The sequence below is a fragment of the Saccoglossus kowalevskii genome, chromosome 12 (genome assembly GCF_978046115.1).
Source record: "Saccoglossus kowalevskii chromosome 12, keSacKowa6.1, whole genome shotgun sequence".
Lineage (NCBI taxonomy): Eukaryota > Metazoa > Hemichordata > Enteropneusta > Harrimaniidae > Saccoglossus > Saccoglossus kowalevskii.
This window is the reverse complement of record NC_140652.1, coordinates 16,660,035-16,732,123: the sequence shown is the minus strand read 5'-3', so window position 1 is coordinate 16,732,123 and position 72,089 is coordinate 16,660,035. Positions and strand designations below refer to the sequence as shown.

The following is a 72,089-nucleotide window of genomic DNA, read 5'->3' as shown; positions in this document are numbered from 1 at the left end:
CGGACGTTTCGTCTCCGGACGTTTTGGCCAATAGTTTTGACCAGGACGGACGTTTCGATCTGTGGCTCTCTTCTGTAAAATGAACGATCTTCATTATTTGAAATTAGCGTTACAAGGAATGTTGCCGAAATTAGTGAAGCCATACAGAAATATCTCCCAATCAGATCAAGCAAACAGTGGTGCTAACGTGATGGGCATAAGAGGACATGATGATTTTCTTTCATTGTGAAATTCACACCTATCGTTACATGTGTTGATATCAGTTATTTTCATAACAACAAGTGGTGGCAGTATATGTTTGTTTAACGATATTCGGTTTATTCTGAAGTGGAAAATACTGTAAAACACGTCTTTTTCGCGAGCATGTCTTTTTCACGAATTTAGCGAGAGAACTGATTCGCTAATTCAAGATGTTGCTAATGACTTTATTAGAAATTCAAAATGGCCGCCAAAGAACGTCTTTTTCCTCCACACACACTTTGTAAACACACACACAAAAAAACAAAAAAAAAACGTACTGACATGACAGATACCGGTACACTTTATTGAAAAGTAAATTAACACAAAAAAATAAACGTATTCATTGTGGTCATTATTTCAATGAAAATAAATAAATGAAGTGATACTGATATATTATTACGGAAATTAGTAGTACTTAGTAATTTTTGAGTCCCAATATAAAAAGTCAATGTTCTGGATGTAACGCAGCAACGATACCCGCTTTTTTTATCATTTTAAGTTTTTTATCATTGCGAATAGAATCAAATTACACTTGACAGTTTTTCTTTGTTTTCATGGAGGCGATAACTGCGCATTTGTTTTGGCGGGCGACAGACAAGTATTGTGAAAAACAGGAAATCAACAATGACAAGAGAGATTCGCTAAATCAACATTTCACTGTAAGCGGAATATTGAATAAATGATGTGTTTTAAAGTGGCAGCAAAGTTATTCAATTATTAGTACGTTGTTTGGATGACCTCAACGAATGTTATGGCTTACTCCTCTGAGAAATTCAGAAATGGATTTGCGACCAGTTGCCCTGTCTTGACAGAGATTACGAAGACTAGACTGCAGTTCCATATCAACCTTCTTGCACCTCTTCCTACGAGGGACACCAACGGCACACAGTTGTTTACAGAAATACTTAATACATAGTCTATTACGTAGTGTCGTCATACAGTTGTTTGCAGAAATATTTAATACATAGTCTATTACGTGGTATCGGCATACAGGTTTCTACATAAATATTTAATACATAGTCTATTACGTGATGTCGGCATTCAGTTGTTTACAGAAATATTTAATACATAGTCTATTACGTGGTATCGGCATACAGTTGTTTACAGAAATATTTAATACAGAGTCTATTACGTGATATCGGCATACAGTTGTTTACAGAAATATTTAATACAGAGTCTATTACGTGATATCGGCATACAGTTGTTTACAGAAATATTTAATACATAGTTTATTACGTGATATCGGCATACAGTTGTTTACAGAAATATTTAATACATAGTCTATTACGTGATATCGGCATACAGTTGTTTACAGAAATATTTAATACATAGTTTATTACGTGATATCGGCATACAGTTGTTTACAGAAATATTTAATACAGAGTCTATTACATGATATCGGCATACAGTTGTTTACAGAAATATTTAATACAGAGTCTATTACATGATATCGGCATACAGTTGTTTACAGAAATATTTAATACATAGTTTATTACGTGATATCGGCATACAGTTGTTTACAGATGTAACATTTCTCTCACCGGGGCCTGTTTGCCAACGAGAGTCGTTGCCACAATTTAAAATCCTTGGGGCAGGGTCCGTGGGGTTGATTAGTCAGTATACAACGAACATTAACACACCACGGGGTGAAGAAACACGCACGCATACAGACAAGGTGCTGACAATGATTGAACAGTATAAACTTCAAATACTTTAATACAATACGAAGAGAAATCCCTGACTCAACAAGCAGCATCCAAAAGATGCTTTGTTCCCTCTATATAACATTAACAACATTCAATAACTATACTGCTTGTAATAAGAACCTTAACCTGACAAAGTTTGGTCAATACAACTAACTGACTACACTATCAGCCAGCAAGCTAATCACTACATCAATCCTAATCGTACAATTCACTTAAGGTAGCGAGACTATTATTTGTGTTGAAAATTACGATTTTCACATTTATTTATTAATTGATGAAATGCACTATAAACTTTCATATGATAAAATCAACATAACATAGAATGTCATGTAAGTTGGTTAAAATGTATATTTTCTGAAGGGAAGCAAGGCAGCCTCAGTAGTGTTTTCCAAAATCAACAGCACAGGTTTAATCTGTGTGCCTATAAGTTTCAAAGATAAACTCAAGACAAAGCAAAGTTAGGATGTGTTATCAGTAGCTATCTGACACACAATGAGTGTTTCCAAACATTCGAGTAGTTTGTCTCCGCCCCTGTTTGTTTCACAGATTAGTCATTTGCATATGAATGTGTCAGACACAAGGTCACACAGCCACTGAAAAAAATCATTGATTTTGGTGTTTTCATATGACGAATTTATCCAATTATAGCTATCCCATTCCTTTATTTTTTTGGGTTTCTAATAGCCTTACACATTTGGATGTCCCTACACATGGTAAAACAGACCTTGATGGGAAAACAACTTGATTGTGCCGATAAACAAGCTTGAAAATCTTTGCTGTTACTTCATGGACGTTTTCTAGGAGTTTATGTTTTTCAAAATACAAGGTCTTTAACAAAAAATAACGTATACTTATTGTCGTCGGATTAACACCAAATTTTCACAGCTTTAAGGTGACAATGAGAGGAACTTGAATGTGTCCAGACAAACTATTTCATCGATTATTTACCAACGAGTTGTGGTTTGAGTTGGGGGCAATGTGACTAAAACAGTAATTGAAATTCAGCACAATATTTTTTTAAAACGCGTTGCTTGAATAAAACTGACCAGACACATTCAATTTACCAGACTATTGAACAACTAGGAAAAGTGAAAAAAATACTTCTTATCGCCAGCATAAATGCGTAATTATTTTTTTACAGAAAAAGTAATTTTACACCTTTGATTGAATAACGCGTCGTAGAATGCAGATACGGGCATGCAAAATACACTTGTGAAAAGCTTGAAGTCTGGCGATTCTAAAAATATATACTTTCCCGGGTCTATTTGTAGTCATTTAGTCACAATTAGAAGATGAAAACAAGTATGCAAATAATAGTCCCGCTACCTTAACTATATTAAACTACAACAACCTGATACACATGTATTAATCCGGCATGTCCTAGCTATCTTATACACAGGGTCTATCCAGCTCAAACTAAGCAAATTACATTAACCTTATCAATCCAACAAGATTTGTGTAATACATCAAATGTTACATTAATACTCACAAACAAAACTATGAAAATATCCAATATCATCTGAACAGTCCCTAATTATAATCACATGCACCGTATTAACCTGTCACAGCCTCTCACTTTAGACTATCTTAAAGAAGAGCAATATTAATAGTTGCACTAATATGAAACACAGATTACTACATAGAAATGCACATAAGCTCTGTTAAAAGAACAAAACATGTATCTCTAAAACTCATTAAAAGGCTTAAAACTCAACAACGTAAAATACAGTTAGTCTTCGCACAATTAAATAAATCTAGATTATGCTTAAACAATATGATTCATATGCGGCTAACCGCTACAGAAAGTACACTGGTACTTCACAGAAAAATTAAGCAAGAAGAGAATAGCAGAGTCTATGCTATGTCCCCGTCCCAAGAAATGGTTGCGTCCAAAAGTACCGCTATCCAAAGTAAAGTAAAGTTTCACAGCGATGGTTTCTGAGCAATTGCCAAACCGCCAAACACATGAATAATAAAGAATAATGTCACTCAAAAACCAAATTACTGGGGCAAAAAACAACAGACTCGTGCCATCCACTAATTACTTTACAAAATTTACAGCGAGAACACAATATCTTTACCGCTATCGTCAGTTCTCATTAAATGATAATACTACAATAATAATAAAACTATATCAAAACAAACATATGGTATGTTCAACAATATACAGCAATGTCACACGATATCAAAAGTCGCCAACTGGTTCACAACGTTCTGTACAGTTCCGAAAATTCGCTGACCACGAGGCACGTATAATTGGCGATGACGCAATGGCGTCGCCAGAGAACACAGTCACTCTAAGAGAATTACAACAACTTTCGAAGATTCAGGCTCCACGATCTGATGAATGTTAAGTTCATTGAGACCTAGTTTTCAAGAGATCACTCACCGCTTATCGATCAGTTCCCGAGTCACATCAATCCGATCATCGACGACACAGTCCAACGTTGATTGTCCACAAAGTTGCTGCGACACTGGTTCGACAGTTACTTTGACTTCTTCACGGCACGGGAATAACACAAACTTCGCACAGCAAGTCGCCCGTGGGCTGCAACACCCTAACTCAGTTCTTTCCTAGCTTTTCGATCGATGCATCAAGTTACACATACAACTTAGCTAGTATTTATACAGCGAGCACAGAAACCAAATCAACTCAGGCATACAGTTTTCTACAGAAATATTTAATACATAATCTATTACTTGTTATCGGCATACAGTTGTTTACAGAAATATTTAATACATAGTCTATTACGTGATATCGGCATTCAGTTGTTTACAGAAATATTTAATACATAGTCTATTACGTGATATCGGCATACAGTTGTTTACAGAAATATTTAATACATAGTCTATTACGTGATGTCAGCATTCAGTTGTTTACAGAAATATTTAATACATAGTCTATTACGTAATATCGGCATTCAGTTGTTTACAGAAATATTTAATACATAGTCTATTACGTGATGTCGTCATACAGTTGTTTACAGAAATATTTAAGACATAGTCTATTACGTGATATCGGCATTCAGTTGTTTACAGAAATATTTAATACATAGTCTATTACGTGATATCGGCATACAGATGTTTACAGAAATATTTAAGACATAGTCTATTACGTGATATCGGCATTCAGTTGTTTACAGAAATATTTAATACATAGTCTATTACGTGATATCGGCATTCAGTTGTTTACAAAGATATTTAATACATAGTCTATTACGTGATATCGGCATTCAGTTGTTTACAGAAATATTTAATACATAGTCTATTACGTGATATCGGCATTCAGTTGTTTACAGAAATATTTAATACATAGTCTATTACGTGATATCGGCATTCAGTTGTTTACAGAAATATTTAATACATAGTCTATTACGTGATATCGGCATTCAGTTTTTTACAGAAATATTTAATACATAGTCTATTACGTGATATCGGCATTCAGTTGTTTACAGAAATACTTAATACATAGTCTATTACGTGATATCGGCATACAGTTTTCTACAGAAATATTTAATACATAGTCTATTACTTGTTATCGGCATACAGTTGTTTACAGAAATATTTAATACATAGTCTATTACGTGATATCGGCATACAGTTTTCTACAGAAATATTTAATACATAGTCTATTACGTGTTATCGGCATACAGTTGTTTGCAGAAATATTTAATACATAGTCTATTACGTGATGTCGGCATTCAGTTGTTTACAGAAATATTTAATACATAGTCTATTACGTGATGTCGGCATACAGTTGTTTACAGAAATATTTAATACATAGTCTATTACGTGATATCGGCATACAGTTGTTTACAGAAATATTTAATACATAGTCTATTACGTGATATCGGCATACAGTTGTTTACAGAAATATTTAATACATAGTCTATTACGTGATGTCGGCATTCAGTTGTTTACAGAAATATTTAATACATAGTCTATTACGTGATATCGGCATTCAGTTGTTTACAGAAATATTTAATACATAGTCTATTACGTGATGTCGTCATACAGTTGTTTACAGAAATATTTAAGACATAGTCTATTACGTGATGTCGGCATTCAGTTGTTTACAGAAATATTTAATACATAGTCTATTACGTGATATCGGCATTCAGTTGTTTACAGAAATATTAAATACTTAGTCTCGTGCGTGATGTCGGCATACAGTTGTTTACAGAAATATTTAATACATAGTCTATTACGTGATGTCGTCATACATTTTTCTACAGAAATATTTAATACATAGTCTATTACGTGATATCGGCATTCAGTTGTTTACAGAAATATTTAATACATAGTCTATTACGTGATATCGGCATTCAGTTGTTTACAGAAATATTTAATACATAGTCTATTACGTGATATCGGCATTCAGTTGTTTACAGAAATATTTAATACATAGTCTATTACGTGATGTCATACAGTTGTTTACATAAATATTTAATACATAGTCTATTACGTGATATCGGCATACAGTTGTTTACAGAAATATTTAATACATAGTTTATTACGTGATATCGGCATACAGTTGTTTACAGAAATATTTAATACAGAGTCTATTACATGATATCGGCATTCAGTTGTGTACAGAAATATTTAATACATAGTCTATTACGTGATATCGGCATTCAGTTGTTTACAGAAATATTTAATACATAGTCTATTACGTGATATCGGCATACAGTTTTCTACAGAAATATTTAATACATAGTCTATTACGTGATATCGGCATTCAGTTGTTTACAGAAATATTTAATACATAGTCTATTACGTGATATCGGCATACAGTTGTTTACAGAAATATTTAATACTGTGACATAAATTGTAAGTGAAAAGTACAGAGCCCTGGCTGTGTGAAATAAAAGCGCACATGTTTGGATACTTTGCAACAACCCATTGCACATGTTTATTTTTAAGACCGCTGATACAGTCACTGGATTGTGTTGTCAGCAGAATTTGAGATACATACATCCTGTCTCTCCCTGTGGCATAATGGTATGGCTCAGACAGTGACATGGTGATTGTGAAATACCTTGGAATGTGCTGAACCCAGTGTTGTTGGCAATGAAAATAGATATGACATCATTGACCCCAGTCTCCTACTTTAAATTGGTAGAGCTTGGATTAAGAGTGGTTTATTCCACTACCAAAATTGGCATCCTCTGTACACTGATTTGTCGGCTATTTCGAGATAACCAATCATTTCGTTATATACATTTTATTATTTGCATGGCCATAAATTAGCTAGGGTATTTAAGTTGAGACATAAGGGAAAATCTTTAGTCAGGAAGGTAACCTGACTTGGTCCCATAACATCCTGAGACGCTGATTCCTGACTCCAGTGAGCTGTACCCTATACTGTGGTACACATGCAGACGTGCTGTGCAGTAACCCCTGCTGATCAACAGGAACCACTGAAGCTCACTGCCTGAACTACTCCCGTTGTACCGGTGCTACCAGTAGCAGCAGATAGCAGTGAAGTTGCCGATACTCCCTGGACACAGAGCACGAGTTTAAATTGTAGTGCAGCTGCTGAGACAGTGTGCCAGATACGAAGGAACGCAACCAGGTACATTGCTGTTAACCGGAGAGTGGAGTGTTCCTTGCAGCCTCGATCAAGTCTTTTTAATTCTATTTATGTACTGTATACCCCCACCCCCTGCTGTTATTTGTTCATTAAAGTACAGGAAACCGTATATATTGTGTTATGTTAATTTGTTATAATCGTTACTGGTATATTTCTTTCTCTGCACAGTCTCAGTTGTGGTGATATACATTCACCAAACGATCCCCACCCCGTGACAGCGGACGAGCTGAGAGGGAGGAGAGTTATTAGATAAGCACGCTACCAAAGACAAAGACTATTAGACCGGTATTAAAAACAAGCTCCCCGATCCTGAATACGGTGTAGCCCCATAAAGGCCCCCCGCATTTAACGTCACATTGGTGGCAGCGGTGGGATACAACTGGTGCAGAGGAGGTGAACCAGAGAAAGCAGATCATGGCGACTCCAGATACCGATCCAGATATGGCAGAGCAGATTCCAGTAGAGAGTATCCAGATTGAACCAGTAGCTGATACAGAGCAGGGAGATGATCAGCAAATTTTTGTTGATACATTAGGAGAAATAGAGTTTGCACAAGCAGCAGCTGGTGATATTGCAGAGTTTAAAGAACCAGAGGAGACTGAAAAGGAGGGGGTTGTGCAGCCAGAGGGTAAAGCGGATGAGCTGCCGCCACAGGTGACACCAACCTCTGGCTATGGGACCCAAGAAATTAGTAAAGCTGAACTGTTGACTGGCAGTAGAGTTACAGTGGAAAAGCGGAGTAAGCCAGCAGTAGCCGAGAAAACAGATATACCATGGAGGCTGGATACAGCCACACCACGGTACCGATCAGCATTGAGAGGGAGACCAGCTGACAGAGCAGATGACCTCTGGCTTGGGTACCCCCGGGCACAATCAACTGGCAGACGGCTGACAAACCCCACCTCAGATTTATTTGGGGGAATAAAAGAGGATCCAGAGCCAGTTGTTAGACCAAAGCTGCGCAAAGAAAAAGCACTGAAAGGAGAGGAGGCTTTCCGGCAGAGGGGCATGTATCCTGTGACGAAGCCTAATATAATTCCAGAAAAATTTAATGGGAAAACACCATGGAGAGATTACAAGGCCTATTTTGAGCAATGTGCACTTGTAAATAATTGGGATATGGCACATAAGTCCAGGTATTTGGCAGTGAGTCTGTCCGGTCTGGCGCAAAAAGTGTTGACCCAGGAAGCAGATGGTGGAGAAATACCGTACCAGGAGTTAGTCACCAGACTGGACAGGAGATTTGGTCCCGGTGGGCAAGCAGATACATATGCGGCAGAACTATGGATTAGACAGCGCAAGAAAGATGAAAGTTTGCAAGAATTGGGTGAAGCTATACGGGAGTTAACAGAGATGGCCTACCCAGGTATGGATCATGCTTCCCAAGAAAGGCTAGGCAGGCAGTATTTTAAGAATGCCATCCCTGAAAAGGAAATAAGAGACTGTATATTCAGAGCAAATCCAAAAACATTTGACCAGGCGATACAGGCTGCATTGGAGACTGAATCACACGTGATGTCAGAGAAAAGGAGATTGGCTGAGCGGTGCCCCAAATTTGGCAGGGTGCTGAATGCTGAAGGTGACTCGGAGATGGTAGAACTAAATGAAGGAATAAAAGAAATGGGGGTCGGAAAATTCCAACCAACCCAGATAGGAGAGCAGTCATTCGGTGGAGGGAAAGATAAAAGACCAAGAAGGTGGGGCCAGATGGGAATTGAGTGTTACAGATGCGGAGGACGAGGGCATATTAAGAGAAACTGCGCAACTCCACCAAACGGGTATGCGGGAAACGAATCACGACCAACCCCAGGGGCCAGGGCTGGGTCGAGAATGCAGACAGGCCCAGGCAACCCCAACAAGCAGTAAAAATGGTGCAGGGACGGAGGGGACAGGGTACGCAGGCAGGGGAGACGAAACTAGAGGAATCAGATACAGCGACCCCCCCCCCCAGCAACTGAAAGTAGACCCCTGCCTACCGTACATGACTATACAAGGGCAACAAGTGGTATATTTGTGGCAGGCAGAATAGGAGGATTACAGGGATATTTTTTAATAGATACAGGGGCATCAGGAACCCTGTTGTCAAGAAAACATTATGAGCGTATACCTGAGATGCAGAGACCTGCATTGGAAGCCATGACGACTCGGATCCGGCAAGCAGACGGTACCTTGATGAAACAGCATGGTGGAGCTAATATGGAGGTACGCATAAGTAAATACAAAACCACAGCCGATGTGATTGTAGTGGATATGGAGACTGATGCAATATTGGGGATGGAATTGCTGATTACCTTAGGCTGTGTAGTGGACATAAAGAATCTACAGCTGAAATTTCTGGATGAAATAGTCCCATGTTATGACTGGAAGGCCCGTACTCTTTGTGCCAGAGTGGTGCTGAGAAAAGCAGTTGATATTCCTCCTGGCAGTGAAATGTTAGTACGATGTGATGCTAACAGAAAGATCCCAGGCTCTCGGCAGGGAATGGTGATACCAACAGATAGAAACCCGATTGCGGAAAGAGGAATAATGGTGGCAAGAGCATTAGTATCAGATTGTAATGGGGTAATACCAGTACGGTTGTTGAATGTAACCCCACACCCGATACATGTAAAACAAGGCACTGCGGTGGGGATGTTGGAGCCGCTATCAGAGGGGGAAGGTGTGGTTACAGCAGAGAGGGATAAAGAAAATGAGGTACCACTGAAAGAAAAGCAACTGCCAGAATATTTGCATGATATATGGAGGCGGAGTACAACAGAGCTGGATGACGGTGAAGCAGAAAAGGTAGCGGCATTGCTGATGAAGTATGCAGATGTATTTTCCAGGGGTGATGATGATATGGGGTGTACCAATCTGGTTAAACACTCCATTAATACAGGTGAGGCAGCTCCTGTTAGGCAACCCTCAAGAAGACTACCAATTTGGCAGAGAGAGGAAGCGGGGAAGCAGGTGGAAAAGATGCTGAAAGCCGGTATTATTGAACCAAGTTGTAGTCCCTGGGCTTCACCAATTGTGTTAGTAAAGAAAAAAGATGGTGGGACAAGGTTTTGTGTTGACTACAGGAAGCTGAATGATGTAACAATTAAAGATGCGTATCCAATTCCCAGAATAGATGACTCTCTGGACAGTCTGTCAGGCGCTTGCTGGTTTTCTACCTTAGATTTGGCTAGCGGTTATTGGCAAGTCCAGTTAGATGAAGAGGCACAACAGAAAGCTGCTTTTGTGACCCGTAGTGGTCTGTATAGTTGGAAAGTGATGCCCTTCGGCCTTTGCAATGCGCCCTCTACGTTTGAGCGGCTTATGGAGCGAATAATGGCTGGATTGCAGTGGGAAATACTCCTGTTATATTTAGACGATATTATTGTATACGGCAGAGATATTGATGAGGAGTTGGAGCGTCTGGAAATAGTGTTAGGCAGATTGCGGGCAGCCGGACTAAAACTCAAGCCAAAGAAATGTGACCTGTGCAGAACCAGTGTAATGTATTCGGGTCATATACATGTAGTGTCAAAAGATGGTGTAGCGACGGATCCAGACAAAGCGAGAGAACCATAAAGGAGTGGCCAACGCCAAAAAGTGTGAAGAATGTAAGAAGTTTCTTGGGGATGGCGTCCTACTACTGCCGGTATGTACAAGGATTTGCCAAAATAGCAGTACCTTTGCATAGATTACCGGAGAAAAATGAAGTGTTTAATTGGGATACAGAATGTGGGATTGCTTTCCAGGTATTAAAGGAGTGTCTGATGTCCGCCCCGGTACTAGCGTATCCACAGGAAACAGGAGAATATGTGCTGGATACAGACGCAAGTGAAACAGGTATTGGTGCTGTCTTATCACAGGTCCAGGATGAAAAGGAAAGGGTGATATGGTATGGCAGCAGGACGCTGAGTAAAGCGGAAAGGAATTATTGCGTCACAAGGAAAGAATTACTGGTATTGGTGAATTTCGTGAGATACTACAGGCAGTACTTGTACGGTAGGAAATTCACCATCAGGACTGATCATGCAGCTCTAAGGTGGTTGTTGAGTTTTAAGTGTCCAGGAGGAAAACTCGCCAGGTGGATCGAAGTCCTTGGGGAATTCGAGTATAAGGTTATAGGCCAGGGAAAATCCACGGGAAAACTGACGGGTTATAAGGAGACCATGCGGGAAATGTGGTTGGCAGGGGAAACATAGCGCTGTGATTTCCAGGGCCGGAGAGTATAGCAGTTCATTGCAGGATACTCCCACTTGCATGAGGGACACAGAAAAGGTGAATATGGGAAAAGGAATAGTGGACACCAGGATGGTGGAAGCGGAAATGGAGACCCAGGTACGGGCTGTCAGAATTCAACCTAAGGTGAGCGGTGATCAGATAAAGGAAGCCCAGACGGCTGATGCAGAAATAGGTCCAGTAAAGAGGACGAAGGAATGCGGAATCAGACCAAAATGGAAAGAGATGTCACGGTTGGCGCCCGCCGTGAGAGTTACTTGGGGAAGCTGGAAGCAACTCGGAATAAAGAAAGGTCGAGAGTAGGCGACGGTTGTGATGAAGACATTAGAAGAGATCGGATGAAAGTGACAATTATGAACCAGTCAAAGTGCATTTTTGTGGAATCAGATGAGGAAGACATGAAATAGAACTGAACTGTAAACTGTGAGTGAATAACCCTGTATGGGAAATTTGCACTGCCGTGAAAAATGTATTTACCTTTATTTGGGTGGCATATATATTTCCATTTGGATTTAGTGTAACTAGAAATTTAAAAGTAGAAAACTCGCACTTGTGCGTGAAGAATAAACTACTCCATATTTAATTATTTTTGACGTATTCATGAAAACTAGTTTTTATTTTATTTGTGGCCAGAAAGATCTCAAACCACATTCCTACTGCTGGGCTGCAGACCAGCATTGGGAGTTTGGGGAGAGAGGTTAAATTGACAAACAAAATGGCAGTCAAAAGTCGACTTGAGCTGTGACTTGATTTTGATTTTGTGTACTATTTCAATTGAGAGGATAGACTTCAGATATTAATTACCATAACCAATTTCAATTTTTCAAGATAATTTATGTCTGTGAAAAAATGCTATGAAATCAACCCCGGTGTGTTGAACTCAGGGGGGAATAATGTGACATAAATTGTAAGTGAAAAGTACAGAGCCCTGGCTGTGTGAAATAAAAGCGCACATGTTTGGATACTTTGCAACAACCCATTGCACATGTTTATTTTTAAGACCGCTGATACAGTCACTGGATTGTGTTGTCAGCAGAATTTGAGATACATACATCCTGTCTCTCCCTGTGGCATAATGGTATGGCTCAGACAGTGACATGGTGATTGTAAAATACCTTGGAATGTGCTGAACCCAGTGTTGTTGGCAATGAAAATAGATATGACATCATTGACCCCAGTCTCCTACTTTAAATTGGTAGAGCTTGGATTAAGAGTGGTTTATTCCACTACCAAAATTGGCATCCTCTGTACACTGATTTGTCGGCTATTTCGAGATAACCAATCATTTCGTTATATACATTTTATTATTTGCATGGCCATAAATTAGCTAGGGTATTTAAGTTGAGACATAAGGGAAAATCTTTAGTCAGGAAGGTAACCTGACTTGGTCCCATAACATCCTGAGACGCTGATTCCTGACTCCAGTGAGCTGTACCCTATACTGTGGTACACATGCAGACGTGCTGTGCAGTAACCCCTGCTGATCAACAGGAACCACTGAAGCTCACTGCCTGAACTACTCCCGTTGTACCGGTGCTACCAGTAGCAGCAGATAGCAGTGAAGTTGCCGATACTCCCTGGACACAGAGCACGAGTTTAAATTGTAGTGCAGCTGCTGAGACAGTGTGCCAGATACGAAGGAACGCAACCAGGTACATTGCTGTTAACCGGAGAGTGGAGTGTTCCTTGCAGCCTCGATCAAGTCTTTTTAATTCTATTTATGTACTGTATACCCCCACCCCCTGCTGTTATTTGTTCATTAAAGTACAGGAAACCGTATATATTGTGTTATGTTAATTTGTTATAATCGTTACTGGTATATTTCTTTCTCTGCACAGTCTCAGTTGTGGTGATATACATTCACCAAACGATCCCCACCCCGTGACAGCGGACGAGCTGAGAGGGAGGAGAGTTATTAGATAAGCACGCTACCAAAGACAAAGACTATTAGACCGGTATTAAAAACAAGCTCCCCGATCCTGAATACGGTGTAGCCCCATAAAGGCCCCCCGCATTTAACGTCACAATACATAGTCTATTATGTGATGTCGGCATTCAGTTGTTTACAGATATATTTAATACATAGTCTATTACGTGATATCGGCATTCAGTTGTTTACAGAAATATTTAATACATAGTCTATTACGTGATATCGGCATTCAGTTGTTTACAGAAATATTTAATACATAGTCTATTACGTGATGTCGTCATACAGTTGTTTACATAAATATTTAATACATAGTCTATTACGTGATATCGGCATTCAGTTGTTTACAGAAATATTTAATACATAGTCTATTACGTGATATCGGCATTCAGTTGTTTACAGAAATATTTAATACATAGTCTATTACGTGATATCGGCATTCAGTTGTTTACAGAAATATTTAATACATAGTCTATTACGTGATATCGGCATTCAGTTGTTTATAGAAATATTTAATACATAGTCTATTACGTGATATCGGCATACAGTTTTCTACAGAAATATTTAATACATAGTCTATTACGTGATATCGGCATTCAGTTCTTTACAGAAATATTTAATACATAGTCTATTACGTGATATCGGCATACAGTTGTTTACAGAAATATTTAATACATAGTCTATTATGTGATGTCGGCATTCAGTTGTTTACAGATATATTTAATACATAGTCTATTATGTGATGTCGGCATACAGTTGTTTACAGAAATATTTAATACATAGTCTATTACGTGATATCGGCATACAGTTGTTTACAGAAATATTTAATACATAGTCTATTACGTGATATCGGCATTCAGTTGTTTACAGAAATATTTAATACATAGTCTATTACGTGATATCGGCATTCAGTTGTTTACAGAAATATTTAATACATAGTCTATTACGTGATGTCTGCATACAGTTATACTTTCATTTAAAAATTTCACTCTGTGGCTAAGATCTTTTTACCATTGAACTCCAATTAGGCCGAAACGTCCGGGCCGAAACGTCCAGAGCCGAAACGTGTGGGGACGAAACGTCCGCAGCCAAAACGTCCGTCCACGATAGAAAGACATCTCGAACCAAATTTTTCTCGACCCAAGACATTTCGACCTAAATTGGACATCTCGACCCAGACACCCTGGACATCTCACCCATCGCCTCGACCTGACCCTATCTCAATGTAGCGACTCTATCTAGTTCAACTTTTATAGTGTCGCCCTTGATAACATAATATTCCCGCGATCTTATAAATAACCCGGACTATAATCACGGTATCACGGTTATAAATAACCGTGCTGCATTTGAATGATCGACTGTATTGTTTGACACGCAGTCCCTCAACACCTGTGATTGTGAGGGACTGTGATTGACGGTATGCCGATTCGAAGACGTTGAGGGCTGGCATCGCCGTTTGAATTCAAGAGCAGGGAGATTGTACGGAGTAGTTATAGTTAAAATAACTGGATATGTGTATATTGTTAGCAAGTTTTGATGTAAAATATGTTCCTTAGCCACGTTAACTGTTGTCCCCTCCCGTGCGTGAATACACCGGGGTACTGCCGATATGCAATTATATGAGATCTAGTAGCTGTGTTGCAAAAGTTACTAGTAACCGTGGTGTAACCCAACAAAACTAGTTTTCTGCGCTGGCCTATTCTCTATATTTACCCCCATGTTCAAGTTTATATACTAGTATGTACCCTCAGACTAGTAATACAACAGACTCGCACCGCGGCGTTTTCTTTTGAAGTAATGCGTGCCACATTTGTTTAGGTTACCAGTTTTTATCGAACCGAGTAAACGTTGCGGAGCAACAAGATTATTTTTATTATACTAATCTGAGATGTACCGTATCACAGTCCCTCTATCAGAGGGACTGATAGAGGGACTGTGACCGTATATAGTACTGGGATAGTTCTTCGATGTTGTAACATAAATACACCTTTATAATAATAATAATAATAATAATAATAATAATAATAATAATAATAATAATAATAATAATAATAATAATAATAATAATAATAATAACAATAACAATAATAATAACTTTATTACACAACTTAACCATCTGTGGGTTTAGTAAGGTAAAAAAAAATGAATACAAAAGACAAATAAAATAAGACAATAAAATTAAAATACACTGAAATTCAACATAGAAAGAAATACAAATTAGAAAATCTCTGAAAAAAATGATTAAACAGCAGCAAGATTCTCCCAGACCACAGTTACATATTTATCTTTTAGAAAAAAGATTATACACAAAATTAAAGAAAATACACAAACTGTGATGGGATCTGCAAAAACTTTAAAACTCGTCAAATTCGAGTTAATGGGAATTAATGGTTGCTTTTGGAGCCTCGTTCTGGTAAAAGATGAGACGGGGCTAATAGCAGGTCGTACTGTATGTACTTTAAAACATGTCTTTTTAGCTAGAGTGTTATTTTAGCCAATTTAGCTAATCTATAATTTTGTTAATTCAAGATGTAGCTAATTTAAAAAAAAAAAAATCTCACAATCAAACTTTTGGCGCTTTAGATCAATTACGATTCTGTTCATGCATTCAGACACATTTGCTAAAATGGCATGTAGCTATTCCAACGTGTTTACGTACCTATTCCCTATTATATATTGCGCCCTCTAGTGGCAAAGCGATTCTATGGAGACCGAAAGGAAGCGGCTGATCTGCACTGGCTCGGAAGATGAATTCTGATTGGCTAAAAAAACAAAAAAAAACTTGTGGCGTTGAATGCACGTTCATTGTCAGTATTGTTATGCAAATTCAAACTAGCTAATCGTTTACAACCTTCCGAGCCAGTGCAGATTAGCCCAAAGGAAGGCCTGTATACTTTTGTTGACATCTGTCTACAATAAATGAAAACTGTAGTATCTTTGCAAATAGATCCATGACCCCATTATCTTTCATTTTTGCTTTAATCATGGAAGGTAACGCTTTTTACCTTCCATGCTTTAATGTACTTCGTTTTCGACACGTTGTTTCATTATCTCGGGGTTAAGATTAAGAATGTATTGTTCGTGTTTTACTTTTCCTCCACAAAGTTCTGTGTATTAATTATAGTTGAATAAATATCACGTTTATCTAAGAAAATTTGGCACATGACTCCGTTCTTGTTTCCGCCGCCGATAGTTATTTCCAAAAACTTTCAAGAAACTATATTGGTCAGTCTTAAAATTGTTATTGGTGTATTTATCTCAATTGTATATACCATGGAACTATAGTTCCATGTATATACACAGCAAATTTATTGAGTGGCTCATGGAACTATAATTATAGTTCCATGAGTGGCTATACATGTCTACTCGTACCTGTCTGGCAATGTTTGATTTGCATGCCAGCAATTGTCCCATCATGCTTCACGGCCACGCATAAACGCATGACGTGGCCACACACTCGTCTCAGTCCAGCATGCGTGGCTCGTGATATAATGAATGGACCCTGATAAGATAAGGATTTGACACGAAATCATGACTTGCATGCCGACTTCATTGGATTATTATCACGAATTGGAATGTTAAGTAGTGAGATGATAAAACAATGAGTTATGGTATTACCATGCGTATAAACCTACACCAACGGGTGATCATGACGTGTGGGTATCACGTGTCTTTTCATGATCCGATTATATCAGGTGCCGGGGTTCCTTCCATTGAAAAGCTGTATACTAGTACTACAGGAGCAGATCTAGGATTCTGGAATAGGGGGGGGGGGGCGATAAGTTGGTCGAAGGCCTAGTTCGCGAGCGCCGATGGCGCGAAGCTCTTGTGGGGGAGTAAAAATAGGGGGGCGGCCCCCTCTAAATCCACACCTGTATTAGTATAATAATAACTTTATTGTTATCGAATCTCTATTGAGATATAGATAAAATTACAATAAAGAATAAATCATGATAATAAAAAAGTAAAAAACAGAAAAATCAGTTGAGACAAAATTAAAATAAGTACATTGCATAGATGGTAATATTACAATAAAATGTTATTTATTTATTTATTATTTTGATGGTTCTGATATATAGTACATATGGGCCACCAAACTGACCCCCCCCCCCCCAGCTAAAGTATCTGGAATTACGCCTACGCCGTATCGGTTAGGGAGATCAGCACTGTCTCATCCGGTTTAGGGTGATCCCAGTTGATTGCCATCAAGATTCAATGAATCACCGTCCCTCAACACAATGAATGAACGAAAACAGATAAAAAAGCACAATCTACAATATTACCAGTCAGTTTTGTTACCAGGCAAAGTATTGAGCTGCACTAGAGGTACATTACTTGGGGTTTGTAACTACGGTGACATGATACCAAGATCCCGTCACAATCTCGCTCTCGCATAAGCGTTCCAACTCAGAAAAAATGCGAATGCGCATGCCCGAGGTAACTAGGATACTGGGATGTCCAGGTGGATCAAAATAGCTGCCCACGATATGACGGATTACGAGAACTATATTTTCTGTACATTTTCGATGTATTACATTTTTCACTATGATAGTGACAAGAAAAGTTTATTTTTTTCATTACAAACCTTGAACATTGATATGCGTCATGTCAGAAAGTCGTAGCCTCAGTCTCGCTATCTACGAGAAGAGACTTGAATGGGATCTTGACATGATGTCACCATACAGTACTATGCGAGTTGCAAACCCCAAGTAATGTACCTCTGGCTGCACCAAAATTACTACCGGTACTTCTATTTCATCTAAAATTCGGATGAACATTGCACTATTCGACGTCAGCTCCAAAATAAACTTCCAGTCAACAATTTCAAACGCTGAAGTGCAATTTCGATGGGGGAGGGAACACTTTTGAATAACAGTGACAGTGAAAAAAAGTTTCAACAAATGGTGTGACTGGGGTATAACCCCGGAACTGTTTGTACGGCTGGAGTTTTTGGCCATTCACACATTTTATTGGCGTTACATGATGTATTCAAAACTTAGTCTTAGTTTTCAGTATGTTATCCCACTACATCTTGACATTTACGGAGATTTTTATTTAATCGGAATTAGTTGAAACGTTCGAATCCGATCGAGATTGGAGGGATCACGCCCCAGTCACTACGCGAGGTATGGGAAACACTTTCGTTGATTGGATAATGCAAATGTAGGTCACGCTACATGATTGGTTAATTCTACTTTATGCAAATATAAGGAGCCATGTTTGGCGGGTCACGTAAATCTTACTACAAAAAATAAAACGTGTCGTAATACAGCGGTTTTACAAATTGAAGTATTTCGCGTCTTTTATAGATATCCAGCGATTTTAATAGCCCGGTCACTTTGAAGGAATATCACGCACGAATCAGCAGTTACACATACGAAGCAGAGCATTGTTCAGTAATTTTGAGGTATGTATTTTTGTCTGTAGTACGCCGAACGGTTGCTGGCTTAAATTCCAACGTCGGTACGTCCTATCCTATAAAACACTGATATTATATTTGCTTCCATCAGTCTGAATTACCGAGTTTTTGCACTTTGCTCGACGTTGGGTTAATATTAAGCTTGAATTGTACCGTTTCCATATACGCGCACGTTGCTCAACGATCCGCCAGTTCACCCCGACGTGTCCACTATAAATCATATACCGCGTTCAGTGTGACTGTCAATAGAGCCGTTGTTGACATCTCATGCCACGATCAGCCATTTTTCCAGAACGCGAATCTTACCAATCGGCGTAATGTCTACTGTCTCCGTGAATGACGTGTATTGACGTATGGACCCTAAACATACCTGGAAGTAACAGACATGCTCGGTATCCTTATTATAGAGCATAGCAATAAATTCTAGACGTTCCGACCATGGTACTTTGAACAATTCATAAATTTGTTAGATATAAAATATTGTTGACCAATAAATGAGTTTTTGTGACAATCGGAGTGACCACCAACATGACACCATACAACATTTCGAGTCAATGCACACATTACAGAGCATGAACCAATTTATTTCAAGTAAATATTAATTTTATTATATTTTTTATAATTGTTCACAATACTAAGTTAGTGATAATAAAATTGTTATGTTGCTAGTTAAAAATCATGTAAAAATTGCCAGGTTCCAAAAAAATATTATTTTACCATAATACATGTGCTTCCTGGTGAGTGTTTCGCATATGGTCATATTTTTAGTGCTAAAAATACATTCCATTTTGAGTTTACATATTCTTGTAGAAAATGCGTTTTTTTTTTTTTCACTTATGCACATAATTTTCTCCAAAGTTTTTCATCAATTTAAGCAACAAAATAAAGTTTATTCACTATTCATAAATTTTAAACCTAGATAATTTTTCGCAATTTTAAAAAAAATGGTGATCAGGACTTGTAGCCAAGAGGAAATTATGTCAATTTAGTCTAAAATTAAAATACTGTAGAATACTTTATTTCCGCTTGGAATATATTTTTGCTATTTTCGCTGAAGGGATGCTTCAGTGAAAATAAAATCCAGCGAATATTTTTTTTTTCTATGTCTCACATTCAACTCATCAAAAATCAGTGAAAATAAATTCCCAAAAAACACCCAAAAAGCTTTTTCAGCGAAAAATTATTCCAGCTAAAATAAAGTATTTCACAGTACATAAAAACAGGCAAAAACTTGAATCAAATTTTTGTTGAGAAAAATGATGACACTCGAAAGCAGCTTTGATCAGTCTACGGGAGACTATACATTCAGCATGCTACTAATATGAATTTTTTGATCAGTGGATGACAGTCGTACTCTGTACTGTATGGATAGTTGCCACCCTGGTCTCCATGATAGAATAAACTTACACAGCCTTTGGGCAGTATCAATATTGATGCAAGTTTAAATGTTACAGGAGTGGTTTAATCCATGCAGCTTAGCCAGTCCAACCTTTTTCCTTTGTTTTACAAATTGTCCTTCATTTAGAATTATCAACAGCTTTGTTTTAATATTAACAGTTGCTTTTTGTTACGCAAATGTGACCTTTAGACCAGACACCTCTAGTATAGAGGCTTTCATCATTCGACTTATTCGGATAAATATAGCATCTTGATAATAGCCGTGTTCAGGCTACACCAAGTACTGTAAAATACTTTACTCTGGCTTTGAAATAATTTTCACTGAAGGATTGCTTCAGATAAAATAAAATTCAGTGAAAATACCCTTTTCCCTATATTTTACATTCAACTTGTCAAAAATCAGTAAAAATAAATTCCATACAAAACACCCAAAAAGTGTTTTCAGTGAAAATTAATTCCAGCTGAAATAAAATATTTTACAATGCAAGAATGAGTTTTACGCTAATCTTGTATGTCTGCATATCTGCTAGACCCAATTGCTTAAACACACAGGAGTGGAAAGCTGCTAGGTTCTAAGGATCTGAACCAGGTTTTAAAAATGGACCAGACGTAACCTATATACGTTTCCATAGTACAGGCTAACGTTTTTGACCTCTCAGACAATGCTAAGAAGCTGTGCGCGATCACAACTAACATGAATGTTTTGAACAATACATGAGAGTCCTACAGACATAATCACACTTACAATGTATCTTGTTACTTTAGTGCCAAAATTACTTGTCATCCATACAAGCTTATTAGCCAGGAATTTGTAACTGCCAGTCCTAAACAATTCAACTTCATGAAATTGTAGTTGATTTTCAATTAATTTTGGTAAAATTATAAAAAAAAAAACAATAGAAAAAAAAAAAAATGGGGAAAAAGTTGCCAGTCTGTTTGGTGGGTGGACTGGTTGCTGGCTAACACCCTGCATCCATATGACTGACCATATTTAGGACAAAATCCTCCAACTAGTACAGTGCCACGTGATCGTAGACAAGGTTAGATTTCCCTGTGATAGTATTTTAATACAAATTAAGGTTATTCTGTCAGAATTCACTTTACCCAGGCCTATATGCTTAAAAGCTTAAAAAGTGATACTGTGGAATACTTTACTTTATTTTTGCTGAAAAGGCTTTTTGGGCATTTTTTATGTAATTTATTTTCACTGATTTTTAATAAGTTTAATGTGAAATATAGGAAAAAAAGTATATTCGCTGGATTTTATTTTTACTGAATCAACCCTTCAGCGAAAATAAATTTCAAGCGAAAATAAAGTATTCTACAGTATATTCTGGCTCCAATAAATGTCCAACCATGTAAATAAGTTGGCCTGTCACCATATGTTTGTAGTCTATCTTTTTGTTGATTTTGATTGGCTTTTTTGCAAAACAGAAATTTTTCAATCAACTAGTTTGTAAAAGTTTAGCCTGTCAAATCAATTTTTTTGCTTACAAGTCTAAAATGTGAAATGTTCGTCTAAAATGACAGGTAGACGTGTGGCTGACTAAAAACCTGGTTTGTATATGCAATTTGGTTTTTCAGCGCACTGAAGCTCTGTCTCTCAATTATTTGTATTTTCCAAATACATGTTTTATCGCCTCACAGATGAAATAAAAGATCGTTTATGATGTCATTGAAAACAGTGACATTGTTTTGTTTCAGGTAAACATAACATTGAGCCTCCACTTAGAGTGGAAGCTATAAACACATTTCCGCTGTGCTAAGTAGGATTTCACACTTAGTTGTGTAGATTGCCACTCACCAACTTGTTAAGTTGCGTTTCACACCCAATGTTTTTCGTTAATTGGTCATATAGCCAAAGCTATAATTATCCGCCCACCTTTCTCAAACATTCTATTGTCTACCAGCACAATTGTTGCGTCGTGACGGACAGAAAATAATGGTGCCTGACGACAGTCATGTGTTTCGGTCGCTAATTCTGAGTGCCTGATAATGCCGTCACCCGCCGTCCAGTGTAGGGAGAACCCTGCTTTTAGTAGTATGACATAATTTGACCAAAAGACATCAAGTAATGTGAGATTGTTAAGTCAAGTAACACTAACAGTGTTTCATCAATATGTCCTTGTGTTTAGTGCAGGATGTACACAGGTCATCTGGGTTCAATGACATCTTCCTCCCTACTGGACTATCCTATACTTTGTACATGTATGTAATAATGTAAAAATCATGGTTATTTCGACACGTCCTGCAGACCGATAGGCATAGGTTTAAGTGTACATTTCTCAAACAATTCTGTGATGCAATGTCCTACTGCCAAATTTCAATGTGTCGTCAAGAATCTGCCTGTAACACTGAGGTCGTTGAACTCATTCCAAGAACGTGAAATGCTGACGCAGTAAATAATTATGTTTTCAATAAAATGAATACAGTTGTATATTTACTCAGGGGGATTTAATGTGTTACCGTGCATAACAACATAAGAAAATGTTTTTTTCTAAATATAAGCAATTAACAATTCAACATGGAATTGTATATTTTTCTAACTTTTCGTTTATGAAGTTTGCAATTCCGTCAATGGTGAGCATCCCGTTTTGCACTTCATAATGTGATGCACCTCCACAATGTTAACCTTACCCAATCAGAGGTTCAGTTGTCCCAAATAGACTTTTTGTCGAAATGGCAACTAGTGTCAAAGTGAAATTTCTAATTATTTTCTGTGTTTTGAGTGTAAAACAGTAAATTTAAACAGAAAACACTTATGCCCTTTGCCTGAAATAGGTTAAAAAAAATTGAAAATTAAAAAAAATACCAGTAAATTGCTTATGTCAGGTCATGGAGCTATGGTCAGGTGAATCATTGAGATGACTCTCTTCATAGTTTATTGTTCTAGTAATCCATTAAATGAATGATACAGTATTACATTGACACGTATGTTCGACCAGTTCATTGACACGTACCTTTGACCAGACAACTGGTTGAATCTAGTTATAAGATTTCCTACAGTTGTCAGACTGACAGAAAATCCTTTGTCTTGTCAATTGATGTGAAATTTTCATAAATCATCAGCAAAAATTTGTGGCAGTGGAACTTACCTGTTTGCTGTATACATGGTTATAGTTATTATTACTATATTCACATTATATAGCCCTCAATGTTTAAGAGTGCTTTACTAAACAAGTCAAAACAAAAATGTTTTAAAACAATGTCTTGTGACGACTAATACCGTATTTTCAAAGGTAAATTGTTTTACAAGTGAGCTAGCCTAACTAACAACTGTGTATGATATACACATTGCTGAGCATGGCCGATTTTAAAAAAAATTTCACGATTCCCTAGACGTTACCAGGACCAGTCACAAACAAGAACAGACAATGGAGTTTTAGACTAACACCAGACAACTGGAAAGTCAGGAATCACTACTGCTTGAACAGCTGCCAATCTTATCACACCCCATCCATCCATTAAAGGGGCACCACCAGTTAAGCCTAATCTCACAACCAAATTAAAATTAAAAATTACAATGGATAAAACATTGTAATTAACATTGTAAACAACATAAACAATAGTGTCCCATGATTCTTTGGTGCAATCCCTGGGTTTGGAAGGTTCTCCTCTACATAATCTATGTTTATCTCATCCTCCTTAAAACTCAGATTACAGTTACTACGTTCACGTTACGGGATCTCGGCACGTGCCGAAATTTTTAATCAGTTGTGTTTGCAGAGGGATTACAGCAGTTGTGTTCATGTTATTCAGGACCCACTTAGGCCCGACTGGGCTCGTGCCGAAATCACGCTCTCATTCGTTGATCTGTTGGCCCAAACGATACGCATATGATGATAATAATAATTGTTATAGTGAAATTATATCCATGTGTTGCAATGGTGTTTATTACGAGCCATCGTGCACATGAACGGCAAAGAAGATTCGAAAGATAATTATTTTTTTCACGTCAATGTAAAATGTGCAAGAAAATAGAGGTTGTAGAAGCACATAAATATGCGTCGCTGATGACGGTTTGCATTCATTACTACAGCATCCGACCATCTACTAGTATATCCGAATTTCCTGTCATCGTAATTTCATGCTAATATCAATCAACTTATGTTTTTCTTAAATTTACCACCGAGGGCGTGATTTCGGCTCGTGCCGAGCGTTCAGGCAGCAAATCTCGGCACGTGCTGAGTTTCGGTCCCAAGCATCCATCGGGACCGAGATTGAGTTCTTTTCGGCACGTGCCGACTCGGTCCCGACCGTTCACACACAATTTTCGGCACGTGCCGACTCGGTCCCAAGTCTCAGCACGTGCGGAGATCTCTAACGTGAACGCCACTAGTACCTCCAACAATCTGGTTGATTACCTCATCATCATCAGTCAATATTAATTAACACATACACACCTTGCCACACACGGATTATAATGCTACAATGATCATCATCTGTTACGTAATCATTTTATTAATACCATAGCTAGCAGTCGAGATCTCATGGCTGCGGACTTTATTATAATTATCTTTACTTTATTTCCTAACTGCTTATCTGCACACCTTCTAATCTCTCCCTCAACCAATCAGTGGTGCCCTCTCCATCTTGGTTAAATACAAGAATAATGTAGCCACCCAGGGTTCTTCCCAGAAAAAATGCATAGCGCCGGGGCTAATTTGCATAATAATTTGCATATCATTTACATATCTTTCCTTCATTGATTAACAGAACTTATTTACAATTATGAATATTAGTGAGCTCAGTCACAGGGCAAATATTTTTTTTAATGGAATCACATTATGTTTCACAATTTAGAAGAGTTTGAAACATTCTCAAAATACAAATGCTACAGACTAAAAACAAACACAAATACATTATTGTTGCAATTTAATTGTTTTGTAAAACGTTGAAGGAAACGCATTCAAAACGTTAAGCCAGATTTATGTTCACGAATCTCATAATTTTATTCACTCCAAAAACATTCTCCTTCAAAAAATCGATCACGTAATTAATTGACGTATTGTTGTAATTTATTATTCGTACCATCAACTTCTAAAACGTTTACAATTACAGTAATGAGCGAACAAATAAAGCTTCAAAACGTTCATCAAAGTTACGACGTGACATAACTTACTTGGCCATGTTATACACCAGTTATAGCAATAATTCCTCAACAAATTTTACTTTTTTTTTTTTTTATATGAAATGTAAGTAAAATCCGACTTATTTTTATCGGGAGCGATTATTTTTGATCACTTGATCGCTTCGGTAAAAAAAAAACAGTCCCGCCATGATGTTTGTGAAACATTAGCATGTGTCCTTTGACCCGATGGGTCAAGAATTCCATTAACCAATCAAAATGCCGCATGGTAATGCCGGTAGAACCCGAAGTTTTCCGAATGGTAGTGATCATAAAAATTACATTGCGGAAGTAAAGCGATGTCGTAGCACGATGTCTTGGCATCGATTTCAATTGAAAACTGCATGACAGCTTTCGAAAGAGGTAATTTGCAATTTTTAAAAGGTAAATTAGGTCTTGAAAGAAGAGTTTTTACATGATTCGCAATGATAACATTCAAATGTATTTTACCAAATCACGCAATAAACACGTTGTTTTTTCTTGAGTAGCGTGAACTGATCGTGAACTCCGATTTGACCATGTTATATCGAGGTGGAATTGATTTTGAAATAATTTTAGCTTTCAATCTAAAGACTGTGTCTATCGCAGAAAGTATTTACTTACAAACAAAGAGGTGCTAATTCCACAAATTTGACTAGCCGCTACGTATCGTGCGACTAGGTCTATTGTTTATAAATTATAATCCACGACTGGCAGGATGCGTGTCGGTCGGTACGTAATTATACCAACAATCAGACAATAGTCCTCGTCGGAAGCATTTCCGTGGTGGTCACTAATTTTGAGTGACGGTCGGGGCCGACCGGCGTGGCGAACAAAGCTTTTTCACATCTGATATTGGCATGTCAAATATGAAATCAAGCGCCGAGGTGGGAACACATAGCGCCGAGGTCCCAAGTGAAGCGCCGAGATTCACAGGTATAGCACCGCGGACCTCGGCGCTAAAAAGCCCTGGGGAGAACCCTGTAGCCACCCATCTTCACTTGTTTTACACTTGTCTCAGTGCTTGCTGTTTTGATCTACTAGCCTAACTGGGAGGGGGGGGGGTTGTCACTGTAGCATGCACAGCCATGCTTGGGTAACACTGTGTCTTTGCTGCAGTGCTAGTCATGTTGAGACGGGTACCATGGCAACATTATCTATGATGTCCAGGGTTGCCAAAGTGATCTCACTTACTCGGATACCGCATTGTCATGTCATGATGTAACTCAAATAACATAGCCCCAAAAAAATGTCTAATCTTGTCAAAATAAATATGTTCAGTTTTTGCAATGTAATTTTCTATAACATCTACATGTATACAAATGTAGTTCCATCAAAGTTTGTCAGATAAAAAATGTAAGAGCTATTTACTGTAAAATTTAAATTGTAAGTGAAAAAATTTTTTTGCTGTTTCGTATGGAATTTATTTTTCGCTGATTTTTGATGAGTTGAATGTAAAATATAGGAAAAAAGTATATTTGCCGGATTTTATTGTCAGATAAAGTATTTTCCAGTGTAACACATTTGTTTTGGTGGCATGACGTGTCTATTGTCTGAAGGGCTTAGAACATCATCCGACACTGACTGGTGTGATCACAAAGGGCCCCCAGCCTGTGATATGCAGTCACCAGATTCCACACCTCTTTAATCAATGTGTTGACATGGTTACATAGTTAAGTACCTGGGATGCAGCATGGAAGGTAAAAAGAGAGGAGATAGAACGACTTTTAATCCGATTTATTTCTTTTGTTTCAAGCTGACAATATCGCCTTATTGCTATTGTTTATATTTCGTTTTCCCCCTCACCAGTATTTACTCACCAAAATCGGATGAACTCACATTTTTCTTGATCGAAAAAAAAAATCACCATCACGAGTGTCACTGCGCATCAGCGAAGAGACGGAAGAGTGTATGTGCAGAAAGGTTCACGAGACGTCATAGGTCATTGACAAGGCCTGACACCGGAAACGAAACACTCGTAAGTTGTATTCCAACGTGAGCGGATGATACGCTGCTCGGTCTCTGCACGTAAACTTGTTCCATTTTTAAAGACGAAAAAAACTAGACGCCCGGTTGTCTCCCGAAGTATTTAAAGCTCAAGTGGGACTTGTTTGTATGCAGTGATATGCGATGGTGAAAAAAAACAAGATTTGTTCGCAATAGTTTCGCCAATTTGTTATCGCCTCGACACAACAAATATACTTATCATATGGACGGTGGTGCGATGCTAGACCCCTGGTGCGATCACGAACAGTTATTGTTGTGTAAGTTTTCTGATATGAGCATATAAATACATATTATTCATTTCATTTTAACGATTTTTACAGTTATTGTCCGCGATTGAAATACTCAAATAGGGAAAGATGTTGGGTTATGGTTATGTTGCTGTCTTGCTTGATAGTTTTACTGGTGCAGCAAGATTTGTTGTCATGTTTGAATTGAGCCGACTCGAATATTAATTATTCATATAATCGCATTACGGAATTGTTTACCTAGTAAATAAATCGAAACGATCATCGAACAAGGGAAAACAATAGCGTCCTATCTCCTCTCTTTTTACCTTCCATGTTATAATGTAAGACTAATATAGTGACAGATCTAGGGATCACAAGTGAGTTTGAATCATAACTGAAAAGAGATTATGGGTGTTCTGTGTGTAATTTATTTTCACTAAGTTTTGGCAAGTTAAATGTAGAATATAGAAAAAAAGGGTATGTTCGCTTGATTTTATTTTCACTGAATCACTCCTCCAGTGAAAATAGTAAACATTAATTCCAAGCGAAAATAAAGTATTTTACAGTACTGTAAACCACTTTTGTTTCACAAGACAAATTTCTAAATTTTGGAGCAGTTAATATTTTGGGGGAGGGGGGGGGGGGGTTTACGACACAGAATGTCAGTCACTTTCGCAAAATTGTTGTCTTGACCACAGTCCCTCTATCCCCGGTCTGGAAAGGGTCATTGTATTAGGTGTGAATTGGCCTCCTTCCCTGGCAAAGGCGCATTGCGGGTATGGGCAAAGCATTGTCACGTGATCAGTACGCAGCCGGCCACTATTTTTGACATCGACAGTGATATGTGTTTGTTTTACAACTTAGTTGTTTATTCCAGAATTCAAGCTTTTTCACATGTTTTAACCAGGATATCGATGTAAGGTCATATTTTAGCCAGCGAGTAGTTCTTTAATTCATCTATTTTACTAGCAGTGACACATTTTCGCAACAAATTTTCATACCATTACCAAGATATTTGTCGTTTTTGATTTTGCGGTGATTGAAATGAACTCTATTTTATTTACCATACTTCTCGGCGCGAAACCAATATTTGTCTTCGATTTTGACATTTTATGATCGAAACATATAATTAAATATTGGTGGGCTGATTTGTTATTTGTCACACCGCATTTTATTAATGTTAAATTGAGCGACTTTTATGGATGCTTTTTAGATCGTGAATGCAAATGGCAACGTTTTGAAATGACAATGTACGCTATTTTGTACTAAAAAATCATTTATATACAAACATTGAAGCATTGTTATATACTTTTGCATAGAATAAAGTCGTTAGTTGTTGTATAGTTGACTTGTACTGTTATGAACCCTAAGAACCAGAAATATCACAGGTTTTTCAATCGATCACGTTAACATGAACGACGCCATTTTAACAAGATTTGTTTAGCGATGTCAGCATGTTGGCACACAAAGTTTTTTGACTCCCATGTGCGAAGCACAAAAAGGGAGTCTTTGCAGTTAGTGTGTCTGTATGTGTGTGTGTATGTATGTGTGTCCGTCCGTCTGTTCCACTGATATCTCAAGAACCATACATCAGTTTTTGATGAAACTTGGTGCATAGATGCTCTGGGCCAATGCGCAGATTTGATTAGGTTTTGGTAAAAATATGTGCAATATTAATTACCTAATTTGCATGATAATTAGCTGATTTTTGGCTGTTTCATGACTGTTCCACTGATATCTAAAGAACCACTCATTGGATTTTGATGAAACTTGGCACACAGATGCTCCAAACTAATGCGCAGATTTGATTAGTTTTGGGTAAAAATATGTGCAATATTAATTACCTAATTTGCATAATGATTAATCAATTTTCGGCTTTTCCACTGATATCTCAAGTACTAATCATCACATTTCAATAAAACTTGGTACATAGATGTCATAGGACACTGCACAAACCTGAAAGTTTTTAGGGTAATATCAGTAGATATTAATTACCTAATTAGCATAATTAATTAATTTTCAGCTTTTGATATTTCAAGTAGTAATTGTCACATTTCAATGAAACTTGGTACATAGATGTCATAGGACACTGCACAAACCTGATAGTTTTTAGGGTAATATGAGTACATATTAATTAGCTAATTTGCATAATTAATTAATTTTCAGCTTTTGATATTTCAAGTAGTAATCATCACATTTCAATGACACTTGGTACATAGATGTCATAGGACACTGCACAGACCTGATAGTTTTTAAGGTAATACGAGTACATATTAATTACCTAATTTGCATAATTAATTAATTTTCAGCTTCTGATATTTCAAGTAGTAATCATCACATTTCAATGAAATTTGGTACATAGACATCATAGGACACTGCACAGACCTGATAGTTTTAGGCTAATATCAGTATATATTAATTAGCTAATTTGCATAATTAATTAATTTTCAGCTTTTGATATTTCAAGTAGAATCATCACATTTCAATGACACTTGGTACATAGATGTCATAGGACACTGCACAAACCTGATAGTTTTTAGGGTAATATGAGTACATATTAATTATCTAATTTGCATAATTAATTAATTTTCAGCTTTTGATATATCAAGTAGTAATCATCATATTTCAATGAGACTTGCTACATAGATCTTCTAGGATTATGCAGAGACCTAATTAGTTTTAATTGGATATTAATTACCTAATTTGCATAATGTTCCACTGATATATAAAGAACCACAAATTGGATTTTAATGAAACTTTTAAAGAGAACTATGCAGAAACCCAATTAGTTTTTGGTAAATATTTATGCTTATTAATCTCCTAATTAACATAATTAATTAACACTGATATCTCAATTACTGATCATCACATTTGAATAAAATTTGGTACATAAATGCTCTAGGACAATAGACAGGCCTGATTAATTTTGGGTTAAAATTTGTTCATATTAATTCTCTAATTAGCATAATAATTCATAATTTTTTTGTTCTGTTCTGTTCATATTAGTTACCTGATGTACATAATTAGTTTTCAGCTTTTCTATCAATATCTCATGTACAAGTAATTTTGAATTAATTTTTAATGTGTCTTCAATACTCTCAACACACGGGAGTTCTTTCTATAAAGCTTTCTTTGATTCCCTATTAAAACTAGAAGATTAACATAATTCCCGATATTAATCTTTACATTGTAGGAACTGGATGTTTATGAGTTGGTAGGCTGGTTTTGATGCGCATCACCGTTAAAAAAAACAAATTTCATAGTGATAATTTTGTTTACATGTTTGTTTATGTTGTGGTTGCCCGAATTTGAAGTCATACAATGAGGTATTGCTTTGCATGACGGTAAATTTTCCGATTTTAATGAATATTTTGACGGTATTGTAATCTGTCTGACTTCCTGACTCCCTCGGCCCGGGTGTGAACGGTTTGTTTACCCAAACCGCGGTTCGAGACAAAAGAACGTTGGTCGTTTCCAGACCGGGGATAGAGGGACTGTGTCTTGACAAATGCCATAAAAATATCAAATCTCAAACATTCCAAGCAGTGAAAGTTAAGTGGCTTACAGTATTTTGACCTTTTGAAGTGTAAACAAAACTCATTCATTGCTGGGCTTCTGCTATTAATAAAATATTTTTAACCACATTATTTAAATAGTAGTAAAGTTCAAACCGGTTTAGTCGATTGGGGAGAAATTAATAATATTGTCAAATTTGTTCAAACTAGTTTAGCCACTTAACAAATTGGGAGAAATTAAAACAATTGAGCGATGCTACTGCAATGAACACTTTACAGTTTATATTGAACAACACGTTTTCTTGATGTTTAAATTTTATTTCTGAATAATTCATAGTTTTTTTGTTTGTTTTTTGTATTGATTAATATTTCTATTACAATATACTGAAAGAAATGTATAATTCTAAAGATGCAATAAACAATTATTATTAGTTTGAAATTACTCTTAGCCATTAGTATAGTATTTTGTAGCCGAATCTAAATTAAATTAACCATTGGTGACTGGCAAAGAGTTAGCACTAGCTCAGACATGCTTCAATAATGATAAAGCTGGAATTCCACCCTAATTCCCCGACATCATTTTTCTATGCAGTCCACAACTGACAGTTTTCTAACTGATTAATCTGTAATCTCACATTTTCTTTCATCCTATAATAAAAGTAGAATTCCTCTACCTAATTGACTCATTCATTCATACATGGCTTTCATTTCATGCTTTACATCACATAAATCCTCTACTTAATCTACGTTTTGTGCGACTCAATAAAATTATATTAACTTAATTTCACTTCTTGGTGTTTACAGTGTTAAGATGTCGTTCACTCACATTAAAACGTGCTATACAAGTCATTTTGTAGTTGTTAAATATTTAAAAATTATTGAATGGTTCAGTAGTGGCTCACTCATAATTTTGAGATTGTTTTTTTTTCTTTGGCACGTGCTGACTCGGTCCCGAAGAAATGAGTCTTAATTCTGAAGTCAACAGAAAAAATTTGAATCAATTTTCAGTTTTAAAATTAAAATTATTGGTTAAAATTATTGTTTTGTAGTTTTACTCATTTACTAATTTCTGATAAAAAAAACTTACTACACATGCATGTATTTATTACGATGGCTTCTGTTTAGAAATGTAATACTGGGGTACTGTGTGTTATTTAATGGGCTTGAGGTTTATATTGATTTTCTGTTTTTTAGGTTTTGAAATTGTCTTAAACATGTTTTTTCTCCCCATTTTGGTCCTAAAAAGAAATAATATGCACATTACTATAGTAATCAATATTTGCTATTTATGTCTGCCAAAAATTTCAAGTAAATGCAACGTCGATTTCAGTAGACTGTACTACATTATTTTATTTTTACTAAAGAATGACATGTTTTGAGAATTTGTTATGAAAAGAGAGAACTGGTGGTAACAACAGTTAAGTGTATGTATAGTAAAAATACACGAGGTCTGACCGGATATTGTATTCATATCAGCTGCTAGCATTGCAGACAGATTACATGTAGTCCACATCAATAGTTTGTTGACCTATTTGTGTTTCCTTTATACATAGGTTCATATTACAGTATGTTTTTTTGCAATTATTACAATTTTTTTCTGTATTTTAATGCCATATTTGTATTTTTAGTAGCTTAAGGACTTGCATAAATTATGCTCAAAATAAGTTATATTTTACTGTTAAATACTTTAATTTAGCTGCAATTAATTTTCGGTTTAGTGTACAAATGTTTACGAAAAAATATAAAAATGGACAAACATTATGAATAAATATGTAAATCATATGCTAATTATTATGCAAATTAGTAGCTATCATTGACAAAAATTCAGGGGATGCCTCAAAGTATACACTCTGCCTGCCTATACTGAACTTTGGTTGATACACGTTTTAGGATTTATGAATACATGTTACTGTATAGAAATGAATATTTACTCAGTACACAGATTTGAATTACTAACCATCAATTTGCTTATGCATTTTGATAAAAAATGAAATCATCAAATTATTATGAGGATACTGAAGAGTATGCACCAAGACAGTACAGCGAGAGTATCGAAAGATGTGCAGTGGTGGTCGGTGCGACGATGTACTGTCTGAGTGCATACTTTGAGGTATCCTCGTAATAACCTTATTATTATTCATCTTTTCCTCCCATGGATACATCATGGAAATGTTGAAATACAGTTTAGAACAGGTTTAGCAAACTTCTTTGTGTTTGATTGGCCAAACCCTGGTGGCTGTCATTTTATTAGAGAACACTTATGCATGTAATCGGTCCATATTTGGAACTCACATTTCCTAACATGGTAGGATGAAAATACCCCGTAAAATACTGCAAAATTACGGCACGCTGTAACTTATGGCATTACGGCAACAGATGTACGATATAATATATGTGTCAGTGTAGTGTCTTAATTATTATATTATTACTTTTGTAAAGCGTGCCATAATTTTCGTTATTAATTTGGGTATACCTATTTGAATCTCATAAAAAAAATGTAAATTTCAATGAGAAATTGATTAATGTGATATTTCCAAGATGTATGTGCATACATACATGTTTCAGAATGAAGTTCATAGCTAGAAACTACCTTTAACTATCTTCACACACCAATCAGTTGGATCAGTATATTAAGATTTTTGTTTCAAAATTTACTGAAACTGAGATTAATTAATAGTAAAAATTACATTATGATGGAAATAATTGCTATTTTTCACTTCTCAATTCTCATATTTACTGTGAAATCTGTATTAGAAACCGCGGCTTCTATTAAAATGGTACAATGCAACAGAGGGCATGCGGCTTCTATTAGAGATATCTATCATTTGTGAAATGGTGAATTTTTGGAAACAATTGTTCAAAAAAATGGGTGCGACTTCTATTACAGATTCTATGATACTAACCCTAAAATCAAATTCCAAATATTGCCCTGACTTTATTTAAAGTACACTTGCAATTATCTTTAAATATTATAACACTGACGCAGTAATCCAAACGACTTGAGAACACACAGACACACCATCTCATTGTCTGCATAACAAATCCTCATTCAGAACTGTCATGGCTTGTGATACCAGCAGCTGAATGACTGATTGTCTGACACATTCATTTTATTTCGAGTGATTTATTTGTGAAGCCATATGGCTGAGAGGAATACTAGATTTCACTATCACATGATTCCATACTCATAAAATTGTGTCACATCCCGCAAATTATTGACAGTTATAAATTTTTGGCTCAAAAAAAACCCTGAATAGTCATTTTTTTATATTTTTATTTAATTTTCAACGGTAGACTGATATTCAATCAAATATTTTGATCAGTTCTTGTTGCCATTAAGAAATTATATCCATTTAAAAATATAAATTAACAAAAACATTTTTACAAAACATGCAGAAAAGTGTGTAAACCATTTGCAGTAAACATTCATATTGCCACACAAGGTGAATCTTTTATTGCAAGTGAAATAAAAAAAAAAAAATCTCTCAAATAATTTTAGTTTTTAAAATAAATATGTAACCAGTGTGATTGGCTGTGTGATATGTAACTACTTAACTGTCTAAAAATAGAACATTCACTGAATAATGTCAATAAAACCCAACTTAATACCATAGATTTGATTTCCCCAGGAATCATGCCATGAATTTTACCCGAAAGCAGCACTTAGATAGTTAATTATTAATGTTAAAGTTGCAGTGAGCCATATTTTCAGTGAGCCAGGGAACAAAACTACATGAGTCGATGGTATAGGTGTATGAGCAAATAATTCTCAATGAAAAATAATCTATACTTTTCATTTTTTTTTTTATGTAATCATTTGGTTCTGTCTGTCCATTCGTCCGCCCGTCTGTGTCTGTCTATGCATGGTGCAAACAAATCTGAATTTGATGGCATTGATGATGCTGGTTGAAAATAAACCTTGTATGCAATGTTTGCCACTTACGGTAATGTTAACCTTTTCACTACTTCTGTAGTTCCCTCTTTTCATCACTAATTCACAAAATAGCCCTGTTTATAGTCTGCACTTTTCTTCAGAAGATTTGACAAAAATACACAATTTTTTCGAGTAAAAACTGAAAATTGACTCAAATTTTGTCTGTTGGCTCTAAAATTATGGTTCATTTCCACAAATATTGAAGAATATAAGAAAAAATACAGAAAAACTTTATCGAAAATGTCTGGTGGTGAAAAGGTTCAAGAGTTGATGACCTGTGTGGCTTTCAATTGGCAGTAAATAAAATTTAATAAATTTATATTTTTTTGGCTGTGGGATCTTAGTTTTGAGCACTTTTCTCTGGTATTCTGATAGGACATATAAATCATGTGCATCCCGCTGCTGCAAGCACTGGCCATTCATGTCAATTGATCATACCCCAGAGTTCGCGCTAATGTCTCGGCACGACGAGTCCCAGTAACAAAATTTTAAGAAATTCAAATTTGAACCTGGACAACTTTATTAGAGATTGGACCCTAGCTTACCTGAAAAACTGGGTCCCTCTTCAATGATTGGAGTCCGGGAAGCAAAATACAAAGTTAACGCAATCCCTGACCCCCCACCCCCCCGATATTGTTTTGTTTTAAGGTATACATTTGTATATGTACTGCAGCTCTGGAATAATGCAATGTACAAACTTTCATTAGGGTGGACCATTAAAAACCTTGGAGGTGGGGGGGGGGGCAGATTAAACACTGTAATATTTTATTGGTTGATTTTTTCTCAACTGAGTACAGTACGATGACCTCATATTTTCATTTTATTTATCCTTGTAACATGATATATCAAATATGTAAAAATAAAAAAAAATGACAATATTTTTAGATTTGTGTAGCATTCCACCCGACATTGTTTGAGTGCCAAAATTAGCACCATAACAGAATTAGTTTATACAGCCTGCTTCTCTTCACATGAAATGCTGATAAAAAATGACTGAACTTTTGATCAAAAACTAAAACCAATATCTGAACTAGTCATTGTAGTCCAAAATGATTATGAAATTTGGTAAAACTTGTACAAAATGTGAAAATATTCGCATTAATTTGTTAGTGTGAAAATATCTGTTCAATGGATTAAATTCAAGGTTTGCATGACCTTTACTGTTTGAAAAATATTAAAGTGGAACACTAGATGTCAAATTTGTCTTATTTCACCTGATACGCCCATTTAAATCTACTACATGCACCTATGCACCCACCACCCCTTTATATGAATGGTTTACTCCATTATATTCATAGTTGCATTCATTTAATTTTTAATCCATTTCTTTATTTGTAGGTTATCTTTGTCTGGACCCGTCCGTATCGCGACAGGGCTACTTGTGAAGGCGTAGATTTATACTGTACAACGATTTAGTATACAGAGAAACCTGTGTTGTAGTGAAGGTGGTATTTTGAGTTGATGACACCAACCTTTTATTTATAAATTACAAACTTGAATTTGTAAATCTCATCTTGAACTTTGAAGGTAGACCAGAAGTAGAGAGAACCAGTTTCAATGACGACAGATTTGAGGTAAGAGCCCCTTCTTGTTGTACATGTACATGTACCAGCTGAAGACATATGTGTGTAAACCTGTATACACGTGTGAATGTATCTGGTGGCTATACCAGTGTTTTAGTGCTAGCAATATTTATTTATCCAGTATTTATTCGATTGAGGAGGCTAATTACCTACTCATGCCATCATATCCTGTCAACTGGCGCGTAGTCGATTTACAGACACAGAAATGAGGGATAGCACAACTTGAGCATACACGTGTATTGAGAAGAATACATCTGTTTTCTCACTGAAACGTTGCATTTTATTTGACCAATGAACAAGTAGTTATATTAGGAGGTGGCTCAACCGCGGTTGAAAGATCAAAATGGGTTGATATTATCTGATTGTGGTAATGTTGATTAAATTCACCTTTTCATACAAGTGCGCTGTTTAAACAGCATTCTGACCAATAGTATTGTGGCAGACCATCTCTAAAATCTGACAAACGGCATGATGCTGTTGCCAGCTGCTAGTAAATATTGAAAAATGTGCTTTCAATATTTAACCTTTTCTTAACCTCTTTTCATCAAAATAGTCTGTTTATAGTCTGTACTTTCCACATTTTTTTAGTCAAAACTGAAAATTGACTCTAATTTTGTCTGTCGGCTCCAAAATTGGGGTTCATTTTTCAGAAATATTGAAAAGTTTGGGCAAGAAAGTCCTGTGGTGAAAAGTTTATTATAGCAAAAGAAGAAGCGGTAGTAATTTTATATCATTTCGAAGAGCAAAAACACTGCGTAATGTATTTGTATCAGAAAACAGTAAGCGAGGTTATTCGACAGCAGTATTAGAAATGAGAAAATGTTTGATTGACTGGAAAAGTGAATTGCAATATAGAAATTGTAGTTTTAGCAAAAAATTGACTTTTCTCTCTTGAGGATTTGAACTATTGAAGGAATGCTAGTTTATCATTCATTCAGTTTTTCATGTTCATGCCACTCGATTGTTGAAGATAATGTTGAAGAGGAAATAGAAACACGGGTATAAATTGAAATAAATCTGCTGTTGAAAGTTCATTAACATAGTGAAACTAAAGAAACCTTACTAGAATGTAATTTCACCCTTCTTTGTGAGAGTTTGCAAGTACTAATCCAAATCATATGAAAAGACAAAAACAATATGCAATTTTTTTGACAATCATGAAAAAAAAAATTGTTATTTGTTATGATTTAAATATTGAATCAGTGCAGACAATAGTTTTTTCCTTATTAATTTAGTTTTGTTAAATTCACGAATGCTATATATATTGCTTAGTCTACCCGCCTATTTAGGATTCTAAATAGCAACAATTGTTTTTGAATCGATTTATTTTGCATTTTTTTAATTGTATTGAAATATATCACTATTTAGTCATTGAAAATCACTGGTTATAATTAAATTAAGGAAACAATTTAAAGAATTTGTGTGTGTGGGTCTCGTGCGTGGTATACAAAACTTGTGAAATGCATCGTTTATTTCTATGTTTTCATATTAGTATGTTATTCCAAGGTGGGATACAAGCAAATAAATGTCAGAGGTATGTCACCAGCCATATTAATATTTTAACTCCTATTCTGTCAGCCCCATGTATTTTAACACTGACTTGACCAGATAAGGGTTAATGAATGATTCAGTCAATGTAAAGTGCAGCTCTATTGGAGATGCACTTCTAATAGAGCAAATACAGAACAGTTCATCCAATTCCTGCTATCCTGATTAACATATTGTAAAATACTTCGCCATTTTCGTTGAAGGAAAGATTCATCGAAAATCAGTGAAATTAAATTCCATACAAAACACCCAAAAAGTCTTTCTGCGAAAATTAATTCAAGCTTAAATAAATTATTTTACAGTATATGGCATCTCTAATTTTGTAAAATTATGAGATTCTTATTCTGTTTAAGCTCGTGACAATGTACGGTTGTAATCTTGAATATATTTTATTTCAGTTTGCCAGCCAAGTGCATCAATGGTGGAGTGGCAGGCATAGTAGGAGTTACTTGTGTCTTTCCAATTGACCTCGTTAAAACAAGGTTGCAAAATCAACAAATTAAAAATGGAAAAGTCATGTACGATAACATGTAAGTATACTTAAAATCAATCAGGACTTGACGTTAATTTTTAAACTTGCTTGTCCAAAATATGTGTTACCTATATATTTATTTCATACAAATTAGTCTTATTTTTATAGAAATTAGCAATGTCCCCCTCTTACAGATGACTTAATTAATTTTTTGATGGGCACTGAAAACAGGAACATAACGGTATAGAAATAACTATACTGAAGTTTTTAAAGAAAAAAACAACAAAGTATAACCGCACCTGCATACCCAAAAGAAATTTGTTTCTTTCTGCCTTGTGAAATGATATCAAAATAGCCAAGATTTCTCCTGAAATCATGATGTCAATGTCGTCTGTCTTTGTCCTGGCCACAGCGTTGTCATAGACTGTCGACAGTCCCTCTGGCCTTACGTGTGTGTGTGTTTTTTTTTTATTATTAATATTAATCAAACGCCGTAGTCGTTTGCGAAATGCCGAAGGCATTTCAAGCGAGGGCCGTAAGGCCCGAGAGACTGTTATAAGCCTGCAGGACTGGCCTTGCTATTAATTATGCATGCATCTCGATGACGTATTAATAATTTGCATATGGGTGGAGTTAAACTGTTATGCAAAGGTCAAATCGCGGAGTTTTTTTATGTCACGCATGACTTTGATCGTCTCGCCGAGTATAGATCGTTTTCTGCCAAGTATTATCCAGAACTACAAGTTGCGAACGCGAGTTATCTAATTTTAAACAAAGGAAGAGTGCATCAGGGCGACCAGTGGCGATACAATCAAAATAATGGATGATGGTTCGTCGGCAAAGTCACCGATACTGTCCAGCAGGAATGGCGCCATTTCATAAGTCAGCGACTTGCCACTGCCAGTCGGCGCTGTGAGAAAAACATCTTTCTTCCGCAAATAGCCATCAATGACTTGTCGCTGGATTGGTCGAATACTTTCATACCCAAGTTTCTTCAATGCCAGCAAAACTGCATCGTCACAAGCCATCTTCAAAGCAGTGCACTGAACGAAGTTTATAAACTATTGCGTCGTCTGGTGGCTCATTTTTTTTTACTTCCTGTTGACCTGGGACTGCGTGACTTGTGATTGGTTAGCATTTTTATGACATCACTCTGCCTGTCAATCATGATGGTACGCTACAGGAGAATTTCTCTACAGTGGCGAGTGGTGGCGCAGCAGGCTATAACAGTCTCTCGGGCCTTACGGCCCTCGCTTGAAATGCCTTCGGCATTTCGCAAACGCCTACGGCGTTTGATTAATATTAATATTAATAAAAAAAACACACATACGTAAGGCCAGAGGGACTGTCGACAGTCTACGTTGTCAAAGTGGGAGTGTTTACATTTTATCACCAGCTGCCGACTATAACACCGCCATAGATGCTGCTATAGCAAAATGAAGCGGGCGCACAGCAAATCGATGCGCACTGTTTTGGATCAAAGAGATGAACCACACACAAACAAGCAACTACCGGAACCTCGAATAATCAATAAACATCTCATTTATGCTTTAAATTTGGCAGAATGCTTAAATTGTTGGGTTCAGGAAATCACAGTTAGGTACATTGTAAATGCTGGTGAACATGTGTTCATTCCAAGTATTCTGTTTTAGTTGAAATACCCACTCTGACAATGCCTTAGATCTAGGGCTATCTTTGTCTCTATAGCAACAGCAACCATAATTTAATGTACTATAAAATACTTTATCATCGCTGAAGGGATGATTCAGTGAAAATAAATTTCAGTTAAACTGTCATTTTCTATATTTACATTCAAGTCATCAAAAATCAATGATAAAAAAATCAAAACACCTAAAATGTCTTTTCAGCGAAAATTAATTTCAGCTAAAATAAAGTATTTTACAGTATTCAAATATATGGATTTCAGCACATATGCCTCTCACTGTCAATCAAAAGGACCCAGGAGTTTTCATCTTGTATTTCTACTTCAGTGCAGTATGAGATACTCAAGGGATTTTGTCAAGATACATGTATGAAGACAGCTGGCAACAAAATGGATTTCTACTCCTCTTGTTTGCTTGCCAAATTGACTCGCCCACACAAAGTATCGAGTGAAGGTGACCTTTCTGCAATTTGTATTCTATTTCTGCAATTCTCGGGGTTGCCAAGGTGATATTAGTGAAAACCCTAGAGACAGGTTACTTTTAAACAAAAATCTAAAAATAGAATTCATACACTGTAGTTATATAATAAAAATGAACAGCTTGTCATTAAAATGTTGTTACCATTTCAAGACGTTTTGTTTCAACCAAAATATTACTTCATTAAGAATATATATTTTGATTTGCATTTTGCCATAGCAACATACCTTAAAAGCTGTAAAATATTTACTCTTTGCACGCTATTACGGATACTCATTTTATATATATATATACAAAGATAGAATAATGCTTTATAATTGCTGTATTAAAGCTTTTTTAAAATAAACTACAATTAAACTACTCGTACAATACAATAATGGATTTCAAATAAATAAACTAAATCACACTGAAAATATAGCACAATAATACATTAATTGATTTTCACCTTTACTTTTCTTATTTTGTAGGCTTTCTGTATGTAAATTAATAACTTGAGTAGATATTGTTTGTTGGTTGTGTTTGAAATGCGTATACATTTATCTTTGTTGTTGTAATTTTTTAAATTTGGATTGAAGAATAGACTATGAAATTCTTTTCTATTTTTGTTTTGTAATATCCATATGGATTTTATGATTTAATAGTAATATTATTTCTATTGTTATTATAGATAGGTGCTTGTGCCCTTTCTGCTCCTTGCTTTGTTTGCTAGTATATATATATATATATAATTGATTGATTGATTCAGTTTGTTTTCATGAAATTTGTTGGGAGTTTAATTTGGCATGTTATATGTTGTGCGTATATACCGTACTCGACCGCGTTAGCGCCCAGGGGCCTTGACTCAGAAAATCACGATTTTGTAGGGGTGGGCGCTTACCCGAGCACCTCCCTCGAAAAAGAGTGCAAATGAAAATTTTGATTCATCAAGTGACAGATTACGTCTTTGAGGGAAAATCAAATTACTAAATTAGTTGCATCGTCATTGATTTTCACAATGAAGAAACAGAAATGATCACAAAAAATACGCACATTTTATTACAATATTAATTACGTACCACCATAATTTACGGAATTAAAAACATTTGAGTCTGTTGGAACACAGTCGAAGTCAAAATTGTCATATTATTTCCACTGACGAAGTTGTTGGATCGTACTCAAACTCTCGATGAAAATCACTTTCCGCCATGATGCAATTGCAGATTTGACCTACAGCAGCGTCCTTTGACCTAATGGGTCAAGTTGGTTATTAACTAATCAGAATGCCGTGTTGTACTGACGCAATTCTTCGGAAATTCCCGAAGACTTTCTGGTAACGCAATGCGGAAGTGAATAATCGATGTCGAAGTACGATCTGTTGGAATTGATTTCAGCGAATAAACGACATGGTTTTTCCAAAAAACTAGTAACTAGCCATTTTTGAGAGGTAAACTGAATTTGGCATGAAATATTTATTTCATTTAGGTCGTTGTCGAAGCGTAGTTAATGCATGGTTACCGTGTTCTACGCATTCACAACATGTTCACAACGGTTGATATCCACGCTGTATCATATAAAAACGATTACCAAGATTCGTTACGCAAGACCAAGTTTTAAATTAGTTGCATTTTGAAGGGGTGGGTGCTTTGCCGAATGTGACCCCAAATATAAAAATTGCGCAACAGTGGGGGGTGGGCGCTTGTCCGGGCATGGGCGCTAACGCGGTCGAGTACGGTACATACTGGTATGTGCCTGACTTGACATTTGACCTTCACATGTAACATATTTACTGTGTGGCACCTTCAGTTGGGTGCATTTTAATACAAAATGCATCACAAAATATGAGATAAAAATGAGTGTTTCATAGATTGTTCAAATTCCACTGAGAATTTTAGGTTTTTCATACGGACATTTTTCAAAATATGTATTTGAAGAGAATTATGCCTCAGTGTTTCATTTCTTGGCTCAATCTTGTACATATTATTATATAGAAATAAAAATTAATAAATAAATAATGCAATAATTATCCCTACCAACTCAATAATGACCTCTACCAACTCAATAATGATCCCCCTTACCAACTCAAAAATGCCCCCCCCCCCTACCAACTCAATAATGACCCCTTAACTTTTTGACTGTAATATTTTTTTATGTTTAGCTTGGGCAGCGGGGATGAGCGGTGTAGAGTTGGAAAAATTGTCATCACGGGACAACGAAATCTTGAAATGTATATCAATTTTAAGCCAATTTTATCACAATATCATCCGGTGGAGAAAAATAGGTTTTCAACATTCCTACCGTTCTTAACTACAGATACATGTAGATAATTAAAATTGTTATTTTAATTTTAAAAAGCAATAAAAATTACTGGACAAATACATTTTTATTTAAACAACCAGTTTTTGAGAGTGGTACAACCTTTTATTTTTTTTTTCCGGGTTTGACCCATATGACATGTAAGAACCATATCACTACAAGTTGAAATAAATACACATTTAAATAAAAATCTCAAATAAAATAACTGTTAGTTGCATGTTGTCTGCTTGCTTAATTTGAAAGGTGGTAGTTGTCGTGGTCACCAATGTGGGATACAATTCCCATATTATATTTATATACGAATACATCTATGGTTAAATTTAAAGATTGCTACCACTGATCTTTGAGTGTAAAATATTCATTTTGTGTATTTTGTTGACAGTGTAAACACTGAACTCTTAAGATGTATTGGCAAATCAAATATACATTTACTGTATAATAATAATAATAATAATTTATTTACCTAGAAAAATATTTCATACAATACTCAAAATTGTACATGCAGTCTAGGTAAAATGGAATCTGAAATAGCTTAAAAGCTAGTCGAGTCAGATCCCTGACATAACTTGAATTTAATGACTTAAGGTAAGACTAACAGTAGGTTACACCTCAGTATATTTCAAATAAACAAATATGATAATATAATATATATATATATATATATATATATATATATATATATATATATATATATATATATATATATATATATATATATTATAATGTATATATGTACATTTATAATAAATATTAGTTTTATTCTAAATACTCTGACATTAAATTTCCCCGTATAGTATTTTTGAATGTAGGTTTTTGTTTAGACCATAAAGAAATTGATACGCTGTTCCAAAGTTTGGCCCCTAAATAAGATATTGCGAATGTCCCCGCTACTGTGTTCATTATAGGTACAAGTAAATCATTTCGACATCTTTGTCGTGTTCTATATTTGTGATGTAAATACTGCAAATTGTATGTTGACATTGATTGTGGGAGATTCTCATGAATTATATCATACTTAAAACTTAAAAGTAATGACTTATGAAGTTTAAAAATATCAAGAATGTATGAATACAGATTACCTACTTACTGACGTATTTTATATTTTCTTTCAAAGGTTGGATTGTTTTCTCAAAGTTCTCCGAAGGGAAGGAGTTCGTGGTTTATACAAAGGTTTGTAAATCATTAAATACTCATGTAAAGTGATTACTGTAAAACTAATGACTTAATATTAATTCAAAATGGTCGCCAAACAACATCTTTTTTTCTCCACACACTTTTTAAACAACATAAAAAAAAACGTACTGACATGATAGATAAATTTTATGTAGTACTTAGTAATTTTTGAGTCCCAATATAAAAAGTCAATGTTCTGGATGTAACGCAGCAACGATACCCGCTTTTTCAAATCCCTGTTGAATCAGTTTTTTATCATTGCGAACAGAATCAAATTACACTTGACAGTTTTTCTTTGTTTTTATGGAGGTGATAACTGCGCATTTGTTTTTGCGCGCGACAGACAAGTATTGTGAAAACAGGAAATCAACAATGACTAGAGCGATTCGCTAAATCAACATTTCGCTATTACGCCATTTCACCACAATTCGCAAACTGCATGTTGCTTTTTCAACATGTTTTACAGTATTTGAAAACTGATTTAGATCATGTTTTCTGTTTATAAGTATTGAAAAATACCCATATGGATATCATGAGTTTCTGGAATTCCATTGTTGAGAAATACTACTTATAAACTAATTAATCTTGATTTGCGTTGTTTGATTTATAGACCTTGGAAAGGTATTGAAAATGCAAATATTGTTGTCACTTTCTTTGAGTGACTTCATAATCAGACCATATGTCATTGTTGCCATAGAGGGCGTGCTTTTATTTGAATTTGATTGGTGGTAAGCATTATCCACTCCTACACACCAACTGTTTCAGATGTAGAGTGATTCAGAGGTTAGATGTCATAGTAAATCTCACTATGTTTTCTTTATTACAGGCTGGGCAGTTAATGTGACATTAATTACACCAGAGAAAGCTATTAAATTAGTAGGAAATGACTTTTTTAGATATTTATTGAAGACAGACGGGTAAGTGTAAAATGAAGAAATGTTATTTTACAATTTTCCAATGCATTTAATAATGTTTCTCATTTATCTCAGTGTATCAATATACTTTTAATCAGGCAAACTAAACTTTATTACAACTGTACAGAAACTATTCTTTTCTATTTCAGCAGATAATGTAGTAAAGATATAAACAAAAATAACATTTTTAAGGCAGTCTGATATAGTTAAAACAAAAAATAATCATAATAAATCATTTAAAAATTGTAGTAAAAATTTAACAAAAAAACATTTTCAGTGACAGAACACCAAAAACATTTATTCATAAGACTCAAAACATTTTTTTTCCATTTAGCATATGTGTCAGTTTAAAAAACAAAAAAACAACACAAATTTCATCTCTGATCCAAAAACACAGTTACAATGATATAAATTACAATGGTTTGGGGAGTGGCATTATTTCTGAATTTCATAGTTCAACATTTGTTGCTTTTTAGAATAAATTTTTCCACAATGTGTTTTCATGCCAGTATAATTTATTTCAACATCAGAATGCTTTAATTTTCAACCTCAAGTGACTGTAATTTTTTTTTTCTATTTGTCAAAACTGTTTAGTTCTTTGACTTGTGCTGGGGTGAAGGATTGTACATGCCGGGTAATCTCTTGAATTCTTACCTCATGTCAGATCTTTGCATGCAGACAAATGTATTCAGTCTATTTGTATGTCATATGCTTTATACAATGTTAACAGCTGGCTCAAACTTTTCACCACCAGTTCTCTCTTTTCATCGCAAATTTCACATAATAGTCTGTTTATAGTTTGCACTTTCCTTCAGTAGATTGGGACAAAAATAGCCAAATTTTTATAGTAAAAACAAAAAATTTTACCTGAATTTAGTCTGTTGGCTCCAAAATTAAGAATCATTTCCAGAAATATTGAGAATTTGAAAAAAGTGAAGAAAATTTGAGCGAGAAAGTCTATTGGTGAAAAAGCTAAAGCTAGGTTACCTTGTTTTCAAAACAGTCATTTGTAAAGTATACAAATTATACCAAGTAATTTGTATTAAATATGTCTTGTACTGTAAAAGCATTTATTTTCACTGACATTTTGATCTTTGAAGCATATTCACTGTTTTATTTTCATGAATTTGTCAAGGAAACACTGAGTTTTATTATGTTCACATAGATAGATTTAATTTAGCCGATTTTATTTATCAGCGAAAATAGCGATAATCAACCCAGTGAATAATTAATGCATTTACAGTAGTACATGTAGTGACATTACACATTCCAAAAGTTTTTGTGGAGAGATTAGGATAGCATAGGAGCTAAGGTGTGTAACGCCTGAACTGTGCGGTACAACTGTTAGCTTATTTGTGCTTCAAATAGACAAAATATGGTAGAACATTTTCCCATGAAAATAGTATACAAGAATGCTATTACACTTTTTCAGTATTGCATTTGTGGTCTGCAAAACAGAATATATCATCATCTCTGCATTTCTGTGAACTTAAATTGCTATGTTGAAAGTACAGATTCAATTCCTCCGCTAAAATGCACTGCATAAAAACATAACTCTCTGGTGATGTTTTTTTTTTTTTTTTCGTTTTTCTTCAGTAAAAGTCTGCCACTGTACCGTGAAATATTGGCAGGTGGCGGCGCGGGGTTGAGTCAAGTCGTTATCACAACGCCTATGGAAATGTTAAAAATACAACTACAAGATGCAGGCAGACAAGGTTGGTAAATATAAAATTACTGAAAATGAACTATACACAAAACACTCCAAAATGTCTTTTCAGAGAAAATTAATTCCAGCTAAAATAAAGTATTTTACAGTATGCGTTTCAGTCAGAATAATTTGATTTTCCATCATTTTCTAATTCATTCCATATTTTTTCTTAATTTATATATAGCTCAAAAAAAAGTACAAAGTTCCGCCGGAACTGCCTCGGCCGAATCAGCAATAAACGTTGGGCAGACCCGAGGATACTCTGCAGCACATGCAGCCGTACAAGAAACTCCCAAATCGGGGATGGATATCTGTCGAGAACTGTTTCGTAGTAAAGGAATTTTAGGACTTTATCGCGGTTATGGTGCTACATTGTTGCGAGACATTCCATTCTCTATGATTTACTTTCCAACATTTGCACATCTCAATGCCTTGGTAAGAAATTTTCCTTTTAGAAGATTTAAATAATGAAAACTTGTACTTTAAAAACATAGATGTCTTCTTCTCACATAGTCCTATCTCTTTCCACTGTGAACAAACGTTACTGTAAAACATGTTTAAAAAAGCAACATGCAATTTTAGCGAATTGTGGTAAAATGACGTAATAGCGAAATGTTGGTTTAGTGATTCTTACTTGTCATTGGTGATTTCCTGTTTTCACAATACTTGTCTGTCACGTGCCAAAACAAATGCGCAGTTATCACCTCCATAAAAAAACACAAAAAACTGTCAAGTGTAATTAGAAAGCGCCCCAGGTTTTTATGTTCCGGATTACTGTATACAAATCCCCAAGCCTTGGCCATTTAGAATTTATAATAAAGTCATTAGCGACATCTTGAATTAGCGAATCTGTTCTCCCACTGTGTAAAGTATATGTAACGAAGAATAACAACTATTTGACCTTTTCTCAGTGACCTCGCATAAGTAAAGGCCCTCGTATAAACCGCAGTTACAATGTATCAAATTAAAAATTGGGGTCAAAAGCTCAAGTTCAGGGTGCGGTTTATATTACGTACATATTGCAATCACTAAATGGGCGTGGACATTTTTTTTCAATCCCAAAGCGCACGTGAGGTTATTATGAGTACCGGTATATCTCGAAGTATGCCCGAAGACTGTACAGCGGGAGTATCGACTGACGTGCAGCGGAGGTCGATGCGAGTACATACTTTGTATCTTCGTAATACCGGTAATCTTATTATTATACATCTTTTCCTTCCAAAGATGCATCATGGGGACGCCGAAATCATTACGCGTGTAATCACTCCATATTTGGAATACGCATTTTCTAATATAATAGGATGGAAAAAAACACGTAAAATACCGCAAAATTATGGCACGCTGTAACTTAAGGCGTTACGGTGACAGATGTTTAATAATATCTATTATGAGATATGTAAATAACATTGTCTTTCTGAAAACTATTGTGCAAGATCTTACTTGCTCTTAAATCTGTCAACACTGACATTGTCAATGAAGACAAACAAGCACATTATTTTTTTCTCCATTCAAATATATGTTGACCGACAACTGAAAAATTATCATATTTTTATTCAGGATAAATCAATCAATAATCATAAAAAGATCACCTGTCTATAAAAGATTATTTCTTTACACTTTGAATGCCATATTACCTATTACCTACTAGTCTTGATCAAAATTTAGAAAAAAAATTATGAGAAAATTATCTAGGTTTGTGAATAGTGATAAAAGTTGACTTTGTGCTCAAATGATATGCAAATTATCTAATTAGTATGCACATATAGTATATAGAACTATTTTGTGAATTGTGACAAAAGTTGACTTTGCGCTCAAATGATATGCAAATTATCTAATTAATATGCACATATGATATATAGAACTATTTTGTGAATTGTGACAAAAGTTGACTTTGCGTTCAAATGATATGCAAATTATCTAATTAGTATGCACATATGGTATATAGAACTATTTTGTGAATTGTGACAAAAGTTGACTTTGCGCTCAAATGATATGCAAATTATCTAATTAAAATGCACATATAGTATATAGAACTATTTTGTGAATTGTGACAAAAGTTGACTTTGCGCTCAAATGATATGCAAATTATCTAATTAATATGCACATATGGTATATAGAACTATTTTGTGAATTGTGACAAAAGTTGACTTTGCGTTCAAATGATATGCAAATTATCTAATTAATATGCACATATGGTATATAGAACTATTTTGTGAATTGTGACAAAAGTTGACTTTGCGCTCAAATGATATGCAAATTATCTAATTAATATGCACATATGGTATATAGAACTATTTTGTGAATTGTGACAAAAGTTGATTTTGGTGCTCAAAATTGTATGTACCTGGTAACTCTGGTGGTTGCTATGCATATTTAAAATTTAATAAAACTTTACCCAGAGAGAGGATGTACAAGCATGCATGACTTGGGATTTCTATTTTTAAAAACTGTTTATCTTTTACAGGGTAAAAGTGAAGATGGTGGTAGAGCTAGTTTTATGCATTCTTTCGCCAGTGGTTGTACTGCAGGGACAATGGCGTCACTTTTGGTTAATCCAATGGATGGTGAGTTATGTCATTGGTGGCCATTTTGTCTGCATCAGGACATGAACGATCACTCTACTCGCCTATAACTGTTGTTAATCATGTTTCACAAGAATAAATTATCACTCTCAATTTAAGTTTATTTTAATAGCACATCTTCTTAATGGTGTAATTGCCTGACAGACTGTAGTCAGCCGATTATAATCGGCCATGTTGGTGCATTTTTGACATTTAGTTAGCAGACTTTTCGAACTGTTGACTGACTTTCATCTTCATTAAACTCTCATTATACAGGAAGGCCATTTAACAACTCACTGTTTCTGTTTCAATTTGCTTAAAACTACTGTACAAACACTAAAATAGTGAAAAACAATATCTACAGCTATCTTATGGCTTGATATCAAAACTGACACATATATTACTTTTTAGTACTTTTAATTTACTGTATTCAATACATTTTCAAGTTTTTTTATTTGTTGTTTTTGTATTTATTATATTTAGTCACAGACCAAATTTTTAGGTTATTGGGATATTACTTTACACAGACTACAGAGCTAGAACACAAGATTTGATGCATAAAAATAAAACACAACTACTGGTAGTTCTATTAAAAAAATGTCAATGTGTACAGAATGAAACATCATATCAGGAACTACTGTGGAATACTTTATTTTCGCTGAAAAAGGGTTTTGGGGCGTTTTGTATGGAATTTATTTTCACTGATTTTTGATGAGATTAATGTGAAATATAGAAAAAAAAAGTATATTTGCTGGGTTTTATTTTCACGGGATCATCCCTTTAGCGAAAATAGCAAAAATAAATTCCAAGCGAAAATAAAGTATTCTACAGTATTTAAAAAAAATAAAACAAGGGGGGTATTCTTGAACCTACTTGTAAAGATAAGAAAGTTTAAGTATTAAAAATCTGCCTGTTTCTATGCATAGGTCATACTTTAAACTAAGCAACATTATTGAAGGTGTTAGCATTGATCAATCTCTCAAAAGTTTTTTTGAGTCAAGCGAGTGGCAACAAGAACATTTGTTTCCCCTTGTCAAAAGATTGCAATTACATCATGGATACCACAACATATGTGTATGCAACATGTTATGGTCAACGCTGTATCATAATGTCTGTATAACATTGTTTGAAATGTATATAGACCTTTTATTTGTCGTCTATTTATTTACAGTTGTGAAAACCAGACTACAGCTGTTGAAACAAGCCCAAGGAGACACAACATACACTGGGATCAGAGATTGTGCAGTCAAAGTTTACAAACAAGAAGGATGGACAGCTTTTTTTAAAGGTGCTGGATGTCGTATTATGGCTATAGCGCCACTGTTCGGTATCGCGCAAGCTGTGTATTATGTCGGCGTTGGAGAGTACATACTGGGGATGGATACTACTAATAGATACAATTAATTTGTATATCTATTTATCATATCGTATTTTAAGCTAATTATTAAATAAATTTAGATTACATACAGTGAACTTCATAAAGGCGTGAACTTGTTTAATATGCAATATTTATAAATTGAAACATTTGAACAATCGTAGCGCATTTTATGATGCATAGCAGTGAATTATCCAATGAGTGAATGAAATCTGCAAAGACTTATGGGTAATAGCATTATCAAATGGCATCCATAGCTACTGGGAACATCTTCTTTGGATTAAAATGTTTTAAAAATATTTTATGAATATCCATAATTGCTGTCCACGCCTTTATGAAATTCACTGTATTATAGTGCAGTGATTTTAGCTTTAGTTTTTGAGATTACTAAATTTGTGCTCACTCAATAATACAATGTCCATTCAATCATGTCAAACTAATATATATTTGTGTTTGATTATTTCATTTCTTTTTTTTATATTATTTTTTGACTTCATGAGATTCAATTGTGTGATGTTATAAAAACTTATTACAACTGTACATAGTTGAACAATTATGTCATTTTTTCCTTCACAAGTATACATTTTTTTTTAGCTCCGCTGTCGACTTTGTCGAGCGGAGCTTATCATATGAGTGATTGTCCGTCGTCGTCGTCCGTGTCAATGTTTTACTTTTTCGACTTCTTCTTGAAAACTACAAGCCTAAATGCTTTGATACTTGGTGTATATGTACCTTGGGTAGACCTCTCTTAGGTTTGTTCATTTCATGTTGATATCTTTAATTCTCTAATTTTGGTGACTATTTTTGTCATTTTTGGTAAAAACTGATATTTTCGACTTCTTGTTAAAAACCGCAAGTCCAATTGCTTTGATACTACATATATAGGTACTACATGTGGACCTCTCTCAGATTTGTTCATTTCGTGATGATATCTTCAATTCTCTAATTTTGGTGAATATTTTTGTCATTTTTGGTAAAAACTGATATTTTCGACTTCTTGTTAAAAACCGCAAGTGCAATTGCTTTGATATTACATTTATAGGTACTACATGTGGACCTCTCTCAGATTTGTTAATTTTGTAATGATATCTTTAATTCTTTAATTTTGGTGACTATTTTTGTCATTTTTGGTAAAAACTGATATTTTCGACTTCTTGTTAAAAACCGCAAGTCCAATTGCTTTGATACTACATATATAGGTACTACATGTGGACCTCTCTCAGATTTGTTCATTTCGTGATGATATCTTCAATTCTCTAATTTTGGTGAATATTTTTGTCATTTTTGGTAAAAACTGATATTTTCGACTTCTTGTTAAAAACCGCAAGTGCAATTGCTTTGATATTACATATATAGGTACTACATGTGGACCTCTCTCAGTTTTGTTCATTTTGTAATGATATCTTTAATTCTCTAATTTTGGTGAATATTTTTGTCATTTTTGGTAAAAACTGATATTTTCGACTTCTTGTTAAAAACCGCAAGTGCAATTGCTTTGATATTACATATATAGGTACTACATGTGGATCTCTCTCAGATTTGTTCATTTTGTAATGATATCTTTAATTCTCTAATTTTGGTGAATATTTTTGTCATTTTTGGTAAAAACTGATATTTTCGACTTCTTGTTAAAAACCGCAAGTGCAAATGCTTTGATATTACATATATAGGTACTACATGTGGACCTCTCTCAGATTTGTTCATTTTGTAATGATATCTTTAATTCTCTAATTTTGGTGAATATTTTTGTCATTTTTTGGTGAAAAGTGATATTTTCGACTTCTTGTTAAAAACCGCAAGTCCAATTGCTTTGATACTACATATATAGGTACTACATGTGGACCTCTCTCAGATTTGTTTATTTCGTGATGATATCTTCAATTCTCTAATTTTGGTGAATATTTTTGTCATTTTTGGTAAAAAGTGATATTTTTGACTTCTTGTTAAAAACCGCAAGTCCAATTGCTTTGATATTACATATATAGGTACTACATGTGGATCTCTCTCAGATTTGTTCATTTTGTAATGATATCTTTAATTCTCTAATTTTGGTGAATATTTTTGTCATTTTTGGTAAAAACTGATATTTTCGACTTCTTGTTGAAAACTGTAAGTCCGATTGCTTTGATATTACATATATAGGTACTACATGTGGACCTCTCTCAGATTTGTTCGTTTTGTGATGATATCTTCAATTCTCTAATTAATTTATTTTGGTGAATATTTTTGTAATTTTTGGTAAAAAGTGATATTTTCGACTTCTTGTTAAAAACCGCAAGTCCGATTGCTTTGATACTATTCATATTGTTCATTTTCTAATGATGTCTTCAGTTCTTTAATTGAAATGTGCATTGTTAACAGCGGAGCTATCTCAGCCGATAGGCTGCTTGTTTTTCATTACAACAGTTCTGTGAATTATTTGACAAGTCAATTAGCTAGATGGCCTGTAAAACTCTTGACCTTTGCCTATTTTTAGCTTAGTGGTGCCATTTCACTGATAGCATGTTTGGTGAATATTTACTGGTAATACATACACAAGATTTGCAAATTGTAATTTTGACCACCGCTATGAAAATGTGAATGTCAATAGTCAAGATTGTGCTATAAAACTTAGAACAAATCAAACTGCAAGTGTTTCACCTGTCTGCTTGTCGTTTTAGCCAGCCACCTGTCTGCTTGTCGTTTTAGCCAGCCACCTGTCTGCTTGTCGTTTTAGCCAGCCACCTGTCTGCTTGTCGTTTTAGCCAGCCACCTGTCTGCTTGTCGTTTTAGCCAGCCACCTGTCTGCTTGTCGTTTTAGCCAGCCACCTGTCTGCTTGTCGTTTTAGACAGGCACTTTACTTTTTACAGGTACTAAATTTCTACAAACCTGTCCATTTTTAATTGAAAATTACCTTTAAAATACAAAATAATCATGAATAATGAATCAACAAACAGACTAGCATCTGCTACTTTTCACAGAACATTCTACGGCGCTAAGACATGCACCACTGTACCATGTAATTCCATGGGTTGTGAAAAGCCATTAAAAATATCTAAAGTTGAGAAAATAGCACAAACTCAACTTTGAAGTAGTCCAGAGCAACCAAATTTATATATGTTGCACATGTGTGTAGGTATTCTTGCCTCAACAACTATCTCAAAGTACAGTTTGCCTGAGAGTTTTCAGCCTTTGTTTTCACCGTGATTGTTGCCAAGTGGTGAAAATGAACGGATGTCAGCCCCTGAGAATAACCATAGTTTCAAACTATTTTGCTAATTGACTCTCTTAATATTTCTCAGAACTGCTGTAATATTTACACTTGCTCATTTATATTCAATCCCAAAACCTAACATTCACTCATCATTGTATGTAATTTACTAACACTGATTTTTTGCACCACCCACTGACTAACTCACTTGTATGTAATAATTTGTTAAAGCGGGGGAGTCGTCACATGTGCATGCCTCAGATGTCCATAGCGTGTCATGCTTTACAAACAAGCGTCTACCCATGACCCTTTGCGTTTTTAGCGTGTGTTCTATCATCACTTGGGACTCAATTCCCGCGTGTTCGCAGGTGACAACCCTTCCGTTTTAACGTACTTTCTAACTCAGACATCTTACATATAAATTTCTAACTTGCATGCATACACAAACTTGAACCCAACCTTCCACTAACTCTCTGACTACACTCATGCATACCAGGTGGTACTGTTACCTGCACATACATTCTTCACCTACAACCATACTCACAGACTTGGACACTTAAATGTCTGTATTAGCTGCTTACTTCTGACTGTATATCATAAAACATATCGTATGAAAACTGCTTTATTACTGAAACTTGACATGAATACTAGAATTTGTTCACCTAAATATATCTTGATAATCTTGCATCCTGGTATTCTTACATCCTGGTAATCATGCATTTAGTTAGCATCAGGCGAACAAGTGAAACAAAGGTTAATCTTCAAAGTAAAAAAAAAAAATTATAATCACATACTTTATCATAAGATTGGCTAACTTACATGTATATATTATTCAATTGATGTGTAGATTACGTATTCACCCTACTACCGTACATTAAACAGCTTTGCCAACAGTGTTTCCAAATACAGTGGGTATTTTATGGATTTGTGTAAATTATTTGATTTAATGTATACTGAAATTGTCACAAATTATGGGGAAAGTGTTTAGTACGGCTGTTATCTGCATAGTGTGAACCGCTTCACTTTTGCGAGACATGTTTTTGCGTGTCTGAGAAAATCTTGAAATTTGAAACGACAATTTCTCTTTCTCTGGCAAAATTGTGTCTTCACGTAAGCATTGCGATGCCCAAATAGTAAAAAGTTTTAGCAGCGAAAACTAAACTGAACTCAAATTATAGTGGGGCAATCTGGCCACAGATATTCTAGTCTAAAGTTGCATTCCATATTTGTATTACAGGGGTATATGCAGAACACGTCTCGCATATAGTGATCACCTTGAAAAATGGAAAATACAGTTAGTTTGCCAGCAGATTCTGAAATATTGGAGCGATCAAGCTAGCTAGAAAGTGGTAGTGACCAATTAAATTAATTAAATGACCAATTTAAACATAAAATTAATTACTTCAGGATTTCTATGATTTCAGGATTATCTGAGATAATATTTCTCTTGAATTTGTATGTTTACAAAGGGCAGTGAGAAGCATACAACAGATCATACATACAAAGTGTGCTTCAACTTAAACTAACCAAACGAGACATATAATGTGTAAAAATGATGTCTAATCCATGAAATTTGAGCTTTCAGCTCAACCACGACAAAGTCACTTTGAGTTATAGTATCAAGGGTCAAATTTATGGTCATATGGATTGCTTTTCAAAAGACTAGCTGTCAGCCATGCTGTTTAGTAGCAGAGATAACCACTTATTTGATTGCTGATTTGTTTCAATGAAATTTAGTTTATAAATGCAGTTATCAGTGGGGCCAGATTCAATTTTTTGGATCAATTTGTACATATTAATTACCTAATTTGCATAACTGTCTATTTTTGCTGAAGTTGCTGAGTGAATCCTGCCAAATATATTTATCTACTTGTGTTGCATGTAGTTTATCACAGAATCACGCAGTTAAATGAATTTACTATTACAAATTATTTGAAAGCTGATATTCATTATCATATCTCGCTATTCTGTATATTTTATGTAAACTACCATTACATGTAGAATTGAAATACCACTAGGGTCCCTTAGGCTTCTTATTAATATGAAGTTATGCATCTCATTGTTCAAAAAACTTTTGTTTGTATGTCCGTTATACAGGCAAGGATCATGTTTCATTTCAGTCTTGCTCTTTGAAAATCTTCAGAACTAGCACACCTAGCCTCTCTGAAAATCTTAAGGACTACCATACCTAGTTTCTCTGAAAATCTTTAGGACTAGCACACCTCGTCTCTGAAAATCTTTAGAACGACTAGCACACCAAGCCTCTCTGAAAATCTTCAGAACTAGCACACCTAGCCTCTCTGAAAATCTTTAGGAACAGCACACCAAGCCTCTCTGAAAATCTTCAGGACTAGCACACCTAGCCGCTCTGAAAATCTTCAGGACTAGCACACCTAGCCTCTCTTAAAATCTTTAGGACTAGCACACCTAGCTTCTCTGAAAATCTTCAGGACTAGCACACCTAGCCGCTCTGAAAAACGTCAGGACTAGCACACCTAGCCTCTCTTAAAATATTTAGGAATAGCACACCTAGCCTCTCTGAAAATCTTTAGGACTAGCACACCTAACCTCTCTGAAAATCTTTAGGACTAGCACACCTAGCTTCTCTGAAAAACTGTAGGACTAGCACACCTAGCTTCTCTGAAAATCTTCAGGACTAGCACACCTAGCCTCTCTGAAAATCTTTAGGACTAGCACACCTAGCCTCTGAAAATCTTTAGGGCTAGCATACCTAGTCTCTGAAAACCTTAGTGGCACACCTAGCCTTTTCCAAATTACACTACAAGTTCAAATCAAAATAGTGTCTCATTGCAATTTTATTTTGTACATTTATGTCATGTTTTACTGAATTAAATGCTATTGTAGTAGAAATGCAAAGTGTTTGTTGACTCAAGTTTTTTTTGTTCATTGTACGCCAATGTTCAATGCAAGTGTTTTATATTTATACTACATTTCAGTTTTAGGACCAATGCTTGGTCTTTCCAACAGATCTATATAAACGTTAAAAGGTGGTAGTTGTCTTCGTGCAGCGAATGTCATGTAAACTGTATTTTCCATATCAAACAGGACACTGCACAACGACCAACGCCAACAGTCAGTTAGCAGCTGTATGGTTTACTGTCAGTTTCGGAGATCAGTGGATCCCTAAATTAACATGTAAAGTGCACTTGAAATAGAATAATTGAGATCTATGATTTTATAATTTCCAAATCATCACAGAAAAAAATCTTGCAATGCACGGTTTCAAAACCTTCCCTATGAATTGATGTTGACACTATGCCAAATAAATGGAACTAGGCTGGTGAAGATTCAATTCCTGGTGACCAAAAAATTGCTGAGAATGCTTAGAAGTACAACTTCTACATCGCGGTTTTTGAAAAATATTAGCCCAACTCCGTTCAAAATGCAATGCTGTAACACGAAAGAACATAGTTTTATATTATCGTGGAACAACTGCTCCATGGTGGTACATAATAAATATGTACCCGCAGATTACCACAATAACTACAAAATACTGCCTTCAAGGTAGAGATGCAGGTTCGTAGGCACTTGCAAGTGAATTTTTTTTTTTGCTTTTTATTATCCAAACAGTCTTGGCTATAGACTGTTAAAATTTTGTTGAATTGTGAATAGTTGAACATACTCGATTTTAAAATAATGTGAATGCTTAGCAAGATTTAGCAAGGCTGTACATAAATAATAAAAAAGAAACATGGTGAAAAAAAGAAATGATGGGATCTCCATACTATGCCCTATATTTAACTTTTAACAAAACGATAATACATTTAAATTTGTATTTCAAACCACAGTGTCCATATTAAAAAAATACTAACAAAATTTTAAAATTCATACAATAAGCTTTCCGAAAATAAATAGTTTTAACTAATTAAAATATCTGTCAGGTCGTCAAGTATTTAATAAACTCCTTTGACACCGCACACTCAATAGCCTACATGTACTTGATAGAGGGCGCTCCATATTCAGAAATGCCAACCACTTGATGTGAGGGCGCTCTACCAACCCTTTTTAGTTTGTCCATCTATGTCCCGACTAAAGCCAAAGAAAAAAAATTACAGTTTTTAAATTTTTTGGAATACCGATACCATACTGCAAAACCAGATGTACGTAATGCCTTCAATAAGTGCATCAACATTTATTTGGATAAAAAAAAACCTCTCGAACAAACATAGTGCAGAATTGCAAAAACAAAAAAGTTAGACACGGGTTTCAACCTGACACTTGCATGTATTAGAAGAAACTTGGGCCCTAACCGTGTAGAAATGTTTAAAATTCAGACAACTGCATTAATTATTCACTTTACATTTATTCACTTCATGGATAATAAACTTGGTTTTGTTTATACAGCACTTTACAAATAACTTACAAATGTTTACACCTTAGCATCTATTGATTGTGTCAATGTGGACGCTTCCACTATATGGAGGGGGGTGTGAAGCAGCTTACAACGTTCAAAATAATTGGAAAATAGAAAGAAGAGCTTACACTCAATAGACTGTTGTGTAAAATATAATATAATCACCATGGAGATTATATCAACGGCAAACTGCTTTCATTTTGCAGACTGAAATGACACATTTTCATTGCTGTACATTTCTTTTGGATCCTCAAAATGCAAGACAGTGACATAGGAAATTATATTCTTGCGAATATCTTTTGATCGATAAACGATTACGAAAAAAATGTACATGTTTTCTGTAGATGTGCAACACAAACTTTAATTCACTCTTGTCTCTGGTTACTATATATGCATAAAAAAATAAAAGTGGAGAGGGGGGTCAACTTTAATTGCTTCCGGTCAGCTGGAATATACATGTAGTTGTAGGCAGTTTGATAATACTAGTTAAAGTGTAGGACCGAACATGATTATATTGTATTGTAATGGTCATAATTTATAGAAAATTTATTTTAATTCATACAAGCACAATGGAGTTGTACTTTTGCAAGATATACATGTATGTCTATTCAACTTGACAAGTAGGGCTCATGAATGACTGGTTATACCCCACCCCCTTTCTGTTGTGGGTGCACACTCAGTAACTAACAACTAAGAAACCTTGAAAACTTGTCTATTGTCATATTTCACAAAACAGACTTACAGAAATACACAATGCATTGGCATTTTTAGCAAAATGATACATTATCTTGTTTACAAACAAAATGGTAAACAACTACTGAAATAATGAAACTATGCAAGTTGACATGTTATATGAATTACTGATACATATCATTCATTTCATAGAACAAATTCTATTTTTAGTTCAACAAAAACTAATTCTGTAAATACTTTATTTTCGCGGAGGGGTGATTCAGTGAAAATAAAATCCAACGAATATACCTTTTTTCTTATCTTTTACATTCAACTCGTCAAAAATCAGTGAAATAAACTCCATACACCCAAAAAGTCTTTTCAGTGAAAATTAATTCAAGCTGAAATAAAGTATGTTACAGTAAGCAAGTTATACACATCAAGTTATTAATATTCATGATGATTATACAAGGAGAGAGGAACTGGAGTACTGCTAATACAGCAAACTAATGATGGTTGTTTTCTAAGAAGGAAACTACAACTTCAAAAGGATGCGTTTGAAATGTCAATATGGGTAATAATTTGAAGGCAGTTAGGGGGTCTAGTCAGAAAATTTCCTGTTGGGGTTCTCTCCAAATAAAGCAGTTCTTATCACTGGCAGCATCTGAAAATGAAAAGGAAAAAAAAAAGAAAAAATTAGAAGAAAGCAGAAATATATTATCAGCCGATTTCATTTCGCTGAATTTAATTTTCAACCTTTTTTTTTTAGCAGGGTGGGAAACCAAATTGTTGCAAGTCGGTGTTGTGCTTTAAACACTTGCCTAAACACTAACGCACAAATTTGCTGTGACACAACAAATTACAGTACAACTAGTTGCATTGACAACAGAAATTCACATATTGATATTAGCGATCTTGAAAAATATTTTATTATAGTTATGGAAGTTTTAAAAATGAAATTCACATTCGGGGGATTCTACTTCGACTCAAAATCCCTAAAAAAGATTATTCCTGTTAGAGAACACACTGCACCAAATACTCCACTGCCATTAATACAATACTAACCTGGTTGCTTATTAATGCAAGCCTGCTTTCCAAAGTATTGACCACTTTTATCTTTCCTTTTTGAGCCAATAATACTATACCACCAGAACTATGTGAAAAAAAACAACAACATAACAGCATTAGTGAGCAAGTGGATGTAATCAAACCACAGCTCTGCAATTCCTGAGATTGGACCAGTGCATCATGGGAAAGTGAGATTTGAATGCCTGCCCATTATTTATTATGTATACAAAATTGATGATTTTCCGTTCACCTCGGGATATTGCTTATTGCGTGAAAGGCGCGGACCGAACGTCAGTCACAATGATCGAACGATTTGATTTTGAATTTATGTTTCTTTTTTATAGCTCAATGTCATAATGGCGATCCTTGAGATGGGAATATTGCGTTGAGATTTTCTTACTTTATAGAAATTAATCATCATTAAATGTGTATAGTACATTATTAAGCAGGGAAATACCCCCAAAATATTTTCGCATTTGACGAATCCCACTCAATGTTCGAAAGCCACAACGACGCTATGACCTTAGCTTGTCCTGTTTTTTCGTTCGATTTCACTCATAATGTGGGATCTCGCAGCCAATGTATGTTATATTACCAAAGATTTTAATGTCTAATGTTACCAGCGGTTTAAATTTCTACTCAATGTAGAATGAATCCTGTGTTAGATCAAAAAGACTATGTTACTTACATATCTGCAGGTAGAAATGATTTTGTATCTATAACAACATTGCAGTTTCTTCCTGTTGACTTCTTGTATGTATCCAATACTGATGGCAAGATTGACTGTGGAGAAATAAACAATTAAAAAAAAAACATAGTTAAACTCTGGTGATCTTGCCCTTTGTTATAAAATAATATTCCCTTTATCATTGCTTGTTTCAATATAAATATGCCTTGCCATAATTATTATTGAATACAAACATGTTTTAGGATTGAAACAGGGATAATACTTGTACATGTATGTCATAGATATCTCTGACTATGAAAGCTTAGTTGAACACTACTGTAAAATGACTAATTTTCACTGGGTTTAAATTTCACTGATTTACCATTTCAGGCATATTCAGTGGGTTTTAAATTCACGGTTTCGTCATTTAGATAATGTGTTCTATGCTAAATTTTACATATTCACTGTGTTTTAATTTAGCGCATTTTTCCAGTCAGCGAAATAAGCTAAATTAAAACCCAGTGAAAAATTACCCCTTTTACAGTATTAAACAAGTATTCTGAAAATGAGATGGTCAAGGCAAACATAACACAGTTTGTTGGTGTACATACACTATAAAAACAAAGGAAAATAAATAGTTTGCCACATGGTAAGGGCAATATAAAAACAAAGGAATTACAAAATTCACCACTGGTGGTGTGCACACAAACAAAAATCATTTGCAACTAATGATCTGCATTTACCTTCACAAGGTCAACATCCTGCTGACGACACCTGATAGTGACATTGTTTTCTAACATTTGAAATAGACCCTGGGTCGTTAGGCCTTCTAAAAGTTTACGGTACTGTTCTTGATTCTGGGTGACAGTTCCAAGTCTTTGTCTTCCTTCTTCCAAGATAGCACTCACATGATCTTCTCTATTCTTCAACACTCGTAACCTGGCTTGGTTCAGCAAATTAGAGTTCTGACTGTCAACAAGAATCAAATAAAACAGTGATAATATGTAAATCTATTTTTTAAAACAGCATACTGTAAAATACTTAGCTGGAATTAATCTTTGCTGAAAAGACTTTTGGGTGTTTTGTATGGAATTTATATTCACTGATTTTTTCGATGAGTTGAATGTATAATATATGAATTTTTTTCACTGAATCAAAGAGAAAATAATGTATTTTATAGTAATTTGATATCTCATTTTAAAACAACATTATGCAAGTCAATTCAGTGGTTTCCATTTCAAATTCAAACCTATTGATACTAACATGTCAGGCCTCCAAGAAACAAGTTTTTGTTTCTCGGTCCAAGGGAAATTTTTTTTTATATTAAGGTTATTCAAATATCAAAACATTCCTTGAAACAGAAAACATACAAACATGTCCCCACTCTACCGCAGTATAGTACCCAAAATTTAAATAAAAGAGCATAATTTAACATCTTATCTTAACCCAATGCGGATTAATTCTGTTGGTTTTCCCTTTTAATTTATTTATTGTGGTTTTCCATTTCAACTTATTCATTAAAACAATGTTTAGCTTCTTTTTTTGTATTAAATATATTTAAAACCAAAACATCCACTGAAACAGAAATCATACATTCTATCACATATGGCACACTTGAATAATAACCTAAATTTTAATAAAAAAAATGTGTGAGGCACAGATTTGAAGCTGATGCAGTGGTGATAAGAAGCAAAGCCATTTTTTTTTTGCAAAACAGTCTTTCGATAAAGAACAAAGTTCAAATGGACCAGTGTTCCTGCAGAGTATACAATGTAAAAATAATCAGAACTGATGAAGAGTTGAACTTATAATATGTGCCACAGCGCACTGATCAGAATATAAACCTTATTTATTATCATAGTTCTCCCAGAGCACCAGGGGTTTTTCTAGAAAAAATGAAAAAGAGGGAGCACAAAAAGGCGAGGAAGTGGAATGTTGTGCGTGGCTCAAGAAATATATTTACGACTTGAAAGTTCAATCGGCAATTCGGTAAGAGGGTGCCAGTCGAGAGTATCAGGGCACTGCGGCCCTGTACCCTGGTTTAGAAAAACCCCTGGAACACTATAGAGTTCAATAATAATATGTTCTATTGTTATGTAAATCAGCCATGGTAATATTTTTGTTGGTTGTGCTGTGCAATGAGGTAGTAATTGCAAATAAAGCATGGACACTATCAAAAACAAGACCAACCAGTTTGTTTGCAGATTCACTAATTAGACAGCACCATAATTGTTTGCATTTGTATTTCAAGAAATGCAAGTTCGTGAACACCTCGCAATTTATGCAATAACATGAATTTTCATTAGGATAGGGGGTATTTGATAAGTGATGTGATGTTACCCAGAATGCAATGCACATGAACATTTCCCTGGCTCTCATTGGGTTAGAAAACTGTATTTGATAAGTGATGTCATATTACCCAGAATGCAATGCACATTAACATTTCCGTGGCTCTCATTGGGCTAGAAGACTATTTGATATGTAATGTCACATTTCCCAGAATACATTGCAGTTATGTTATATATAATAAGCAAAATTAATGATTATGCATGGTAATTTATGCTGCTTGGCATATGTTCACTGATATTTATTTTTAGAATGGAGTTTGTCACAGAATGTGCATTCAATACAAAATTCCACACGAGCATGTACAGGTGTAAATAGAATTATTTTTGCATGTAAATTTTAAACTACACACAGTGGTAACCATTACACTTCAAACAGTACACAAATACATTTATATTTAGAAAATACACTGCAGGAGAAAACAAAAAAAGCTTACATCTTTTTCTGGAGTTCTAAATTTTTTTCTTTTTTCTCGTAAAATTCCATTATTTTGACACGTTGTTGCTGAACCAGACGTCCTTTTTCAATGTTGAACTCTTCCTCTGCCTACAACAAATCATGAAAGAAAACAAAATTTTTAATTTGGGTTATATTATAAGCTACTGGGAAAGCGTGATATCCTCAGGGCAGAGCTATGTCACAAGACATTCCGCGTTGCTAAGACGCACACCACTGCACCATGTATTCCTATGGGTTCTGTGCGAGCTGCTGTGGAACGCCAGTCGTAGCACAAACAGCACAAACTCAACTTTGAAGTAATCCTGAACAACCAAATTTATATATGTTGCACATGCAGGGCTAATCGTGTTACACTGTTCAGGGGAGTTTCAACAACCATCCCAAAGTACCGTTTTCTGAGAGTTTTCGCCTTTGTTTTGACCGTGATGGTTGCCAGGGGGTGAAAATGCCTGGATGTCCGAGCCCAAGAATAAACAACTAAAGACCTGTACCAGAGTATTATTATACCAAGAGACACCAGAACATCAGTCGCTTTTTATCAGTATGATATTATTTACCTTTTTTAATCAGATTAAAATGAAGTAATCAGTTAAACTACTCTCAGAGACATAGAAAGCTATTGCCATGATGTCTAATGTGTTTGCCTGGGTGTCAATATTTTCCATATTCCTACATTCGAAGACCATTTTATATATTTTGACCTTTGAAAGGAGTGCACTTTCAACTCCGAAGGCTTTATTACTCCAATACTTCTACATTAGAAACACTTAAATGCCATAAATATTTTAACTGGGTATATAGAATATATATCAAAGTTCACATCGCTATCTGATTTTGTGTTTACTTTGACAACGCATCATGAATGGTCAACACTGTAATACATTTTCATTACAGTTAACTGTTCAACTGCCGTGTTTTGGAAACCAAAGATGTGTTACCGGCAAGTCTCAAAATGCATCCGACACCATTTTGAATCAAACATAGCAGATGTGTGACAGAAATAAAATTTGTTACTGAATACAGCAGAACATGTTTTTTGTTGCCATTTTTGATCTCTCATTATATTATTATTACAAGCAGGAATACTATGTATAATGATAAAGTTATCACAAGATTACTCCAAAGTGTGTATTCAGACAGTATGGGAATGCATCAACCTCTGCTATGTGTTGCCACACTGCATTCATGCATACTTTTGGGGGTATTCTCGTAATAACTCGTATAGTGATAATTCATACGTATTATAATAAATCTGCAACCATTTTTTTGAACAATTAAGAACTATTCTAATATACATGCATGTAGGTGCTCTATTAGAAGCCAAATCCCCTCTGCTGCATTGTACCATTATACAAGCAGCAGCGACTTCTAATACAGATTTCACAGTACATGTATGGGATGGAGTTACATTACGAAGCTAGTTGTTTATACACAGTTTCGGTTGGAGAAACCAGAGATACCGGTATATTCAAATGTAGTAAATCAATCAGTTGTATCCATATGCACTACTAACATCATAGTCTGTCATGTATAAGTAGTTGTCAAGGACTCACAATCACAAGATACAAATGTGTGTATTTTGGCAGAATTAGCACTGAGAAATGTTGAGTTATCATCCCAGTATCCAGCAATTAATAGTAACGTTTTCCAAAGTGTCCAAATTGTATGAAAAAATGTTGGTAAAATAAAGTAAATACGAATGAGATTGATAATACAGTCAATGAACCTAAACAGTACAAGTCTTAGCCTAGTGTAGTTAGCATCTGTATTTAAGTTATTGATATTAACAGAGTCTTAGAAATGTTTTTTTTCTACTATTTTCAAATCTGACTCCTAGCAGTTGTGATACGTCATGTACATGGCAGCTTTTGGTGATACATGTATATATACCGGTAGTATTCTTAAAGACGGAGCTACGTCACAATCCCCCAAACGTTGCCAGGACCAATCACAAACAGGAAAAGACAATGAATTTTTGGATTAACACATCTGTATTCCCACACACTCCCAACTTTCCCCAACACTAATGAAAAAATCCTTTTGTTTTTTACTGATTTCCTGTTCCGGTCTGTATGTGAGAATTGTGACGTTATGCTGGAGGGGTATTGTCAGTGTGTATCATAGTTCTATGGTGAAGATGATCGTTTTTATCGGAACATTGTTGGTGCCATCAATTGTCAATGTAAATATCACCCCTAAAAACATGTACGCTATATGTACATCATTGAATAAACATAGTTTGTGATCATCATATGAATAAAATTGCGCTACTTCTAAGAATATTATGTGTTGCAGAAAAAAAAAATACTACTAGTATTGACAATGTGGGTACAGGATGTGGGTCATCACTGGCACATCTGCCAGCCCTATAAATAGTATCAGTACATCCATCACTTACACTACGTCCAAACTTCGGTAGCTTACCTTTGCATCAATTTCTTCAGCTTTTTCATTAGCCTCCTGATCAATGAAGGCCATCATATGCTTGATCTAGGTATAAACGCATATTATATTAAATAGGAAAGAAGGAAACGTGATTTAAATACCGACAGAATAGACTTCAACTTTATACCAGCATACGGGCCGGCTAAATGGTCTAATTTTAGATTCATCCAGTTTCTGATCACTAAGTAAAATAACTGAAAACAGATTATTTTTACGTATTTTCTTTAATTATGTAAAAATGGTCATTTCGGGAGACAACTTACGAAAGGCGCAAGTACTGGAGTATTAAAATTATGATAACTACTCAAATCATAGACGACGAGCTGACACTGTATCTATGATATCGTTGATTTGTAAATGAATTAATATTATGATTATGGTGATACACGGCAAAAAAGCACGTACCTGCTTTTGTACATCTGCATCACTGAGTGCCATTTTTCGTTTATTGTGTAGCTGACTACTGATGTGAAGAGAAATTAGGCACAAAATCAAGAACAGGCAACAATCACCTCCGAATCTCAGTCCAGTTTACGAATAAGATGGCGAAATGTCATATGACTGAGGAGTATTCTATTTTGATAATAGGTAGAGCAGGAATGTTTGCATAGTTTTCATTGAACTTTCGCCAATATAAAGTTTGAGAAATATACTTGAATTCAAACCATACAATTGGTATTTTTGTATTTTGAAGGAAAGTCATAACGCTATTTGTAGTGCGGTAATGTACCAAATATAATTTCTTTTATCACCCCTATATATTCAATGGTTTAACCAAATACAACTTCTCGTATTATCACGTGAAATCTCGTGGCACCATCACCTGATTTCATTGAACTCTGACCTACATGTTGTTCAGGCGGTTCATTTGAGGACTGTACCATACGATTTCCGGCTCGCCAGTTTAAATTGTGAGTGTACGATGTTTGAGAAAACAAAAAGTGGTGGTATTACGTTTTCGTTTGATACACCAGACACAGTGACGTCAGTTGAGTTCAGTCCTTTTGACCAGTCGTCTCAGCTGATAGCTTACGGGGATGGCATGAGAGTTTCTGTTGGTATTTGTCGATTTGAAGTCGAGGTGAGTCGGCTTTATATAAAATTAATAAGACTATTTATTTATTCATTTTCTCCTTGCAACATCTTTTTCTGCAAATAAAATCACCACAAATCAAGATATTTGATCATAAAAACAAAACACTTCGCGGTGGGCGTCTATGGCGGTCAGTAATATTTACAAAATTTTTTGTTCACTATTTCACAGTCCAATAGAGGGACTGTGACTATTTTATAAACTGGCTTGGCAATTCCCATCACCAATTAGATAATGTCACATCATTTCGGCTACTTTCCCAACAAATCCAAAATCATTCAATAATTTTAATGTTTACATTTGCAATATAATAATTACATTTTAAATTTTGAAAATTTTAATGCATACATGTACACTCACAAAAATACCCCCAAAATAAGAGAATTTAGTATATAGCCTTGACAAAAAAGCATTATTTTTCCTTGTCTTAATATTGCCTTTTTTTCTATCTGTGTAACTTCATGTGGAAATCTTGATGAGATTTAAAATTAAGTTCACAACAATATTAGAGGCTGTGAACTTGTCCACGGAGGCTGCAAATTATTAATTAATAAATATTGTATTCACTGACATTTATTTTGTATTTACATTTGCAATGAGTTCCACAGTATCTTTTTTTCTAACTGGTGTGACTACAGTGACTGTGTAGTGTTTTTGTTTTGTCGATTGTTGTCAGTTTTGTGTTCTTGGAATTATGTACAAAAATCAGCAATGGTTAAATAGGTATGTTATTTCCATTCTGCAGTATATCGTAGATAGTACTTGTATACTTTGTTATCCAGCATAAATATTGGATTGTTTGGAAGCATGATATTGTAATGTAAATTTCGTTCATTAATGTACGATGACGCTATTTCTGGGGCCTTCAGAGTTCCATGTTGACTACACGACCAAGTAAACGTCAGAATATTAATAACACAGAAACCTAAAAATCAGTTGCCCATGCCAAGAGAGCCGTAGAACCAAAACAATCTGTCAGCCATCGCCGTCCAAAGCAGCGATATGATTTTACACATCGAAATTGAGAATCGCAGATGTAACATATTGCATAGAAATGAACGCCAAATACATCTATCCCTGCCAGCAATCGAATCATCAATCTTCATGAGTGATGTAACTGGCATTTCCATCTATTTGCTTCTATTCCCACTATCCTAAAACGCTCAAGTGAATGTTGTCAAATTCGCGAGTGTGCGTATTTTCGTACAGTGGCGTAAACATTGCTACAATCAAAGACGCGCTGAACAGAAAGTTCATTATGGGCTGATACCATTGTCAAATTCTGGGGAGTAGAGGATTATTTATATAGGAGACGTTAAAATAAGGAACTATTATAAAATTGTTCAATTTGCATATATAAAAATCCTTTATTGGATAGAGCATGTTCTATATTTATCAAAAAACAAAGTTGTTATGTTTCTAGACACACAACAGACTCAAAACATTAGAAACCGTTCGATCCGAGCCACCTGCGTTCTTGAAAATCGAGTCATATCGCCCTTGTGTTTCTGAGCAAAAAAACGTTGACTCCAAAAACAACCGATTTTCGCCCAATCTTCTATGAATTTTTCATAATATAGCTAATTCAGTCCAGCGGTTAGATAGGGTATTTATTAGAGACGACAAGAGAACCAAAATTTGGAACGTGAATCGCTCTGGCGACGAAAAATCGGCGAAAATAGCCAAGGGAGTGAGGGACTGCATTTCAAAAACATATTTTATATATAGGCTATATAATGATTATTTTTGTGTTTGTTTTTGTTTTGCTTTTCAGGAAGAAGACAATGATATCGACGGTTTTGAGTTTGAGCATCTGAGAGATTTCCACCATGGTACACGAGTGCATTGCATTGCATGGAATCCAGAGACAACACTGGAAATGCTACCAAGACAAGTAAAGTGAGTTGCTATCTAGTATACATACATCAGGGCTTGAACTTTGGTATTCTGTAGGCCCCAAGTTCAAAGACGAAAGCTTTTAAAATGTATTGGACTGATTAAAATTGTGAGGGAATATTCAAATATTGCTCAGGTTATTGACAGATTACACAAGGTGAATATTACCAGGTGGACCAAAATAGTTTTCTCTAAACTATATGACTAAACTTGCTTGGAACTGGCCAAAATATATCAACAATATCCTAATTCAAAATGGTATGGACCACATTTATGGGCTAAAAAGACCACAGGATATTAGTTGGATTAAAAGTTTCTATAAAATTAGTGAAGAAAATGAAATAAAGCGTTTTGGTGTAACTATAGTATTCCAAAAATGCAAGGGCTCATGGGTAGATGCTTGTTTGTAGACAATGACACACTATGACCATCTGACGCATGCGCGAGTGACGACTCCCTCATTTTATAATTATCATACCTTTGAATTAATCAAGCTAACCCTAAAATAATGTTTCATTCCCTCCAGTCATGTTAATTTTTCCGGGAACCATGTTAACATACGTCCAGGAGGACAATGGACGCAATGACAACAAGAAATAAAACACTATTGAATGGAGAAAACAATTCTTGTTGCTCTCTCACACTTGACGAGTATTTACTTCTAAGGTCTATTCATAAAAAAATTGTTTGAATGCAGTTGTATGAACATTAACAAAAAAAAATATACCTCCATTTTTGTTCTAGGTTTTGTACAGCTGGTGCCGATTTCCAACTTAGAATTTTTTCGTCTGATTTAAAAGAAACTGACAGTGTAAAGGTATATTAAATAGATATTGACTGACCAGCGGAATAGTTTATGTGAATAACATGTGTATCACATCAGGATTCTGTGATGTAATTGGTCAATGCATAATTTTGTTGCACCTTTACATCAGGAATTTTTGTCGAAATGACTTCACTTATGAAAGAGCATAAGAAGCACTCTGCTGTGAATACTGTTTGTAAACAAAATGGCCATATTAAACTTAGAAGCGAGTAACATCAATAATGAAGCATCACATGTCTATGCTTATGGAGGGTGTTTGATTCCTGTTGCATTCATCACACTGAAATTTTGGCTTGCACATATACACAACAAGTTATGAAAATTTAATTTATAAAATGCTCCTGTATGCCCAGCAATTGCAAGATTAATCAAAATGAAAAAATAACAAAATTAAAAAAAATCTACCTACTGTAGAATACTTTATTTTTGCTTGTAATTTATTTTCGGTGAAGGGATGATTCCGTGAAATTAAAATCCAGTGAATATACTTTTTTTTCTATATTTCACATTAAACTCCATACAAAATGCCCCAAAAGCCTTTTCAGCGAAAATTAATTCCAGCGAAAATAAAGCATTCCACAGTATCCTATATTTATTTTCGATCTTTACCAGAAACTCACTATCTATTTTATCTGGCCTTATGAGATGATAGATTGCAAACTCAATGGAATAACTTGTATTGCATAACTGTATAACCTGTAGGTGCTTGACGGTCACACTGGATATATAAATGATGTGATATTTGAACCGACGCAAGGTCAGCAATTAGCTTCAGTTGGAGATGACCACACATGTAGGATATGGGATTCAGATGGACAACAAAGAGCGTGCTTTCCTCTCTACTCGCCGGGAATGTCAGTTGGTTGGCACCCAGATGAACCAGTCAAGGTACAGGATGCATGATGTAATTTATCAGGCACCCCCTGGGAAACCCTTAAAGCAATGAATAAATTGCACATGACAAGAATTCGTAAATGAGGCTACTCATCAAACTATCACAAAACATTGTATGTTTATTTGTTTAAATCGCATATTGCATCGCCATGCATCAAAATGAACAATGCTTGGCCTTGTCGATCTTTGAATCTAGCAACTATCACGTCCTGCAATAGACTCTGTTCACTGTGAGATTCTTCCCTATGCAAAAATTCAAACTTAAAAACAGGTTAAACTTCGCATGTGATTTGATAAACATATATTTTATGGATATTTTTAAGCTCAGTATTGTGCTATACACATTTAGTAATTGCCAATCTCTGAATTTAGACAATGAACTATGAAAAAAAAAGAAATTGACATTGTGGCCAACATAAGAACTCAGTCTTTTACACATTACAATAGATCTAAAAATCGAGTGAACGAAAAATCTCCCATTTCCTAGACTCTCTCACACGAGTTCACACAGTGTGGGAAATCAGTGAACTCTACATGCCCTTGTTTATTATCCGCCCTTGAAATCTTAACTTTTCGTTTCGTTTTTTAACTCAGCTGATGGTTGCGGAAAAGAAAGGAACAATACGTATGTATGACCTCACAACTCAGCAACCAATCATGTCCCTTGATGCAGGTCATGTGACATTGCTGGCAGCTGACATATGTTACTGTGATCCAGTCCGTATTGGTGGTATTGCCAATGGCAACTGGATGATATGGGATTCTACAAGATCAAGGTGGGTCGTTTATAGCAACTAATATAGACTAGTATAGATCAACAAGTGTCTGATACATGGTTTTGAGGTCAATGGGTGCGAGACAAGTGACGTCAAAATACTGTTTGTTGCTTCTTGTCCTATAACTAGCTTATATCGTGACTCGTTGTGTTAATCCAAATTGACTTACGTCCATTGCTTGTTGATTTCACTATCGGTTTCACTAATAATACAGTCATTTGAAGTATCAGTGTAAATTCAGAAATTGACATATAATCAACGAACGCACTTTTCGCTAGAATAGAATAATATTCCAGGCAGTTGCATTTGTTCCAATATCCGTTCCAAAT

The 72,089-nt window shown here is 35.2% G+C and overlaps 3 protein-coding genes and 1 long non-coding RNA gene across 4 annotated transcripts in view; 2 read left to right on the top strand and 2 right to left on the bottom strand.

Annotated features, from left to right (window-relative positions):
* Window positions 1-1,921: 1,921 nt before the first annotated feature.
* On the bottom strand, window positions 1,922-3,434 carry LOC146735579 (uncharacterized). Its single transcript, XR_014931117.1, has 2 exons — window positions 3,273-3,434; window positions 1,922-2,157 (listed from the first exon to the last, which is right to left on the bottom strand). It is a non-coding gene; the product is annotated as an uncharacterized LOC146735579 (long non-coding RNA).
* Window positions 3,435-18,900: 15,466 nt separating this feature from the next.
* Window positions 18,901-51,592, top strand: LOC100377037 (mitochondrial glutamate carrier 2-like). The gene is made up of 9 exons (XM_085506159.1): window positions 18,901-19,085; window positions 36,624-36,859; window positions 38,815-38,946; window positions 44,436-44,491; window positions 45,321-45,411; window positions 47,005-47,123; window positions 47,301-47,551; window positions 49,581-49,680; window positions 50,849-51,592. The coding sequence occupies exons 2-9, from the start codon at window positions 36,843-36,845 to the stop codon at window positions 51,079-51,081; spliced, it is 999 nt and encodes a 332-aa protein (XP_085362285.1). The 5' UTR covers window positions 18,901-19,085; window positions 36,624-36,842; the 3' UTR covers window positions 51,082-51,592.
* Window positions 51,593-59,509: 7,917 nt separating this feature from the next.
* On the bottom strand, window positions 59,510-66,816 carry LOC100376886 (V-type proton ATPase subunit E-like). Its single transcript, XM_002737423.4, has 7 exons — window positions 66,681-66,816; window positions 66,255-66,320; window positions 63,808-63,917; window positions 61,769-61,994; window positions 61,047-61,141; window positions 60,356-60,443; window positions 59,510-59,954 (listed from the first exon to the last, which is right to left on the bottom strand). Exons 1-7 carry the CDS (start codon window positions 66,711-66,713, stop codon window positions 59,892-59,894), a joined length of 681 nt encoding a protein of 226 aa, XP_002737469.1. The 5' UTR covers window positions 66,714-66,816; the 3' UTR covers window positions 59,510-59,891.
* A 306-nt stretch (window positions 66,817-67,122) lies between these two features.
* The window catches only part of LOC100377189 (nucleoporin Nup37-like), an 8,421-nt gene continuing 3,454 nt past the window's right edge, over window positions 67,123-72,089 (top strand). Inside the window, exons 1-5 of the mRNA XM_085506158.1 lie at window positions 67,123-67,356; window positions 69,143-69,267; window positions 70,009-70,081; window positions 70,793-70,978; window positions 71,579-71,760. Of these exons, the coding sequence (XP_085362284.1) occupies window positions 67,198-67,356; window positions 69,143-69,267; window positions 70,009-70,081; window positions 70,793-70,978; window positions 71,579-71,760 (725 nt within the window). The 5' untranslated portion in view covers window positions 67,123-67,197. The remainder of the gene's footprint in view (window positions 67,357-69,142; window positions 69,268-70,008; window positions 70,082-70,792; window positions 70,979-71,578; window positions 71,761-72,089) is intronic.

Excerpts from the sequence above, each read along its gene's own strand:
- LOC100376886 (XM_002737423.4), bottom strand. The coding sequence starts at position 66,713 with ATGGCACTCAGTGATGCAGATGTACAAAAGCAG. Across the intron at positions 60,444-61,046 it reads TCATTTCTACCTGCAGATAT|TTCTGGTGGTATAGTATTAT; the intron begins GTAAGTAACATA and ends TTTTTCACATAG. Across the intron at positions 59,955-60,355 it reads TTGCATTAATAAGCAACCAG|ATGCTGCCAGTGATAAGAAC; the intron begins GTTAGTATTGTA and ends TTTCATTTTCAG.
- LOC100377037 (XM_085506159.1), top strand. Across the intron at positions 44,492-45,320 it reads AGTTCGTGGTTTATACAAAG|GCTGGGCAGTTAATGTGACA; the intron begins GTTTGTAAATCA and ends TCTTTATTACAG. Across the intron at positions 47,124-47,300 it reads ACAAGATGCAGGCAGACAAG|CTCAAAAAAAAGTACAAAGT; the intron begins GTTGGTAAATAT and ends ATTTATATATAG.